This window comes from Anas platyrhynchos, chromosome 14 (assembly GCF_047663525.1).
Source record: "Anas platyrhynchos isolate ZD024472 breed Pekin duck chromosome 14, IASCAAS_PekinDuck_T2T, whole genome shotgun sequence".
Classification (NCBI taxonomy): Eukaryota; Metazoa; Chordata; class Aves; order Anseriformes; family Anatidae; genus Anas; species Anas platyrhynchos.
In genome coordinates, this window is record NC_092600.1 from 18,933,906 (window position 1) to 19,005,994 (window position 72,089).

A 72,089-nucleotide genomic window follows, 5' to 3' on the forward strand; every position below is an offset into this window, starting at 1 on the left:
GTGTGACAGATACAGTATTGTATGGAGATGACACTGGGCAATGCTCAAATGTGCTTCTCATTCTGATATTGATCTGCTCTCTTAACTGTGTGTCTGGTTCTTGCTTCAGACTTCCTTTTGCTTAGTTAGTGCTGTTTTCTTGAAAACTTGTCGTTGAAACAGTCACTATACCAACAGAGCTATGGCATTGCCTGGGGGCTCTGGGCTATATGGAGTGCTAACAAACTAAAGTTCCTTCCAAGGGGGACCAGATGTCTTTCAGATATTGAAAAAAGCATTTCCAAATCTCTTAACTGTGATAACTGATCATTGACCAATATAACTTACAATGAAGGCTCCCAGACCAGTTTGCTTATGTGTTTCTCAGCAGTCTGAATTAAGCAAAAATTAACACTTCTGGGTTCACGCTTGGCCTCTTGAAAAGATGTGATGATGAGGAAGATTAATTTCCTTCACTTTGGATTAGGAATGGGAGCTTTCTGATAAGCAATAATTCTACCTTTAATGAAAATATCCTAGTGGGCGTATTAATTTGAATTTGCTATACAATATTAATCTGTCTAGCTAACTGGCTTCATAATGAAACAGGCTTTCATTTTCTGTTTCATTGTCTGACCTACTGCACAGACTTTCCTTGTTCTTGACACTGCATTTTAGACTTCCCTGTTGGAGATGTCCTTTTTTTTTTTTTTTTTTAACAGTGTATTTTAAACATTAATTCTGATTAGCATTACATAATGTGATGTACATCTAGGTATGCTGCTCAGGCACTCCTGAGTCACCTCTTTTTCATTCCTTGTCTCAATTTTCTCATTTGGGGTGGACAGTATTTCTGCATTTACATTGTAGTGCTGTAGGATACCACCATCAATACTCTTTCTTACTTATATTCCATTTCTGTCTCTCCGGAGCTGTGCTTCGTATTTTTATGTTCCTCCTCCATGACAGCAGTGCAGTGTATTCAAGTCTGCACATTTTCAACAGTAACTCCCAAATCCCTACCCTGGTCAGTATGCAGTAGTATAAGCCTAAATGTCACATCAAAATCTTTTTAGTTTCCATTTATTTTACTTTTCCAATTCTGGCTTGGAGGTTTTCCTTTTATTGCTAAATTAAAGGATACTACTACCTGCAATCATCTGCAATTTCTATCATATAAACCCAGGAAGTAAAATGATACTATAATCCACTTCCAATCATATTACAACAATCCTCATTAATTTAATCACCTCATAAGAGATGAATTTTTGCTTAAAAACTACCACCTTAGTTGAAAATCTTACTTTGCTGAAAGTCTCACTTGTGTGCTGGGATGTATTTTTTCACACATGACTCAGCAACGTACTCACAACCTGTGAACTGTTTCACATTACTCAAATCTCTGCTCAATGCTGAGGTGCAAAAAGCCCACAGCTATAACCCATATAATTTTAAACTCTGAATGCATAAGGGTCTAAAGCTGGATGGTTGAAACTGATTTTCCTAATTAGGGCTGCAGTTTCTCATTAGATCTTTTGGCCAGGTAGGAGGTGATAGTGGCAATTATCTTGATGGAAGTGCAGGTTTTTCTTTTTTCTCCAGATGTCTTTCTTCCAAATGAATCTGAAATGAAATTCAATTGTATGCTGGCTCAATTCCTACAATAACAAAAGTTTTATGATGTAGCTGGAGAGGGGCCTGATTACTTAGATAAAATCACTGCTTAGATCTTGGTTTCTCAACATGAACTGAAAATGAAGACATGCAAATACATTCCAGGACTTTACCATTTAGCTGTACAATAACGTCTTCTGATTTCTTACCAGGGAATGGGATTTTGTTCCCTGTTTCTGATGCAGCCTTTTTGAATATTTCATTTCTTGCACATAGGGCTTTTTCACTTCATAGTTCCCCTCCTTCTCTCCCTGTCCCGTCAGATCTCTAAAATCCAATACTGTGCTGCTTATTTTCCTTGACAGGCCTCACTACTCATCATCTTGCCTTTTGTAAATACTATGTTTTTACACTATTCCAGAATCACAAGGAAGACTTGGCAGGAAAAAATAATTTTACGTAGCAGAATATATCTAAAACTTCCAATAAGTTTTATTAATTTCAGGGAACTGATTTTTCAGCTATTCATTTTCTGTGAACTATTCGATACTGTATTAATAATACTACACTATCAACCTTGCATTTAAGTCATCGTATTCAGACTTTCACATTTCTTTTCATAGCATATCCTTTATTCACTTGGAAATAAAATTCTTACAATTTCTCATCAGTTCTTTTAGAGCAAGAATATATTGCTCAAAGTCAAATACATCTGTATCTTTAAAAGTCTGCAGGAAAAAAAAAAAAAAAAAATGGTCAGTCAGGTAGATTTTGATATACCAGTATTTAACAAGCTATTTCTCATAGAATCATAGAGTGGCTTGGATTGGAAGGGACCTTAAAGATTGTCTAACTCCAACCCCACTCCCATAGGTGGGGATGCCACTCACTAGATCAGGTTTACCAGGGTCCCATCCAGCCTGGTCTTGAACACATCTGAGGATGGGGCATCCACAGCCTCTCTGGGCAACCTGTTCCAGTGTCTCACCACCCTCTGAGTGATGAATTTCTTACTAGCATCTAATCTAAATCTCCCCTCTTTCAGTTTAAAACCATTCCCCCTTCTCATATCTTTACCTACATGAGTAAAGAGTCCCACTCCATCCTTTTTATAAGAACTCTTAAGTATTTAAAGGCTGTAATGAGGTCTCCATGGAGCCTTCTCTTCTCCAGGCTGAACATCCCCAACTCTCTCAGCCTTTCTTAACAGGAGAGGTGCTCCAGCCCTCTCATCATCTTTGTGGCTCTCCTCTGTATGCGTTTTAACAGGTCCACATTTTTCCTGTGCTGGGGGCCCCAGACCTGGACACAGTACACCAAGTGAAGTGGAGATATTAAAAAAATCTGGTGAGAAATGTTATCTTATCCTGTGTTATAATACTAAGAAGCTTGCTGTTTGAAGACCTTATATAGCACCAACTATAAATCAGTCAAAGAGAGGTACGTGATTGCTTTTTTATAGTGGCAGATATGATATATCTCAGATTACACATGAATTAACTCTTTTTGGTGAGGTAATTTTGGTCATGTGTCATAATATCTCTCAGAAGAATAAAAGCTTCTAAAAGCTTATTTTTTGTCAAATACCAAGACACTTAATTAAAGATAAGGTTTTCAGAATGAGGTGGAGGCAGTAGCTACAGATAACAGATAAGAGTTAACTAAGCTTTTTTTATTTTTATTTTTTTATTTTATTTAGGCTATACACAGTTGTTATAAGTCACAGCCATGAGGCTCTGTTGTCCTGGGACTATTGCTTTCTAATCCTGACCCAGGTTGTCTGCAGCTACACAATGTTTCCACAATCTCTTTGTGGTTTTTGTCCAACAGTCCTTATAGCATAGTCCAATCCATCATCTCAGTTTTGTTCCGAGTCCATTCCCTATAGTTAGCCCTCACAACTCAGCAAAAGGAAGAGTGAAACAAAAGCATGTAATTAAAACTTTAGCAAATTAGAGTGTATCAGAAAGAAAATCCAGTTCAAGTAATACTGCACAGAACTGTGTAATTTTTGCCAACATGGTCTGAGACCCAAATTTGTTCAGGCAACCCCATTTTAGTGTTTCTTACAAGATAAGGATGAGATACCTGGTGATCATATACTCAGCCACATTAACTTTCATAGTTCAAATGATTTAACTCTACCTAGGTGAACATAGCTTGAAAAACAGGTTTTTAGAAAAATCAGGAGACCTTCAAATCCAATATGCATCTAAGACCATTATCTTAAGAAGCAAGGAGGAAGATGGCAAAATAGAGTAGCAAAGCAGAATGCAGAGCTCTACCTCTATTGTAAGTTGCACTAAGCCTTTTAAAGCCTTTTAGAATCAGGCTTCCAGGATAGGGATGTAATTGATTCACACATATGAATAACTTGCCAGTTTTCTCCATGGGAAATTGGAACTGAGATCTGGGGTTACTCATGGAGTGCTACTCTGAATGCTAGCTCATTTAGAATTGTGGTCACAGTTCAGACCACGGATTTAGAGAGATTCTCCACAGCTGTGCCTGTGTTCACAGTTTGCTCAGCCAATGCATTCACAGCAAATCAGAGGTGTACTCTAGCTGGGTAGAAGAAATGGGGTTGGAAGGTACATCGGCCTCAAAGGTTGTTGTGCCTGTGTCTCAGTGGCACTCTGCAGTTATGCTCAAACATGCACTTGGTATTGAAGATACTTAAATATACTAAACAACAATACACACCAGATCAGAAAAATTACTTTTAGGGTATCTTACACTGTGTTATCAAAATGTTAATAATTACAATTTGACAAATAAGGAAGGTTTTCAGGTTATGTTGCACCACTGAAGTCTATGAAAACAAATTCATAAACTTACTAAATTAAATTTAATCAAAATCACCATACTAGCAGCTGTCAAGTAGTGGAATGTTGTACCTGACCTGAAGTGGATGCCAAACCCCAAGCTTTCCATTTATTTCATCAGGTTTAGTAGGAAAATGTTACCATTTACACTTCTCAAGAGATTATGTAAAATGGCATAATTTGCATGAAGGCTGTTGTGTTAGTAGGTAACTAGACAATAAAACTTAAGCAAGTACAAATGAACACTGAAGCTAAGGATGAGAGAAGAACCAGCTGAAACTAGGGAGGAAGTTAACACACGTGTGTATTTATATATATCTGTATCTCTATACTTATAAACTATTAACAGTATTCTAATCAATTGATTACAGGGTTAGTGTTGTTTCATTAGGGTTGACAGAGCCCAAATCATCCCCCTAATCTGAGCTCCAAATATACATATTTAATACTAAGATGTTTTGAGGAACAAAAGGATGTTCTGCCCTTGGCTAAGTCCCAGAGATGATGCAAATTTGTCTAAGGGTCAGAATGTTTTACATTTCCTCTAATATTATCTATAGAAATATCATAGTGTATTTTGTACAGATATGCTCTACCACTTTTTCCCTGAGCAAATGAGGAGAAATGGAGGGGGGAAAAGTGTTCTCAAGTCACAAAGAATAAGATCTTATATTTACTGAAAAGCAGCCTCACAGTATCGTTCATGGAAGATTCCCATGCCATAAGGCAACTGGTTGTATTTAGTAATCTTCTGCATCAGTAGCTTTGCCTTTTGGGCTCTGAGATTGATTTTCCTTATCTTGGCACATCTTTACAGCTATGTCCCTTGACCTATTGCACTGCACTTGCCAGTAGTGGCATGAGTAGCAGAAGAAATGCAAGTCAGACTGGTGATTTCTGAGACCTCAGGGCTTGTGGTTTCATGAGTAAACAGAGTTGAGGCATTTATTTTAAAATATATTACAGCTGGGAAGCAGTCACACAAAAAGCTGTTCAAATTTCAGAAACTTTCCTCTTCATGGAGAAATCCTGTGAGTAGGAATGTGTCTACCCTCTACGTGCTCAACTCCTAGTAATTTTGAACATATTTTAGAATTCTGCTAAAGACTTTATAAACTATGTGAGAGTCATCTGTCTCAACCCACCCACTCCCCCCCCCCCCCCCTTTTTTTTTTATTACAGAGACTTGCTGGAATAAAAAAGCCTCCACAAAATGAATTCCCATTTTATTTAAAATTTCTTAAAACTGTCTTAAGCCACGCTATTCTCTTGTATAGTATTCAGTCATGTGGGGCAATAGCTTCTGTGAGGATTGTTGCCCTGTGTTTGGAGCCACAAGGGGGAACAGGACTGTTTCTTGCAGCCTTATCTTTTTTAACGCTGTCCTTGTGATGAGACCACAGAGGCAGCCCCATGCCAGGTTTTAAGATTTTCCACAGAAACCTGTGGCTGGTGTGATCCTGCCCCGTGCTCGGTTACTCCTGTTTGGCTGTGGCTAGGGGACGCTGGGTGATGCAGGAACTGGTGGCTCAGGCCACTCTGGGCTCCTGGCTACTGCTGAAGCCCTGACCAGACCTGGAGTCATGAAGAAGCAGATCTGACAGCTGTGGCATTGCCTCTTCCCCTCATATACAAATGCATTTGTCTGCTGTTTGCCAACCTTGTTTGACCTGTGTTGCACTGCTTCACCTTTCACTTTGCAGCCTCCTTGTCTTCAGTTCCTTCTGGTCCTGTATAGGCCAAGTCGTCCCTCCCCCTCCCCCGAACACTTATGAGAACAATGTGTCCATTGTCCATTCCTATAACTGTGCATAGGGCTAGAACCCTTTGTGTAGTGCTTGAAGTAATGGAGTTGAAATCTCAAACAAGTTTTTCTCTGCTACAGTACAAAAACTAGTAATAACAGAAACAAGGTATATTTTTGGTCTGTGTTTGGGGACAAGGCATATTACAACTCAGTTTCTGCTGTGTTGGTTTTCTGTTCAAGCTGTTGACCTTGAAACAAGTTTTCCTTACTTCACTGATGCACGCTGTCCAGACGCAGTTATGATGTGAACTGGATGATTATTTGCACTGACCATGGTTTCAGATACCATCAGCCTTCATATCTTTTAAACATTACTTTCTAAGCTATTGAATATTAGATATAATAAAACAAAATACTAGCTAATAACCCATCTAGCTTGCCTGCTATACAGAGGTATAATTGCCTGTCTGACATTTTTTAGAGCCAATATTTACCTTTATCACTGGTGTCTCCTGAGACTTATTATTCATGTAATTCCCATTAAGAGGCAGTAGTCTGTTGTCTTACAACTGTTGTTGGCAAGTACATGGCTTACTAATAAATGTGTCAGATTATGCTATATCAGAGAATTATTATTTATCTCTATACATTTATAAATAAATGAATCATGTTTGTTTATAGACTTCTTTTCACTTAGTTCTTGCAGTGGCCAAATGAAATTGCATTTCTTCAGGACAGCTTCAAGAAATATGACCATATACTACTTTCTACCCTTTGAATCTAAGGCTGTAAAAAAAATAGCATTCTTACTTTTTAGAAGTCCTACTTTGCAATGGACTGAGAATGCTCTTTAAGTTGGGGGGGGGGGGGGGGGGGGAAACTGAACTATAAATGTCAGGCTCCACAGAGTTTTGTGGCAACCCTCAATATCAGTCTTCCAGTTCTGCTTTATAATTTAAAAAAAGCTTTGAGAGTGGCATGAACACAACTAGAATTTTTTCTCTTTCAGACACCTGAGACACAGGTTTCTGTGGAATGCCAATGCAGTATTCATGGCACTGGTCCTGTGCCTACCAGAATAAGATTTTTGGCCCATCCATGTACTGGCAAAATACAAACTAAGAAAATCATCAGCTGAACTTGCTGCAATGTCAAAGTCTCTGCTTTCTGTTGCTTTCTCTTAAATATTATTTAGCGGCATGGTATGCTTTAAAAGTCATTCTGTGTATGGATAGAAATATGAAGTTTTCAAAAGCACCCAATACTGGTTTTATTCTGCTCTTACCATTTGAAAAGATTTTTGTTGTGTTATATAATTATTTTGCTAGTACAAGACCAAATCTATCTAGGAGAAATTCTGTCTAGGAAGTGTGTGAAGCTGTCGATAGTCAGGACTAAAGCTGGAACAAACCTCCAAATGTGAATTGCTGGTTTACCAGGTTTCTGTAATATCCACAATCATCTTTCTCTTCTGTTTCAATGTTATAAAAACTAATTTGCTCAAAATTTAAACTTCTAATGACAGGAGTTGCAAGCAAAAATCCTTCCATTCAAGAACCAGAATGGAAGCGGATACTCTCAGCCCTGCTACCTCCCTTGAAAAAGAAGGCCAAGGAAGGTTAGAGGCATTTACAAATAAACATAACCATTGAGATTCAGTAACTCAATGACCAGGGAAAAACTCCTATTCTTTCTTAGAAGTGTGCTATTAAAATCATGGGTGAGAAGCTCTGGAATTATCTTGTGGAACTACAAAAAGACTTTTCTCTGCTGGGAATCTGGCAGAATCTTTTATCTGGCATTTACATATGGATGTAGTAAAATAAGCATATTCAGGTGTGAAAATTCTGGCTTTGCAGCTATCTAAATATACCAATGTATATATATTACTCATAATACACAGTGTATCCTTTTAAACTGTTGAAATAGTTGTGTTCATTTGTTTTCTGTGCCTTGCTGCAGAAGAGACGCTTAGGAGAGAAGATAATTGCAAACAAGCTGGTAAACACCCTGATGACCCAAGGACACATTTTGCTTAGTCTAAATTAGCCAAGCTCTTACAAATCAAGCAAAATAGGGAGGAGATGATGGAAATATGCAGAAATCAGCAGGCTGACTTACAGTAGGTGTTGTTTTCAGAATAGCTGTGCATAGCATATTTTTTTTCATCAAAGCTTACTTTAGCTGTCTGGTATAAATGAAGAAGCAAAATCCTATCAAGCCCTTGCTTTTATATTAATCTGCATATTATTTTGTTGTCTCCATGAGGCTTAGCTGAACATTATGAGTAGTTAAAACAGCTCTAATATGGCAGTATGAAACAATTTTTATGTAAGACTCCCACACTGTTGTGGGATGTACACAATTACCTTTTGGGAACTGTGTCCCTCATATCTCCATGCCTGCTTTAGCCCGCCTGACAGGAAAGAAAGGAAGCTGAATTTCATGGGTGGCTTTTTTGCTTGTATTTAGAGAAACAATATCAAAGGGGGGGGAGGGGGTGGAATCTAAAAGGGCTGCTGAAACTAGTGAAATTGTACCATTTTCATCCAAAAAGTAGGTGGTGTCTTTTGTTGCTTAAAACCTATTCCAAAATGTTACTTAAATATTGCTTAAATTTTTGCCCCTATGGCTGGTACTAACAATTGGCAGAGATATCTCTACTTCTTTCTCTATTTGTTCTTTCCCTTATTGAAATTGTGCATTCATTTAAAATGATCCTTGTCTACTATGATTTTTTTATGTTTTTGTAATATTTTCTTTTTTTTAAGAAAAGGTAAATACATGAAGAAAATAAGGATCTTTCTATTGTAGACTCACTTGTTTTATTTGTGATTTTAGATGACCATGAAATATTTTTTGTTTCATTTTTTTTTGATGGAGTTTTTCATATCCTTGTGGAAAACTTGTTACATTAATAAATGTCTACAAGGGAGAAAAAATCCTAGAGGCTTATTTAGAAGTGGTGTTCTGCTGCTGCAAGCAGTAATCAAATAGGAGCTTTAAGTTTTTGATATCTTCTCTGTTTTTAAACACCTTACATTAATTACCTAGCGGGGGGATGTAAAACAATAATGTAGTAAAGCAATCATGTAGTAAGGATGGTGCTTTCTGGGCAGCAATCAGCAAACTGCTTCTAGCCAAATTCAGTACCATAGTCCTAGTTCAGGTTTTAGGCTTGTACAACTTGAGTTTAATTGTGTCCTTCATATATGAAAGCACTTGGAAAGAAATTTTTCCTATCTGTTTGTACTCAAATGTCCTTGTTTGGAGTCAGAGTCCAGCAAATACATCTTTCCTCCCTTGAGATTACATTTAAAAATCAATGTAATTTGGTCAGTCAGAAGAAGATTTTTAGGGAGGTCACATCTCTAGTTTTTGGGTGAAATTCCTGTACCAGACAGCTGTGCTGCAAGTGTAGAATCTACTCAGAGCATCTTCAAGTGCCCTAGAGCAATTGAATCAAATGAGTTTACCAGTACCTGTGAAGTCATCCTGCCTGTTGGGATGGGCCTGTAGCCTGAGTGAATGAGCCTATAGAAACTTGTCATTCAGAGGCTTTTACCTCTCTCATTGTATTGTACAGTTTGTAATCAGATGTAACCTGACAGCAACAGCTTGACAAGCTGATAATACACTTCACTAGCAAAATTCATGTGCTAAGAATGCGAACACATTTATATTTAAGCTGTCTCCTTTATGCATAGTAAGGTTTTTTTTGTTGTTGTTGTTTTTCTTGTTTTCCCTTTTGTGGAAAAGGAAATTCCTATTACCCTATCCCTATTACATCCCTATTACACAAAGTCTGAGATCTTGAGATTTTTTGTCTTTTAAAATGTAGCCAATATTTTTCCAGCCTCTAAGAAAAAGTTAAACTTTCCCCAGTCAATTAGTCCCCTAATTTATTTGGACAGTCATTTTGATACAAAGCCAAAGCTGAAAGAATTTGTCTTATTATTTGCTCCCCGAAGCCTGCATGCCCCATTTTCTGACTGTTAGTGTTTCATAAGCTTTTATTATTTGCCATATTGGTGGAGAATACGAGGAGTTAAAGAGAAAACAGTTTTTCTCAGGTTACCCATCCGTCAATCCAAGCAAGCTAATATAATTAATGTTTTTTGTTTTTTTGTTTTTTTTTTGTGGTTTTGCTTGACACTCCCAATATTAAACATCCCATCAAAACATCAGAGTTCTTTGCCTTTGTTAAACCTGTCAATAGGTGTGGCTTATGCACATGCATTTCTGTGACTAAGACTGTATAAAGTATGGCTGCCCTTTGACACTGACTGCTGGGGCTGTTGAACCAAATGGCTACCAGGTTGCTGATGGATGCTTCAGCTAAGTGCAGGTATGCACTTTGATAGCAAGTGAAACACTTATTCCCTCAGCCAGACTTGTTCAGCCTGCTGTACTAGTGTGGCATTGAGTGTAGCACACCGAATTACCACTTGAGATTCTGATAATGTGATCAACCCCAGAAGATCAAGACAAGTAGAATGTACATCAAAAGAGGTTTATTTCTGTAACCTAATGATTAGGTTATCCTGGCCTGTGGACATGGTCTCCTTCATCATCTCTCCATTTCCACGAGAGGTGGCTTATGACTGAGAGAAAAAACATTTTATCCTCTGCCAAAAAATAAGGTTACAGAAGGAGACACCAGCAGATTTCAAATTGAGCTAATCTTGTTCTCCCACATTTTTTCAGTAGCTTTCCAGAAAAAATAGAGGATTTTCCCCTATTGATGTAATATCATAGAGCAATGCCACGTCGGGGTGTCATTCTGGACTGTCTGGTGACTGCATTTGTCATCTGGCAGAGCTGTTTTTCCACTCCGTGAGGCTGAATGGTGCTATATGTTTTTCTGAGTCAAGTCCTGTTTCATCTTTGTATTTTTCACTCATTTTACTCAAGTTCTCAGACATTCTCAAGAATGTCTGAGCAGTGATAAAGGAGGTGGGGGAGTCTTCATGTATGCTCTGCATCTGGCATGTGAACACAGGAGGTGGATGTTCGGTGTCACTTGCCACTTCCCTACTCCTCCAGAAAATTCTGTGTGGGTTTCCATAGGGATTCAGCTCTGCGTAGTTAGGAGGAGGCAAGGAACAGGGATTCAGACTGCATAATTCTCTTTTCTCAAAATAGAGGAAAGCAGAATAATTTATATATTTATTTATTTATTTATTTATTTATTGAGTGAGTGAGCCCATACTAATGCTATCTTTCCTTCTACTTTGGTAAGTTGCTTTGTGAGACTTAGTTTCTTAAGAGTGCTGTAAATATTGTTATATACATTTATGAGAGTCTTTCCTGTTTTGGATCCTTTGAAAAATGCCTACCACTGGTTGTTTTTCTTCCTCTACATAAGAGCATGAGGCTTGCTCCCAGGAACTTTCCCAAGAAAATTTGAGGGCTGAGTGCACTTGAATGATTTTTCCTGTATCTGTATTCTTTTATGTGGAAAATAAAGACTTGTAGTATTTTTAAACTATACATGCACATGTCTAAATGCTATCCCCATAACTCATTAAATAAGTGAAATAGTGTTATTTTATACCACCTGAGGTCCTGTCCTAACAGTCTTTCTTAGACCTTAGATCCATATTTATATGACATCTATAATAAAAAGGTCCACATTTTTACTAATGGTCTATCAGCCTGTTTAGGTGGGAGAGATCATATTTTATTCTCTTCCTACCACATATCATATTCATTTTGTGGTACTAAACCTCACCAATTGTTCATCAGATTCAATTCATTGCTTTACTGGAAATACATAATGTAGACTGAACAATATTTTTTGAAAGTCAAATCAGATTTTGGAAATATTCCTGTTGAAAACACTGAACAAAAAATTACAACCATTAAACTGCATTCATTACAAAAAATCCACACAAAGTTTTTTGAATGAATAGCTGTTTATACAGCAATGCATTGCAAAAAGCAGTAACTAAAGAAAACCAAAGTAAAACATTCACTTTCATTATTGAACATTTTTAGCTTTATTATTATAATAGAATTACAGTCTGACATAAAATAAAGAGCTTTTGCTAAACTCTGTAAAGCAATACATGCTTCTGCCATAAACAACCTCTATTAGATTTAGGTTTTATTGCCACATCACTGCACTGAGGTGCAATAAACATTCAATGTCATCTTTTTAAAATTATCCCAGGAGTAAACAGAAACTGTCCTCTATAAGAGTGTATCATTATTTTCAAGGAAGACTTACTATTATTACATGGTTTAGCAAAGCACTGTAAAAAAGCTACATTGAATACCTTATCTTTGATAAATTCTGCAATCAAGTTTGTACAGTATAATACTATTGGCATAGACTAACAAACTAAGAGGTGATATTATGCAGTCATTGCATAGCAAAAAGCAGACTAGTTAATTAATATTCACATCTAATGTGCAAAATGCAGACCAAAAGGTAGCTATGAATTACTAGAAGGATAAAATGCCATAAATGAACACACTAATTTAACGCCAAAAATAACAAGATAAACAAGTACACTGAAGTTAAAGAGCCATAGTTTATTTTTTCTATACATATATCTACACATGATACCAGAAGATGAAAACATCCCCTTTTAATAAGATCCAATCAGATAACTTATCAAGTTTAGACAGGACTAGATGTTAGACAGTGAAGCGTTAAAAAGAATCAAAAAAAAAAAAAAAAACACACTAAATAAAACATTAACTATTTCTTTTCTTTTCTTTTTTTTTTTTAACATAGAGAATGTCAACTTTCTGATTTATTGAGAAAGTTTATAAAACATTGCCTGAAACACGCCTATGAAATTTGATTTTCGTTCGCAGTTTCTCTGGAGGTCCATGTAGTATTGTTTTAAAATTCATTCTGTACCATGTATTATGGTTTTTGAATTGATGCTTGCACCATCATTCTTCCCATCTCTTTGAAAAATCTTTATCTGAAATTTTATTTCTAAGAATCAGCAATAGCGATACTGTCCAGATTTTTTTAAGGGAGCACAGTACCTGTAAAATGGACATCTTGTATTTAAAGCCCTTACATATTGTTCCTACAAATATATTGCTACAGTAAAAATGAAATGTTATAAGTTTACTCAATAAAATCTATTTTCCTGTACATTCTTTTGTGTATGACTTCTGTTTTTGTATTTAATGCTACATATATTACATCACTTATTGTTAACAGTTATGTATCAGCAAATATAGCAGTAATATACAGATGAACTTCTGTCTTAATATTTCACCATTTTTAACCTACCAAATATAATCCCTTCCTTTATTATTTATGCATGACCTGAGCAGACCAGTTGGTAATCTAATAGTAAACATCAGATGACATTGTCAAATCGCAAACTACTGTACACTTAACCACTTTACAAATGGAATTAATTCCAAGCACTTTCTATGTATTTTTTTAGGCTTTCCAGTACCAATACTTTTTTCTTCATCTAAGCTCTAAATATGTTTTATTGAGTGTTAAGTAACATATTAAGAGCTAAGAGGTGAATCCTAAACAATGTTTTAAGATCAAAAGTTTAAAAAAGTAAAAAAAAAAAAAAAAAAAGTACAATCTCATGCTGCATATTTACATATATTATTTAAATACTATATTCTGTCTTTCATCTATCCATAAATTTCAATCTAAAGCTTTTTTAATGTATCATTTTATAAAAGAATACATTCAACATCTAGAGCTTGCGACTTTTTTTTAACTCTCTAAAACATAATGATGAAACCTATCTGTAAAAGCATCCAGGATTTTTTTGGATTACACAGGAGATAGAGGGGACTTGGGATATGCACTTGATTGTGCAACTCTTTTTAAATCTAGTCTAGTGACAACTCAATGCTTAGAACAAGACTTCAGTAAAACAGCAGATTAAAGCATTTGTTACCATTAGATCTTATGTGCTATACAGTGATAAACTGTACCTACAGTGAATAATTTCCCTTTTTCTTTAAAGACCATTTAATATTATAAATCAGGTGGTTTGGAGTATAGAAGGGACAAAGGATTAAGAAAATAACGTTTTATGTTATTTCGGCAAGGATGTGGCAAATGGGAAGCTTTACATCCTTGAAAAGATTATAAACAGCAGTTGAATGGTACAGCATAGTATATGCAACATGGACTTTGTAAAGAATACTATCCTGCTCCTTACAATCCATTGAATAAAAATATCTTTTTCATGTCCATATACAATATCTCTTGGGGACAGTCAGTACTTAAGGTATCTAAAATGCTTTCCTTTTTTATTATTAGATCTTTCCCTTTTTAGGAATCAGTTTGTTAAATTATATAGCATGTATCGTTCTCTCCCTTGGACAAAGGGTTTTTACGTATACGGATATATTTTACTTCTGGTTAAACGAAGAAACCTTTATTTTCTTTAAGACAGAAGCAATGAAGCAAATGGGAATTACTGTATGTGAAAACTGAAAGCAATTCCCAGAGCAAAAGACAAAACAGAGCTAGATGAATAAATGAGGTTATTGGTGGGGAGTTGGGGCTTTCAACTGGGGCTCCCGGTTTAAATAGGTAGCCCAGTAGACTAAATTAAAGATTCCAAAAAGCAATGGGAAGGCTATTCTTGATAGTCGATCAATTTTGCTGACGCTGTTAAAAGTTTTCTTGGGTTCTGCAGGTTTTGTTTCTGTCTTAACTTCTTTGGGCTCTATTGTTGCGCTTTTAGCAATGGTTGCCAGCCCAGGGTCCCTTGCAATATTAGGGGTGTAGCTTGTAGCTGCAGCTGTGTATGTGTTGTTTTTCTTAATGAGAGGATCCTTCACTTTCTTTGGCTGAAGAAAGAAGAAAATATTTTATTCGTACTGTTTTCTCAATAGATAACAAACTGAAAAAGCACCATGAGCTTTTGCAACAAAAGAAGAAGTTTATACCACAAATTGTGATAGGCTCTAAGGAAGAAGCTAGTATTTGGGCACACGACTCATGCAAAATATTTAGATGAAGATATGGACAAAATCATCAGTCTGGATTACTTGTATTAGTTAAACCAACGTATGTGATTGATAAACTATAATAAGGACTTGTACTGATAGCTAGGCTTACTGATACACAAAATTACCTTTAATGGTAATTAGCAGTGATGATCGACTCAGAATTCAACATTGCCTTAATCAAACAAACTTGACCAGGCCAAAAGCTTCAAAAGACACTTAGTTTTTAAATGTAGCTTTTCAATGTTTAAACAAATAATGTTTTTTATAACGCATTCTCACACAGTTCATACATAAAAATATGCAATACAAATATAATGTGATCATGCACTAAAAGAATTAATTATTTAGGAATAGGTAAATCTACTGGTCTTTTTACACTAAGGATACATGCCAGAAGCATATGAATTAAGGAAAACAAAATTGAAGTTCATGTTTGAGTGTTACAACTGGTTCCTAATGGGTGAAATGTCATTCTGAATATAGGGCCCGAAATAGCTGTTCAATTTTTTAGTCTGGTATAGACCCAGTAAACCTACCTGTATTGCTAAAGCAATAACATATTGGAAAGCTTTCAGTGGTGAACTATTGGAAAGAGTATCTAGATTTTCAAATTGGTCCTTGTGTTTTCTAGTATTTTAGTTAGGAGAGAAAAAAAAAGTCTTGTGTGGGGATCAGCTGGAATTCAACTGTCCAGGTTGCAGACAGTCTGAACCCTTCTTCCAGCACTGCACAAGGATAAATATAAAGAGATATACTAGATGGATAAGGAGGTGTATAAAAAAGCACCATTTACGAGGAAACAGATTTAAAAAAAAAAAAAAAAGACTAGAGGGAGCTTAGAAAATCATTAGGCAGTGTTTGCTCCAAAAACCTAAAGCAAATGTTGATCATTTAGTCCTCTAGAAGGTAAATAATAATGCTATGGATAAAGAGAAATAGCCACATGTGATTTTTTTTTTATTACATTATTTCACTAAACAGCAAACATAATTCTGATTTCAACTTGCACCTATCCCAGGGAGGGAGTGTTGGTTTTTTTTTGTTTTACTAGTTATAACAGATCAACTATAGATATATAGCTGTATAAACAAGCCAGTAGTTGGCTTTAGTATAAAAAAAAAAAAAATCTTGTTCAAGTGGTGAACATTTAAGGAAGCAGAAGCGTTTCTTCAGGACACTTGAGAGTATGCAGAAAAGCTGCAAATGCATCCAGACAAGTGGAGAGAGGCTTGTAGAAGCATGACATAGAGTCCTGCACAGGAAGGAAATATGTGAATATTTCCTGAATATTGCGTATTTAGTGTTGTTTTTTGTTTGTGTGTTTGTTTATTTGTTTGTTTTGCTTTGTTTTCCCAAAAATAATATTTTTATTTGAAACAAATGAAGTGGCTGGTAATGGTAACTTATGCTACCAGGTAGGCTATGTTCAAAAGGCAATATTTAATATTCAATTATTATGTTTTATTAATACCACCTATTTTATTAAAAAATAGATATCATGAAGATAGGGGCAAAAAAAGAAGCAAATAAATTAATTTCAGTAAAGTAAAAAAGTTCATCAGTAACTGAAAACTCAATATTAACAAATTGTCATGAAGCTCAATACCATACTTTTAAGTTATTTCACTTTGTTCCGCAATACTTTTACATTTGTTCTCATCTTGTAAATGTCTTAATTTTATTTCTGTTCTCGCATGGAGAGTCTTATGCGACTAAAATAGGGGACAAAAAAGATAAAGAATATTTATATATAGGCATACATTCCTGAATTAAACACATATATTCGCATACCAATGAGTAACATCTGCTCCTTCAAATATTTATTCTGCTGAATCTCTAATCTGTGAATGTTCATAATAAGTAATTAGGAAAGTTAAAAGTCTCTTTCAAGATCTCTTAAAAAAAAAAAAAATCAAAATGAGCTTCCTCACAGAAGGAGGTCATGTGATATTTCATAGAAAATCAGAAACTTTCTCTTTCATCCCGTGTGCAACCCTCAACAGTTTGATGCATATGTGATTTACAGACAGTCTAATCCCATACCAAAGGAGTCAATGTGATGTCCTTCATTTCCTTGAGGAATGTGTGGAACAGGATTACAGAATGACAGTCAGTGCTTTCCCCAGAACAATTCAATTTCTCCTATATGCTAAGAATTAGGAATAACATTTTTCTGTTAATAGGGAAAAAAATAGGAGGCAAAGGAAAGAAAAGGCTCTTTAGTGATCATGGTTATACAGTAACTCTCTTGAAGTTTAAGTTGGGGAGCCATACAATATGAAAACTCTCAAGTACTGCAGTCACAAGATTTTCTTTTACGTATATATTGAGGCATGAACATTTTCTCTTGATGAAATATTAGAGAACGAATTGCCTTCCCTTTAAAGAAAAAAAAAAGTGTCTCCTTCCTGCTTATCTGCACAAGTTAAAATCCCAGAGCCTGTTCGCAAAAAATGTTTTTTTCTCTATGAAAAATCAGAGACTATGCATATTTTTTATGTTAATAATAGCACTAAATATCATCCAGAGAAGAAGACTGCATATTGAGGTACTCAGTGTCTAAGCAATTATTCTGTGTGTGTGTGTGTGTGTGTAGAAATGCTGTGTGGGTTAACATGAGGAAACTTTTAGAATAACTATTTAAATTGCACAGGAGCTCTAATAGGCTAAAATATACAGAGATCATGCATGACATAATATGACCTGTTGGAATAAATATTAAGTGGTGTTACCTTTTCAGGAACGACACTTTTGCCATCCCATGCATAACCTCTCTTTGTGAAGTAATTCACTGTTGCAAATTCGATGAGTGCAGAAAACACGAAGGCATAACAAACCGCTATAAACCAATCCATAGCAGTGGCATAGGCCACCTTAGGTAGTGAATTCCTTGCACTAATGCTCAACGTAGTCATTGTTAGGACAGTTGTTACTCCTGAAAAACAAACAGTTTTTAGGTCTTTATATGAGTGGCTATATTTTGAGTTTCAATTCTCAACTACTACAATAGAAGTGAAACCCTTATTTCTACCCCTAATTTTTGTAGACCTCTCCACTTAAATTCACTTAAAATCAAATTTCAATTTCTGTGGAAGTTGCAGGTTCTTTGTAACATCTCTTCTATACCTTTTGTTCTTTGACATTGTTTTAGTACAATGGTATTTTTTTTTAAACGGGGATAGAAATAATATTTTGCGTTTTGGACTGGATTCTACTTTATGCTTCATGGAACTTGAGGAATTATTGTTGCTGTTCCTTATCCAAGCCCTGTGAATTGCACTGCAGATTTAAATATTTCATATTTTTAGTTCTTTCTTGCAACAGTTCTAAGATAATAAAATATAAACCTTAAAAACGTATTGTTTTCATGTTACTCGGCCTCATTAATGGTAGTTTATGTAGCATATGTTCCTTCAAACCTATACTCAAACATACTAAGCTTTATGTGATATATTCCATATATTTAAGTTGATGGCTTTAGAGATCTGTCCTTTTATTTACTGATTCACTGAAAATAGCAAAGAACTTATATAAGAACAGTAACAATGCTTTTGTATTTCTGATATCCGCTTGTCCCATTGCTGCTGACGCTTTTTTCCTTAGCTGGCAATGGAGCTTTCAGTAAGTGGCAGGGCTGTGTTGAACTCATTCTGCCTACAGCAGCTTGAAAAAAATCTACAAGAGTAGGCTAGATGTTTACATCAAATCGTATGTCCACAAGTTACCTTGACAACTGCAGTGTCACATATTGAATGTGCTTTGCTTGTACATCTTCACTGCACTGAGTATTATTGAAACATGCAGTGGTCTAAAACAGGGCAAATAATGAACAATGTATTTATGTACTGGTGTAAAGAACTTGAATTTTTAGTGCCTAGTGAGGAAGCAGTTTCTTTCCCCAAGAGACAACCTCATCTCATCTTTGACTCATTATTAGCGAGCTTATATTTCTCTTATGTAGTAGCCAAGCAGGTTTTATAATTTATATGGTCTGTGTTAGTAAGAGTGGGCTAAAATATCTAAGCTGTGCTTCTGTATGTATACACGCATGCAAAATATTGTGACATTTTTTCAGTCATTAGGAAATGAAAAAACCTATCTTGTTATGTTACAATAAAGCAAATACAACAATATTTACTAAATAGTGCCTTCTAAGAGGAAAATTTTGAGATATCTCAAGATAACAGCTGCAACATCATACAGTATTATTTATTATTCATTATGAGACTGGAAAATTTTGTTCTCCATCTAGGGACAATGAAGTATGGCATTGCAAAGTGCTGATCTGACATTTATTTTTAAATGGCATACGCAAAGAGAGATAAAATAGTTACAACTTCAATAGCTTTGAGTACAGAGGCTCATAAAAGTCCCAGATTGATTCTCAGTGATAAAACTTCTGAACTAATTTTAGACATTAAATCATATTATGTAAATCAAATTTAATTTTCTTGTGCTTTAAACCATTCTTTTGTAAATGCAAATCCATACATCTACAGAAAGTCTTTACTTGGTTCATGAGGTTTAAGGTTATGCAAGTTATGAATTATTTCCAGAGGCTTTGGGAAACTAAAGCAAAACTATGAAGAGAGCAAGAGAAAGGTCAATACATATAAAAGCAGCTCTTGTTCAACAATAGCTGAACAGTGTCTGCATGTTTCTCAACATCAGGCCTTGTTATTCTCTCCAGTTTTGCTGTGTACACTGTAAATACATAAACTCTTTTCAGCAAAGGAGAAGGGCTCATGGCATCTTGCCCCAGCACTGTCCCAACGCAGGGAAATGGGTCTAAAACTCCACTTGGCTGTGTGTTTTTCCACCTCCTCTGCCAAAGATATTCAGGCCTCCCACAAAAAGACTAGGTCACATTTCAGAAATCTTAGGTTCTATTTTCCTTAACCAGATTTGTTATATATACATATAGATGTATATATACATGTGTATATATATATATATATATATATATATATATATATTTTAACCATGTGCTTGACTTGGATTAATAGCTTCAAAAAACATGCTAGTTGTTTTTTTTGTTTGTTTGTTTTGCTTTTTCCTAATTTTAAAATAAGTGTTTACAGGCAGCAGTTAAAACACTAGGGACCAACTGTATAAACTTAGAATCCCTCAGACTTCCTTCTTACTGCATTCATTAAGTGCATCTTTTCACTGCTATAAACCAAATAGATGATCTCTGATTTCAACAGGAGACAGCAGCCTACAAAAGGTATTTTCAAGATAAGAATTTTCAAAGGACCAACACCCATTGATTAAAACTTTTTGACAATCCCCGCCATGAAAGCCATTGCCATTTATCAGAAATGTTTTATTCATATATTTATTGTTTTGGAAAAGTAGAATGGGAATAGATTGTTTGAGACATTTTCAGGTCTCTTTTTACAGTCAGTTTAAAAGCTTTGGAACTTGTATCAGCTTCTGATGCATCTTCACAATGGAACACGTTAACTGTGTACAGACTCCTCCTGTTCTCCAATATCACATTACACATAACCAGTTTTATCACAAAATTTCTTAAAATTATCTGGCATGTGATTGCCAAGGAGTTTATAGGTCTTTCTTACCAAATACAGTTCTTGCTGGAACAGATTCTCTGTTAAGCCAGAAGGACACCTGTGACAGTATCACTGTCATGATGCATGGCAGGTAAGTCTGAATGACAAAGTAACCAATCTTTCTCTTCAAATGAAAATGTGTAGTCATAACAACATATTCTCCTAAAAAACAAACAAACAAAAAAACAAACAACAAAAACAGAAAAAAACATTAAAGCTTTTATAAATAAACAAATTACAAGACCTTATAGGAACTCATTATATATATCTAATTTTATATAGTTATATAGTTATATAGTTATAACTATATAGTTATATAACTTTCATTGTAATCACTACTATTATAAAAATAAGAAGACCCCAGATCAAATTGGGTCAGCTCTGAAGAAAATATTTAATAACAAAAGTTCCACCATTTAATAATAAAGTTCCACTAATAATACAAAACTAGATAGTTCTGGGAAATGCTAATTAAATTAGCATCCTTTTCATCTTCTTCACTGAGTACTAAATAAAAGTCTGCATTAACTGGTGGCTGTTTAGGCCTCTTCTGAAAGGTTTTATTCCATTAGGAGATGGAAACACACTGTAACATACACATGTAATCATCAAACAATGACTGAATGGAGACAGGAAGTCAGAAATGTTTCAGTAGGGCCAAGCTGTAGTTGTAATTGTTGATGTGATTATGTTTGTATTATCACTGTTTGTGCTTTATCTGCTGTGAAGATTAAGCATCCCTATACCACTAATTCAGTACCTTACTAAATTAATATTCTCTCCCATAGTAAATGGCCAACACAAGAATAATGTATAATATTTTCATTACCGGTAACTTTTAAGGTGCTCTAAGAATATATGATCTGGGTATTCCAATTACATACAAAAGGCATCTTAAGTATTTATATAACTCTATAAACCATTTCTTCCAGAGGACAGCAAATATTTACAGATATTATTGACAACATCATTGAAAACAGATTTTGAGAAACAGTATATAGACTGCAAAACCTATACTTGTGACATATTGTTCACCGAAGATTGATTCTTTATTCAACAGACATTAGCTTAGGAAAGAAACAGGTGGAAATGTGACTGGATGAAAACCTCTGCCTAGATTAGAGACGATGTGAAATTGCCATTTCACATTACCTGGAAAAAGACTGTTGCACTTGTACAGGAGAAGAGACTGGAAAGAGACTGTTGTACTTGTACAGGAAAAGCTTAAATTGGATTGAAAAACTATGTCTAGACATTGACTGCTTATGTACTAAGCATGTCAAATGCCCTTTTCTTTAATTCAGAGTGTAAAAGAACATTCAGTTGAACAATATTTCTCAATATATAACCCTGAGGAAATCTTATTTATAAGACGTGACAATACTCCCTGTATGTTTTAATATAAAATAGAAGTCAGTAGCAAAGGACAGAAAAGAGAACCAATTAAAAATTGAGAGCTAGAGCAAAGGACATACAAGGAAAATCTTTCAGAAAATAGGACTTCAGGAACAGCATGGGGGGCATTGACTTGATTATTACCCATTATTCTGTAACTTTCACCAGAACAACCAGCAACAGAGATTATAGTTTTCTGAAGGGTGCCAGTCTTAGCTAGAAAAAACAATAATTAAATTTCATCTACTATGATATGTCATGGGAAACTATTTTAATGCAATCAGATATAAAATGTTCACAATGATGTGTCAGAATTAATTCAGTGATTATAGCTGGCAAGCTAAGAATATAGAGTGAACACACCACTCTGCTCTGAAGCTTTACTCAGCTGCTTAAATTATGAAATTATTTTTAACCCCTGGAAATTGAGAACAAGATTTGAAGCATGGAGGCAATTTAAAATACAGGGACTACTCTCATCTGTTAAGAAAATAGTTCTGAGCTAGAAGTCAGTTAAAGGTAATGCCATGAGCATCTCAGGCAAAACATAGACCTAGAATAATTCTTACAGTTCAGTTATAAGTCAAAAACATTTTTGTAGGTCTCCAAAATACCAGTGGACTGGAGTCATTTATTAGAATATAATACATCTGTAATGGGACTTACTTAAATAACTATAAGAGACTAAAACACTCCAGTTATTTATGGAATCTTCAGTTTCTCATATTTTGTCTTTAATTAAAATATATGCTCACGTGACCACTACTGACCACTGTCCAACTTCCAACCAATTCCTCTTCCACTCCGAGAGATGGGGTTGCTCAGCCTGGAGAAGAGAAGCCTCTGGGGAGACCTCATTGAAGCCTTTCCATACTTGAAAGGGGGCTTATAAAAAGGATGGAGGATCCTCTTTACTCAGATAGATAATGAAAGGACAAGGGGGAATGGTCTTAAAGAGGTCTTAAACTAAGAGATTAGACATTAGGAGAAAATTTTTCATTGTAGAAGCAGTGAGGCATGGGAACAGGTTGCCCAGAGAAGTTGTGGATGCCCTGTCCCTGGAGGTGTTCAAGGCAAGGCTGGATGGGAGCCTTGGGCAACCTGAGGGGGATTGGAGCTAGATGATCTTTAAGGTCCCTTCCAACCTGAAGCATTCTATGATGCGTGAATAACTAGATTGTAAAAGCATTTTAGTCTTTGAAAGATTATCTTGAAGACAACAACAATTGCAGATCTCTTTTCATGAAAAAAAATCAGATTGTATTTATCTTGTTCTAGACCCCGAACAAGAAAAAAAGACCCTTTTGTCAGATGAGTCAATCTCCATCCCTCTAAAAACAGGGAGGGATTTCACAGTTTTCATTACGTATGTCATGCCTTAAAACAGAGATGATCAGAGGATAAAGATGTGCTGGAGGATTGTGTTGAGATAGCTGCCCAGCTATTTGAATGTGGAGAAAGGCCATTACTCACTTCTGACCCTGCCACTATTTTGGTGAGGGCAAATGTCAAGAAGCACTTTTCCTTGAGATATTGAATTTGCAAACAATCAATGTTTCTTCCACTGTATATGCTTATCAGGTCTTAATTTAAGAGAATTGCAAGTTTTGTACTAAAATATAACAGGCTTGGTTTTAGTTTTGATAATCATTGTATTTAATTTTTTGTAATGTTTTACTGCATCTAAACAATAGCATATTTGTTTTAGTAAATAATAACACTTCATTTAACTTTATGGATTGGCATGGTAAAAATTTCAGGCAGAAAAAAGGAGGCAGAATTCAAAACTATGAAATATCATGGGCAAAGGAAATGTAATTTAGTTACTTCATGGAAATATATAAAGAATTCTTACACTACTTAGGTTTGCCTTAATTCTATTTAAACACCTATTTTCTGACTATCTTACGAATTTAAAGGGTGCTTCTCACAGTACCATCTAACTACCATGAATTATATCTGCTATTATCTGTTCAGTTTAAATATGTTCCCAAGTTGGAGTCTTTTCTGACTGTCCTGCTGCCCTTAAAATGCATCGGGTAAGCAGGGAATTGGCAATGAGCGCAAAAGGGCAGCCATGCAGGTTGCTGTGGTCTCTCTGAGCGAACAGCCTCCGAAGAGAAAGAGCACAGAGCTCAGGACCCTTGCAGTCCCTCACAAATCACACTGACTTGCCAGGAAAGGGCAGGTGAGGTGAATTACTGGCTCCAAAGAAATCAACAGGAATATTTCTGTCTGTGGCCAGGCCAAAAGTTCTCACTGCTTTTCTTTCTCTTTGACCAATGCAGACCTCAGTGCTCAATAATGAAAGTGGTGAATCTGTGGAAGCAGTTGTGTTGATAGTTCTTATGTGAAGTCCTTATTTCTGCCATCCCACTTACTTTTACGATTACATCAACAGAAGCTTCCAAACAGTAACCTCAATAGTGGTCCACTGGAAATTTTAGTCTATGAGAAAATTTGTTAGCTTAATAGGCCACATGAACATATACTGAGAAGCTAAATGCTAAATAAAAAAATCAGACACAAGTTAGGGTTCACCTTAAAGTGACTCACTTTCCTTTAAATATTTGTTCACTTTATGAATGACAGATTAGAAAGTTTGGCATAGGCAGGTACTTCTTCAGTTCCATTACAACTGCAGGGACAGTCAGAGCAATACAGCTATGTCTAATGGAGTGCATCCCTCTGATTTATGGAACATTAATTCCAGTCAATACTTCAAGATCTTGTTCATGCTCGAAGTTCAGTTTATTACTGTATTCAGATTTTTGTGCCTTTCCAAAGTAATAAAAAACTATCAAGCAAACAAAACAACAACAACAAAACACACCCAAAGATTAAATTTTGAAACAGCAAATGCAAAGTGCAAAATTTTTTAGCCAGCTTCAACATCACACTTAACTAATACTTTAAACAAGGACTATATGGCTGTATTTGTGTATCTCAGTTTTAATTGTTTTGGAGTAAAAGCTAATGGCAGCATTAAGGTACCGAAATACTATGTTTGGATGTTCCAAATGTTTTGTTTTGTTTTTTAATTTGGTGACATTTTTTTTTTCACTTTCTAAATACCTCCTTACGAGACTATATGCTTTTTTTTTTTTTTTTTTTTTTTTTAGCATCTTATTTCACTGCCTCCAAGAATATTATCTTTGAGATCTCATTTTGCTATAAACTGGTAACCCTTTTTCACAAACCTGTACTGGACTGAACAATTCCAGAGTCCACAGTTTGTCCAAGCAGGTCATACTGGTTCAGTCGAGAGCCATCTTCAGCCACAACCACTGATCTTGCAGGTTCCCGTGTCCATTCATACACAACCTCTGCTCTGGTATAAGCATCTAATTTAAAACGAATACATTGCATTTCAGCTTTTGTCCATCTACCGCCATATGTCTTTAACAGAACAAGGTTTTGAGCAGTACTCTGAATACTTAATACTCTGTAATCACTTGTAGAAAAACCATGATTAGCATACTGGAACTTTCTGATTATGGGGAATATAAGTGATTTTACAGGTCTATCCATACTATGATCAGCTAAATAGCTGCTGTAGGGCTGGATTAAGGTTCGCCTTCAATGACATTGAAAGTCTTGCTCTCCCTTACATCATTCCCACCTATATAAAATCTGAATAACCAGAAGGGAGAGTTAGACATGGAATTTCATGGTCATGCAAGGACTCCAGCTCTTATTCTAATTTTTAACTACTATAAAGATAGACGAGCCCCACTATTTTTAATTTGTGGTGGTTTGGTGGTGTCTGGGCCACTGTCAGAAAATAAGTCCTTTTCAGAGTAGCTCCAGTGACTTCTCCTTCAGCCTGGCTAGAACTCTCCATTTTGTCATCACCCTCTCACCGTGCCTTTGCTGTATAACAAGTATAGCAGATAGTTCTGAGGCTGCCTAGGCTCACATGAGTTTAAATCACAGTGAATCTATTTTCCTGTCTGGTTATTTCTGCGGAATGCTCACACTTATTCAAGTTTACATTTACTGAAGTCCTAAAAAGAGCAAACAAAAAACACTGTATTTTCCAGGCCCAATTAGTCTAGCATGTTATATAGATAATTCAGTAGTATCCTACATATATCATCCAAGTGTTTTGTGCTGTTATTATTGTGTTATTTCTGTTACTTAATGAATTAAACTATACATAACATTTTTTACCTTAGTATTGTAATATTCTTCTGCCATTTTGTGTGGTCTGCAGTCTGACAGCTCTTGCTTTGAGCATTCAGGGTGGGAGTTAGTTGTCTACATACAGACATTGAGTGTCATTCTTGGCACCTAGGAGTATCCAAGACATGTATGGGACTGAATGTGTGATTAGAACCTACATAAAGCTTGCACCCACCAGAGGCAGCTGGAAGCCAGATGGGACATCTTAGGACACATAAAATCGTACTATAAATGTGTGTATAGGTGACTAACTGACTCCTACCTGCAGGATGAGATTTTCTCTGTGTGCTTTCAAAACAGGCAAACAGGAAAGGGAAAGTAACAATTTGATTCCCTTGACCTCATTTGTGAGTTAATAATTTTATCGTATCAGTGTAAGAGATAACAGTAATTAAAAAGGTAGTTTTGAATGGAGTGTGCTGGTAAATTAATTGCATGGTATTTGATCCCACATTATTTAAGTGGAAGGTTACTTTTGCCGTTAGACTTCTTATTCCCTAAACACTATAACATATACTTAGGTCTTTTGGAAGCAGTGGTAAATGCAGATCTACTTCTTAATAACTCTGACCTTAAAAATAATAGCCACAGTAAGTACAAGAATTGGCCTGCTAGTCTAGCCAAATAAAATTTAAAAAAAAAAAAAAGAAAAAAAAAAGATAATATTAATATTAAACTTTCAAGCATTTTACTTGTTTTGGATCACAAGAGTAGTTTGGAAGAGAGGGGACTGATTTCCTGAGCTACTGGGAAACAGTGGATTAGGAGTCAGAGGGAAGGCAGCATGCTCACCAGTGCTGGAAATGAGCTCACCCCACCAGGTTCACTTCTCCATTTCCATCATGGATGGTCTGTTCTCCCTCCTACCTTCAGCATCCAGTTGACACATTGCATAAGTTCAACATACCCTTTTGCTCCTTTCAGTGCTGCTTTCCAGAGTGGCCTTAGTTTTAAACTGACAATCAGATTTTTGTGGGAAGAGCTGAGGACAGCAGCTGCCTTTCTGATTTTGTTATGCCAACATATGGCTTTTTGTTGTTCCAGAAGCCTCTTTAGCATTTGTCACATTGTATTTACATTGGAATAACCTCTAGCTCAAACTGCTATTTTGGCAAATCATTTTAGCCTTGGAGCTGGGTCAAGCATTTGTTGGCCTCTACAGTATGGACAGAGTCCATATATGCCACTCCTTCAAATGTGAGGCTTTTCTGAATCCAGCTTCAACAAGAGATGAGTAATAGTGGAGGATATGGAAAAACTCTTATCCAATTTAATTCAAAACAAACACTGCTGGGCAAACACTACCTTGGGGAGCTACTAAGTCTGGTATTGTAATCTGCACAAAAAGAGTGTCTTTCATTACAACTGAAGGTCTTTTACAGTAAATTCTTCAGTCCATTAAGATGAATTTTATGAATTGCTTTAGTTGTTTGATAAAAACGTCAAAATGTATTGAAAGGAGATTCCTACTGAAAATCAGCAATTAAATTTAAGAACTGTTCTCTTTTTATATGTACAACCGTGAGACCTGTTTTCACTTGCCTGAGTCTAGCCATTTGTCCAGTGGGAGATAGTTCTATTTGTATCAATACCTAAGTATTCAGATAGAAATATTTTATAATCTGATAACTATGTTGTATAATCTAATGGGAAGGATGGGAGAGACCCATATTTAAGGTCCTCTTTTGGACGGTGAAGTCCCCAAGCAGCGATTGCAGTAAAAGCAGGTTGCGGAAGGCACTCCCCTAGATTAGAAACTCCTTTTAAATTAGTAGCAGAAAGCAAAGGTTCCCTGAAAAGACCTTGATCTTGTCTCATGGCCCTTCCCAGCATTTGGACTTACTTGTTTTGTTAGCTCCTGCTAAGAACAGCTGTCTTGAAGGCCATTTGTGTTCAAAACACAAAAATACTCTAAATAGCCTGTAAAATATAATGGCCCATACCTGCATTCTGAAATTAGAATCTTAATATTCACCTCTGAGTCTGGTGTAGAAAATGATATTTCATTTAGAAATAACTCTGTGGGTTTTTTTTGTTGGTTTTGTTTGTTTGTTTGTTTGTTTTTTAAGAAAATAAATGTATATAACAGTAAAAAATACAGAATAAATTTAGATAGAAGTGTAAAATTCAGTCTGCTAGTTCACCTTTATACAAAACCTCTTGATGGTTTAACTTTATGTTAGCAGGTTTTATGCACAAGTACCCATCTTCCTATCTTCCAGATCCAACATGCAGTCAGCATAAACTCCTTAATGTGCATTTCAAGAGAAATTCATCTCTGTGACCACTTCTGATGTAACTGGGATCCTGGGTGATTCCAGATGCACAGATCTGCTGTTATTGGTCCAGGACCCACTGCCCTATACTAATTAACATTTTCCCCTCATCTGTTTCACAGGAGATTTGGAAAGATTTATTGGAAGTGCTGTAAGAAAACTTAACATTCAAACAGTAAACTATTCCTGTCAGTTATACTCCAACTTTGTATGAGCTTTTTGTTCTGTATATCTAATCTAGGAGGCTAGCAGGTCTTTAAAGACAAAAGGTCCGTCCTTTCTCATTGTAACCATAGAGCTATTCAGCCCAAAGTAAGTTATCACCCTGTCTGGTACCACTTGAAGAATGAATTGTGTTTTCTGTCTGTTGACTTCTAAAATGTATCAAGCCACTAAGTACCTGTTATCAGTGAAATGATCCATTTCTACAAGAAAAAATAGCCACTGAGGAAACAATTTGTACACTATTACATTTTCCACATATTTTTTCTTCTATGTTTGTGTTGAATCAACCAGAGTAAAACAACTCTTCAATTTATTTATTTAATCTTAAAGAGTTGTAGCAGGGATTATATTTTTATTTATGGAAATAATGTTTAAATTTCAAAGTATCAGTTACAGGTTGGCTACAATTCAAATCAAAATTTGGGGGAGAAATTCTCGATTTATTTTAAGTGGTGTCAGTTATTACTCTGATTTCAATTACATTATATTTGGTCAGTGTGTTCCCTAATTTAAGGTTAAAAATGTTGCAAGTGTCACAAATCTCCTAAGAGAGTCCTACATTTTCCGCTTCCAGATGTGTCACATGATTGAAATATGAATGGTATTGCAGTCTAAGACAAAATTTTGTTCTAAACATAGTAAGACTATGGTAGCAAAACTATTTTTACCTAAACCAATTGAGTTATCCACAGTCCATATTACTTCTCTCTAAAATTGATTTGGGGACTTAAAAAAAAATAAAGCAACTGTAAGATTAATGTTTTCTAAGCTATTTTTCTAGAAGTTGAGTGTTAACATTTTTCTCTTTGTGAATGTCCAGGTATGACACTGGAGGATCTTTAAGACACATATTTAAGACAGAATAATACACAATTAAAACCTTGAAGTTTGCCCAGTTGCAAAATATTTTTTTAAAGTGGCCTTAAAATGGAGAAACCTCAATTTAAAAATAAACTTACAGCTTCCAAATTTCAAAGGGCAAGCATGTACATCCATAGGAAAGTCTTCTAAATGCATTGGACACTCTGCTCTCACAGTCAATCTATAATGTGAGCAAAAACACAGATTTATTCTAGTTACATAGAAATAGCAAATAGACTTCTGTAAAGACACATAGCAGAAATTATACTATTTTTATGTAATTAATAAACAGCTAGAACAGGCCCCCTCTAGGGGCGCTGACAGGCATGCTGACAGGCTACGTGTGTAAACACAGGAGTGGGACTGAGTCTGCCCCCTACCTTGGCTTACTATACAGCAGAAACACACTCAGACTTGTACCTTGGTGTGAGGATTAAGTTCTCTTAGAAACTAAAATCATTTCCCTGCTGCTGTCACTTAGCTGGCCCTTTCTGGTTGTTTGGACATTTGCTGAAATCATTATGATGCTATTGGCTTGGATGCAAGCATGTTGCTTAATATGAGAGGTTAAGTAAGCTAGAAACATTTGCTGAAACAATTGCATATCAAACATCAGCAAGGAATGGACAGTAGCATTGACTATCAGGCAGAAGACTTCATTAAGGCACTTGCAAAGATGAAGAAATAGAAATGGTTATGGTCAAAAATGGAGACATGAACCACGTGCTGCCGTTGTAGTGTTCTTGTGGATTAAATCCCTAGCAGCCCAAGAATTTAGGTAGACCCGGACTTGTCTAAGCACAAGCCAACCATATTCTACTGTATCCTAGGGAGCCTTGAATGATGTTTCAGATACATTGAACACACTTAACAAACTTCCAAAAATCCTGGAAATGTTGTTTTCTCAAAATACTTGTATTGCTTTTAAAAGAATTTTTAGAATTGTAAAATGAAAGTTCAATATTCACCTACATACTAAACTATCCATCTTGACTTTGAGTCAAAAGATTCACGAACATGTAGCTCTGTAGAGAGCTACAATATACCATTTTTTTCATTGTTTAATTCAAGGTCTTTTTAATCCAGAATGTTTCCACCACTGTGTACCATCATTATTTTCAAAGGATATATTTACCCTATTGCTGACAACTGGTTAGTTCAATTTGTTATTGTCATGGAGAGTACCCCATTTCCAGTAAGAATGACGCCAGTATGGGAATCTTTCATACCCCTAACATTTTAAACACATAGTGTATTGTTGCTACAAATGGAATAAGAAATGTCCATTTTTAGATTCTCATGTTCTGTATTGCCAACTAGCACAAGAAATGAGATTGTGCAATGAATTCTCTGGTCATCTGCTATTTCTTAGAATCTGCTTTCTATAGGAAGCAAAGATTAGAGACCCTTATATATGATCTAGAGGCCAAATTATGTTCAACTTTCAGTCTCTATTCTATTTCTACTGGAAATGGTCAAAGCCGGGCTGGATGGGGCTTTGGGCAGCCTTATCTTGTGGGAGGTGTGCCTAACCATGTCAGGGACATTGGAACAGGATGGTCCTTAAGGTCTCTTTCAACCCAAACCTTTCTGTAATTCTGTTTTGTTGATGGAATACTTGAAAGCAGCTCCAAATTAAGGTTCTTTGCAAACTGATGGATTCCTAATACTCTAGGTACCTTTTTAAAATTAAGTATTGAGATGCATCCAGGGCATGTAAAGGTGGCACAGCAAGAGGAAAAAAATGAACACTGCAAATGTCTACTTATCCATCATTCTATGACCTATTGTGAAAATAATTACTAAGCAGGAATCAAATTACGCTGAAAGAGGAACCCATTTCCTGTTTGGAAAATATCTTGCTTTACAAAGTTATATTGTCAAACTAAATGAAGGATATAATATTTTAGGGCTCACCTCATTGTATACAGCAATGTCCCATCCTCTGTAATTCGTAGTAATTTATTTGGCATTGTCATGTTATGAGCCACTGACTTCTTTCCATTGTGGAAAAAGGTATCAGGTGTCCAAATTTTGCTGGCCATTAAATTGTTTAACCGGAGAACAGTCATAGGTCCTTTGAATTTTAATCTTTCATCTTTCCAGCTTTGGCGGAAAAATACATCTATAGTGTATTCCTACACCAATTCAAAAAAAAAAAAAAAAAAAAAAGGTAATATTGTCATATGTGGAAATACAGGAATTTGAAAATTATATTCTTACTGTTCCCTAAAATCAAGACAATTAATGAAATTAGTAATTACCAGAACGTTCGTTCTTTATATTACTTACAATGTATCTGAAGCTGGTTCTTTAACAGTTACAACAACATTGCTGTGTTCAATAGAACAAATGTTGGGAAGAATAGCCTATCAAAAGTTAAACAAGAATTTAAGTTATAATATAATGGAAGCAACATATTTTGCCCCTTTCTCCCTTTCCTTTCACCTTCCATAAAACTGTGACTTGAAGCTGTGGATATTCAGCCATTTTGCATAGCCTGCAAAGAATATGTATCTTAGAATAAAATAAGCCTGGTGAGACAGGGTCTTACTAGAGCCTTTTGTTTTAGGTGTCTCATTAGCATAAAGAGGTAGTCAACCTGTGAAAAGTTCACACTACTAGAATTACGTGGTCTTATTTAAAAGACGTGAAATGGCTCATTGGTCCATATCACTGGACTCAAGAGAGCGCAAGCTGAGGATTGCTTTGGACCAACAGTAATAGTTCGGTTATGCAAGGACTGAGGCAATGGAGAGGAGATGCACTGGCTGAGTCAGTGTATATAGGGAGAATAAAACAAAAAACTTGCTATGAAATGAAAGAATTATTTTTTACAAAGCAATAGAAGTTAAGCGGGAGACAGTGAAGTTAAGAAACATATGTTGGTGTATTATAGATAAAACACAGAGTACTTTCCCACTCTGATGTGGTAAAAATGTGGAAAACTCTTATGGATAATTTAATATTTACTTAGAGAAAAATCCCATTCTAACATGGAAGTGCTGTATGAGATTATGCTATCACTCATGGTCAAGATTTTTGTGATAAATATCAAAAGCAGCTATCCAAACACTGTTCAAAATTACTCTGAAATATAATCATTTGGCTGAGAAGCTGAACCTTTGCTGAGATCCTGTGCCAATGTCTGATGGCAAATCCTGAAGGAAAATGGCTCTGGCACACACTGCTACAAGTAAAAGAGCTTCCCCAAGGAATATGCTAGTAAAGAGAAACATTCTGGAATGAACATTTAAAAATCTATCCATAGCAGACTCCTTCAGACTCATGAATTTTATTTTAACAAATTGTAGCACTCTGTATGACATAAGCAAGTGTGAGCTGCTTATTAATTGTGCAACTATCAGCAAGCAACAATACTGAGTCTAGCAGTGGCTTTTTGGTTTTCAAGGCATGAAGTGACTAAATAAATTTATTGTGGACAATAGTAGTTCTGTGGAATGGTCTTCGCTGTCATGTTTGTTTTTTGTTGTTGTTTTTTGTTTTTTTTTCTTTATATCTGAGACCCGTGAATCATGTTGATGCATATTTAATTGCAAACATAATAGTGTTTCCACTTTCTTAATCACATGCTTAGTGTGCTTCTGGAATTGGTATTTGTTCAGAGGAAGAGGCGTTAAAATATTGTATTTTCTCAGTGTTTTACTAGCTCCAGAGATTTCTTCATACACACGTGAGAAAGGTAAAAGACAAGCCCAGAAGGTGGTATCACTTCAGTGTGCATTCCCTTTTTATTTCTAGCAATTGCAAAGTAGGAGGTGAGTGGAAAGTGATACAGGTTGAAAGAAGGGAGTTTGGTTCTTCCCTTTACATGAACACAAATTTTTTAGGCTGGAAAAGATCAAAGAGTCTGAGACATTTGGTAAGGAATATGACAGCAGAAGACAAAACTCAATTAAAAATTAGCTGATAGGTCATAGTGCACACAGACTGCATCATTTTTGGCTGAGCTTTCTCACCTCCTTAGCTTTCACTACCCATTTTAACATGTACAGTAATTTCTCTCGAATGAATCCTGACACATGGATGATCTTTTACTCAGATTAGAGCTTTCTTCTACAGGAGAGTGCCATGCAGAACAAACCATGTACTATAGCACTGGTCTATGTGCAAGCAGATCAGAGAGATAGAATTCAGAATAAATTCTCCACAGAGGAGATTCTTCATCTCTTAGTGTGCAATTAAAGAAAGAAGATTGCTATTTGCAATAAATTGTATAGCATTGAATATTTATAACATTTTGTCTTACATGTGAGATCCAGGCAGGAAATAATTTAGTATTTTATATATTCTCTAATTCACTCATCTGTTCTCTCTGCCCAGAGACTGTTCATATACAGGGTAGAACACACCATGGTCTGTATTCTATTAGGTGCTGTACAGGAAGGTACGAAGACAGAAATTCTTTCCTGAAGAGCTTACAGTAGAGAAACAGTGAATGAAAACTTACTAGAAAAACATCATTTCGTCCTTATGAAAAAAAAAGTGTGTGTTTTTTATATGGTTCTTATTTCAGATAATATATATCAAAATTTTCACAAAACGATAGTGACGTGAGAATAGACAGTTATCTGATCATTAGTTCAATCCACCATCTGAGAGATCATACCTGAAAACTTGCAAAGTTCTTCCAAAATTATATGTTTTTATTTTAAAAAATGCTTTTCTCCTGTTTAACTTGATTCCCAGGTTTAAGACAGAGCCAAGGCATTCTCTTTATAGAATAGCAGGTTATGTCTGTACTGTTCTTAAAAGAGTGTCTTGAGAGTGGGTAGGAACACCATGTACTGCCTGATATATCAACCTACTATCTATATAACTGCCTCATTGGATTCTTGCAAACAGATGGTCTAGGTATGCTGGTGTCTCACTGTGGCTGTAGTTTCATAACATATGGCGTCAGCTGGAATAGCTCATTCCCAGCTCCTATCCATCAGTCCTGGTCCCAGACAGCAGCACATCCTTCCCTGGTGTGCCAATACAGCTGCTAGTGAGGCTTCCCTGTGACTGTATCCCATAATCCCAGCAACATCAATTGTCAGTCTGCTTGCTGGAGCAAATTTGGGGTAGCCCTCAAATGGATTCTGCACCTGGGGGCAACAAGCCCAGGCAGAGCTACAGGCTCAGAGATGAGTGGTTAGAAAGCTGCCTGGCAGAGAAGAACCTGGGAGTATTGGTTGATAGTCGGCTGAATATGAGCCAGCAGTGTGCTCAGGTGACCAAGAAAGCCAACAGCATCCTGGTTTGCAGTGTGGCCAGCAGGTCTAGGGAAGTGATTGTCCCCCTGTACTCTGTTGAGGCTGCACCTCGAGTACTGTGTTTTGGGCCCCTTGCTACAAGAAGGACATGGAGGTGCTCGAGCGAGTCCAGGGAAGGGCAACAAAGCTGATGAGGGAAACTTGTTCTGGAGAACAAGTCTTCTTTACTGAAAGGGTTGTTAGGCATTGGAATCAGCTGCCCAGTGAAGTGTTTGAGTCACCATCATTGGAGGTCTTTAAAAGACGTTTAGATTTAGTGATATGGTTTAGTGGAGGACTTGTTAGTGTTAGGTCAGAGGTTGGACTAGATGATCTTGGAGATCTCTTCCAACCTAAATGATTCCGTGATTCTGAGTATCTACAACCAAACTGTAGTATGTGTGGAAGATTTTGCACTAACATCTGTTTGTACACAGATAATAATCTAAATTTCTATTCTGATAAGGACTTCATTTGATCTTTCTCTCTCTGTTTTCCTTGTATTTCACACATTTCCTTAAGCAGAAGAGTTAGTGTGAGTAGGCTGTACACACATTACTTTTTCTGGGAGGTGAGTAGGAGTTTTACACGAAATACTTTTCTGTAATCTCTTACTTTTCAAAATGTATGAACACCTGCCTATGTGTTTTTTGGTCACACTTTATTAAGATGTAGATAAATTCTTTCTCCTATATTAACTAAATGAAAATTGGGAGCCATTGTGTTATGTGTTTTTAAGTATTTTTGAGAGCCTTTTTTCATGGGTTATTAATATTTATGCTGTATTAATGCAGCTAAACTGAGGTCTTTTTTTTTTTTTTTTTTTTTTTCAGATATACCTATTACTAATTTTGAAAGTAGTTGATTTTGAGCCTCAATATTTTATCCCTAAAAACCAAATCCTATACACATATCAGTTTTTCCCAGGAACATCAAATTAGGTTTACCTTCTACTTAAGAATTAAATCATCTGAAACTGTCAGGGATAAGTACACATTGAAGCCTATATGTGAGATAATACCAAGTAATTCAGCACGCCTATTGGATGCTCTCAGTTTACGTCTTTATGTAGGAAAACATACATGCCTGTTTATTTAGCCTGCTGTTCTGTACTGGAGTTTTCTAGTAAATCTGACTCAACCAATCAAGCAACAGTTTAGCCAGGCAACTCACAGAATCACAGAATTTCTAGGTTGGAAGAGACCTCAAGATCATCAAGTCCAACCTCTGACCTAACGCTAACAGTCCCCACTAAACCATATCCATAAGCTAACAGAAAACAACACTAACAAGTATTACTTTGTATTTTCACCAGCATATATCTATTACTTTTTTTTTTCCCAATTCTCACAAACATCTGTGTGCTGCCCTATACTTTAAATTCGTTTAATTTTCAGGAACCTTTCAGTGTCTACTTTCCCAAAAGACAGATCTCTAAGAAAACAGAGAAACCTCAGATCACTCACAAACTGCAGCTGCTACCGTTTTAATTTAATGCTTATTAACTAAATATATATATACGTACTAGTTGCAAGACTGTGTTTGAAGTTTTCATTCAGTCTGATGGTGGTCAGTTACCTATTTCTAGACAGAACTGGGAAAGCAAGATGAAATATTTTGCTCAGCTAATCACCAGAACACAAATGAGGGATGTCAGTGGCAATCTTTATCCAAGAAATTTCCCATCTTTCAATGTATAATTTAGAGTAATAAATAGGCATTTTAATTTCAGAGGATTATCCAATAATAAAAAATAAAAAGAAAAAAGCAGAAGTTATTGAATGATTGTTTTTTTGGAATTTCTCTTCTTAAGAGTATAGTGGTATAGTATCTAGGCATAGCATTCTGTGTATGAGCTGAGATGTCTTTGGTGTGGCTCTTTCTCTGGGTTGCTTTTCAATTGTAAGACTTCTCAGCAGAATACTAGTCAAAAAGTCTGTGCTGGCCAAGCTATTCTCTCTCAACTAAATATGATGCCATTGGTTGGAAATATAAATCTGACTGCAGTTTTATAACTGTTGTTATCCATGCAGTCAGGAAAATGGTGGCTTTGTGTAAAGTTCATTCAGGAAAATAAACTATCTTGTAAAAGTTACTTTACTAAAAGTGTTTAAGACCTGTCTACATTTCTAGTTTCAACTAAACAACTGATTATTTTGTAGTGGTAAATGGAACTTGCTTTCTTTCTTGTGATAATTTTTCCACTTATTTTTCTTTCTTTCTTTTGTGAATGTCTTTAGTTTAACGTGGTCAGTTAAAATACCGAAGTGTTTTCATTTTTGTTTTAAGTTAATGAGGATGTTTTCAGCATTCGTCCTAACACAGTATCCAGTAGATATTAGTAATCAAACCAGGCCTTCCCTGTCAGTAGCAACCCACTTGTAATGGCGTCATTTATATGCAAAATTTAAAGCACTTTATCCATATTTTTACACATTTTTTATTATCTCTTAAGACCAGAGATCACAACATCTTCATTCAGTCTTCTGAACCTCTGAATCCCCTGCAGTTATGTAGCAATTTGATTTTCAAATTCATGCCATAAATAAGTGACACTAATTCGCTCATTAATCTTCTCCTCTCATTCAGCAGCCAAGTTCTAGGAAACTCACTTCCCACTGATCAGTAGTTTTTAATATAAAAATGCAGGTTGGACTGTATGGATGTCACACTGTAAGTGTTAATTGCATTTTAAGATGATGATCTTTCTCAGCAAATTGGATCAGTGAGGTGCCAGCAAGGACCTGAACAATCATTCTCAGAAGAGTACTGATCCAAACCATAATGTATTTCATAATATGTTACATAGTAAATATAAGGTCTATTAAAACACATCATTAAAGTCACTGAAGATGGTAATTTCAGGGCACTTAAACACGGTCACAGTTAACAGGAATCATTGCACATAAAAGTTGACGACATTTTGGAATCAAGAGTTTTAAAAAACAACAACAACAAAAAAGCTTTAACAGCTTTAAAAGGAGTAAATAAATTATTGCATATATCTTCCATCCTTCAAATTGAAAAGACAAGAGAAAATAAATGCCATAGAAATAGGCCATCACTTACCATATCATGGTCTGAAACAGGCCCAAAACTGGTGACGAAGATGTCAGTCTTCACTTCAGTTACACGCTCTGATGAAGCAGGAAATTAGGACAGTGAGTGTCTATCAACCATCTTCATTAGGTCTAACCACTACAAATTCTCACAATAAATAGAAAAATTATTTGCCTTGATTAGCCATTCTAAAATTGGTCTACAATATAGCCCTGATAATTTATTGCTTTGAGATGTAATTTCACAGTCAATATTGTCAGCAAAACTTCTTTATTACATTGTTTCCACAGAACTTTTTGAGACATGACTTATGATGCTGAAGTACAGCAGCCATAGTTCTGCTGTTGTATAAATCCTGTCACTCTGACTAATAAAGCTTCTTGTCTGACATTATAAACAGTGCTGAATATTTTACACAGTACTCAAAAAGTCTCATTGGGTACTCAGTGTTTCTGGGCAACTTGATTGCAGATCTCTAGTAATTAACCCTAGGCTTATGAATTATGTATTTAATATTGAGACATGGGAACATAGAGGAAAGAGAGAGGTAATACATCATGAAGTATACAAACATAAAAAATATTTTATTGCCATGAAAAGCTCCATTATTCTTAACTAAAATAAAGAAAAAACAAGTTAAAAATTTACCAGGTAAATATAATTTAAACCTCTCTACATCTCTTTGACATTTGTATAAACATTCTATTTTGTAAGTCTTAGGTGAGTTCTTTTCGGTGTAAGTTTAGGTGTTTTAAATTACATTGGAACTAATGTTAGATTTCCCTTAAACTACCAAATTTATTTTATAGGCCTCAGTGACAGATTAGCATGAATAATAATTCAGTAATCTATACTGTGTACATAACATAGATCATTTGTATATGCTATTTCACCAAGCTAGGCTTCTCTGTGATTTGTAGGATGCAGATTTGCTTAGTGGCACAATGACCTCAGCCACTTCAGAAGAACCTAACAATTACAGGTACCACAAATGTTGAACATGAGACACCTTCCTTCCTCTACACACAGACTGCCAGTCACTTTTGAATGTATTGGCATTTTGAATGTATTGGCCACACATCAGAAAATATTTACCCAAGGTGGCACAGGGAGTAACAGCACCTGGAGGAATAAATGCAAACAGTGTTGAGTGGAGCTAACCCCACCAGCTCTCAGAAATTTCAGTGATATAAGTCTGAATATTTACTGTAGTACCATACAAGCCAGTGTGTTTATTGTTGTTATTGGTTTGTTTTTGGTAGAAATATCAGATGTGGAAAGAGTTACGCAGTTCTCAAATAACTTTCAAATAAAAATAAATAATTTGAGAAATGTGTGATAATAAAAGTAATATTAAAGAAAAGATGTTAACAGAAAAGGACATGTACGGAAAACAAGTCATGCAGCAGGCAAAAACACTCATAAGAGTAAGAAACATGTGGCTATAACATCTATATAATATTATTTAAATATTGTAAACTAAATTAAAAAAAAATTAATACAACCCTCTGATTTGAAAATAATTTGGTCTTCTGATTTTTTTTTTTTTTTGCATCAGTCAGTAAAGAAAATTAATAGAGTTCTGACACAAGAGAAGTGAAATAAAGAGTCATGTTTAGGAAGCTAGTGACAATATACATTTTTCTATATGACCCAAAAGTTCTAATGAGAATCAGTACTCTACAATGCACATAGGTTTTTCAATTACATTTAAAAAAGTCTGCAACTTCTGTTTAATCAGGTTTATATGAATTATTAATATGTGTACAATAAAATATGTCCTTTATAGCAGTAATCCAGATGTAAAATTAGTTCTGATTCTACCTTCATTCTTGTAATAAACTGAATGACACTTTTTTTTAGCAAGTTGGTTCAAAAAATAGGTAGTAGCAAAAGAAATCTGTAGCACTCATTAGGAAAACTGAAGGATGAAATTATTACTGTATTCTGTAACCATAGAAAGTAAGATACTACAGTGTGGTTGAGTTGACTAATTGTATTCTTTTGGTTCTTTGAATCCATGACTAAGTGTTAAAATTACAGTGAATATTGACAAAAATGTCTCATAGGTGAAATTTCCTGCTCTGCTGTCCAGTGAAATGAAGCCGTGACCCTATCATTGCTAACAACCTTTTCAACTGACTAAGAGAAGTTTAAATATTTTCCTGACAGCTGCCTCTGGAATTAAGGAAGTTCACAGTGAGAATTTAATCTTCTATTACAGGAAGAAGCATGTGGTTATCCAGAAGCTACTTGGCTTGGAAGAGTGTTCTTTCCTTCAGGCCATCACTTTTACAAAGTTCAAGAGTTGAAGACTGTGATCTTGTATGAAACAGCTAGCTAGCAGAAAAGGAAGATGGAGATTTCATGATGTCCAGTAAGACACTGCTGAATAGATTTTTTAAGTTCCAGGTATTCTATCACCTCTTAAGTCTGAGAAACTAATATTATCATGAAATCTATTAGACTTCTGAATATTGAAAAATGAAACTCAAATGACTCTTTAAAAGATCTTTCATTCCAACTTCCAGTCTCGCTATCTCCTTTCCACTGAGGCACTCCTGTGTTGTTAGGATATAACAGATCATGAAAGATCTTCAGTCCCATTGCATTCATTCTTAATGGTACAACCATTGTACATGGTTGTACCAATGGTACAACCAATGGTACAACCAAGTCACAGCTCAAGCAAAATGGTGAGCCTCTACTTAATGTAATGCAACTATCTTATTTACCTCACACAAACACAGAATACACTGAATCAGCAGTGAATCATGTAGTGGTATCCTGAATCTTAGTTTTAAGAGACATATGGTCATAGTATAGAGGTTAAAGCTTAAGGAAATCATTTGTTAAGGAAATGTTAATTATTCATTAAGGAAAAAAAAATGGAAACTGTAGAATTCCACAGTAAGATGGAAAATGTCTGAGGAAATTGAAAAATTAGTGGTGCCTTTCAGTTCTATATAGCATTGAAGATAATTGACATATAAGTCATAAAAAAATGACAATAGAAAATGTAGACTCTGAAATCACAATAGACTGTTATTTTCGTATCAGTTAGATTTTTGCAGACCATCTAATAGTCCATCCTCAAGTCCAAATAAAACCACTGAGAAGATGACTAGATAATTTACTTTTTCTTTGGTATGTACCTCATTTTCAAAAGCTGTGAAAAAATGTGTATGAGCAAGCACACAGAAAAGGATTAGCCCTTCCAAACATATGTAGAAGTTTCAAAATTTGTGTTTACTGTTTTACTAATTAGATGATTCAACTGTGCTTTGTTAAAAGCTACAAAAGTTGAGTCACTCTTGCACAGAACATACGTTTAGTCATACAGTTGGGATATATTTAGAATCAAGGTTAACCATGTTCAGTTTGCAGCTTGATTACCATGGCAAAGTTGAAACTCTGCTTCAAATGCTCAGAATGCATTGAGATTTTTTTCAGGCCCTTCAAATCCTGAGCTATATTCAATACCATCACAATGTCCCCGAGAACTGGGGAAAATTCTAAGCCATTGAACAAAACAAGCTTAGGCCAGGAGCAGATCTTACTGCTGAGGATAAATCCATCGGTTGTGAAGACACATTAAGCATGTCTCTTGACTGTACCGTCTATCTCATGAACGAGAAATAGAATATAGGGATAGAAAGTGTAAGGATTTCAGTTAAAAAAAAAAAAAAAAAAGTAAATTAATAACTTACTAGCTTTACAGTATGTTTTATGATGTACACTATAAGGCAACCATAGGGTCCAAGTGGTTACTAATCAGTACAATAACAATTGAGTTCAAGACCTAGACACTGGAACACAACCTCAGGCAATAAACTAGTTTATACCAGTGGAAAATGATTTTGATCCACATATGGCTATGAAAGCATCAGTCAGTGTGAACTGTTGAAGTGTCACTGTTTGCAAGTACTGTGTTTTTCTAAGGATGCTAGACTAATGTAAACTCTCAAAACTATTAAGTAAAAACAATAAGTGTTTTGATTTAAACTCCCAGGGAGCTTATTATTTCTAGAATTGTGATTGGATTACGAATTGAGAACAAAATGAGAAGATTTATTTTAACAGCATGAAATAAGCCCATTAATCATAGGAAACTATACATTAACTATTTCCCTTTCTCACCTGCTGGAATTTGAGCACAACATTTATTAAAATTACTCACTTTGATAGTTTAAATTAATTCCATTTTTTCTATTAATGCACCTGCTCCCTCTGCACATCTTGTTTAAGCATGTGTTGTAATTGTTAAAATGGTGAAGAGTCTTCCTGTGGTTTTGAATGAAAGGGGTTTAGATGCCTGTTTAGCAGATGCCATTCCTATTAAGAAAAAAACACACTAGTTGTGCTGCTGTTTTGGTTGAACCACAGCAAAAACACTAAGAAGAATTTTATGATCCTGCTTTTGCAGAAGCAGAGACCAAAAAGGGAGAAGAGTGAGCTGCCATAGTCCATGCCACTATGAAGTGATGACTGAGAACTGTGCAGTGTCATGCTAGTTATCCCCACAGCAATTAACAGCTCAAAGCTGCTCCTATCTTCCCCACCTCCTTACTGTTGTATCAAAGTAATTTTCCTTGGGTCTTCTTATGGATTTTTACTGTTCTCTTTACATCAGTGCAGTGCCTATGGTGTGGAAAAAAGACCAAAATAAGCCCCTTAAACTTTTACAGAATTACGTGTAATATCTAGTGCTTCTTCACCAGATTATGAGTAAGGGCCCAGTAAAAGTCTCTTTTTATTTAGAGTAGAAATGTTTGGGTATAACTAAATTTTTATTGCACATGCAAACCAAAACCATATTTTCACTAAACTCTAAGTTAGTTCAGATGTGAGTTCAAATTCAACAATTTCTGTTGAGACCGCAATCATCAAAAGGTAAGTTTATTATACATTAATATATAATGTTCTGATAAAACTGAATTTTAAAACCTAATTGACATAATAGTGTCAGGTTTATTCCCCATCATTTTAAATATGAGCACTCTATGGAAGTAATTAATTGCCTAAGATAGACCAACTTTCCACCTAGGGACAGTCACACCCAGTTTTGATATACATCACAGTGGAGAGATCAACAAATTGCTCTTACTGATAACACAAAAAAAATATAATTCCATTCAATACTAAAGTAATATTTATAATCTATTTGGTGTGACCTAATGGCAATTCAACCAAACTATAAAAGCAAATTTCAGTTAGAAAGCTTTACTCTGATCTGCCTAATCAAACCCACTCTAGTTCTTCTTAGTTCTGTATTAAACAGTTTTTTCCACTGCAAAATTGTTCTCATAGGCATAAACTGCATATATAGTTATTCTAAGATGTCACACATATCCATTAATTTTATAGATGGGATGTGTACACTACAAATGGGATAGCATAAAAAAAAATATAAATCTGTAGCTAAACTTGATTTCATGTTACTGAATCTCAAGCACTGTGTGCAAAGAATCTCCTTTGTGCAAGCCCTCTCTGCCTTGTGGCATTCCAAACCTGACTCACTGGCATCCCAGAGCTCGTATGTATTCCCCACATGAAGACAATCCAGAACAAAAGTCAATGGAATATTCATTTATCCACAAAACTTACTTTTTTTCCAGCATTTCTTGTTGCTTTCTATTTCTTTTAAACTCCCACTGTAGATATAGTGGTTTACCAAGAGAGGTCACCAAACATCAACTTCACTTTTCCTCTTTATTTGACTCCTTTCCACTACTATCTGATCCTTTATTTTCTTCAGGACTGTGTGTTTGAAAAGAGGACAGCATCTTTTCACTCCTAGTTCTACGACCTAAATAGTTCACTGAAAATTATATTACCAAAGTGACCTCACAGTTTATTTATACTTTAATGTCTAACATGATTTCCTCTTTTTCATTTTCAATGTTACTCTATAAAATTCATCCTCCTTGCTTTTTGTAAATGATTATCCTCTCGTAGAGTAAATAGGTGTCCTCTAGTGTGATTCAGAATGTTTTTAGATTAATTTTAAAAGTTCTGTTTTCCAAGCACAAATAACTGTAAATGTAGTTATTTGTCCATGTTTATGGATGGATGCAACAGATGCTATTTCCTAGCGATGCCTGACTAAGTGACTGTGCCCACGTACGGAGGTGGTTAGCATCTAAATAACATAATTTATATCAATAATTATTGATAACAGCTGTAAATGTGTCAATGCATAACAAAGTACTGTGTGTGTTTCCTTTAAAGTAAAATCAGATTAAATTTAGCCACAATGTCATTTTTTCAAATTAGCATATTCAATTATATTCAATAATTTTTCCCCATGGGTTACGTACTTCATTTTTTTAACTATTCTTTATAATGAGAAGTAACTCTTTCTTTGTTTAATGGCAAAATGCTCAGACCTGTTCACTTTATTTCAGGTATTGACTTACTAGATAATCTGGCAAATACTAACATTGATTACCTTACTCTTTATGGAGCATAGGTGTTTTTTCATTTTCCTTTTTGAAGTGATACCTCAAAAGATGTTAAAAAAGAAAAAGGATGATTTAAAAATAATACAGCACTGACTCTACACTTGGTGAAAGAGTGGTTCAAAATTCAACTCTTCTAGATTTTTCATTATCGTAACACCTCACCTTTTAACCTGTCTTTCCAATGAATATCCAGTATAGCTCTGATAATGTATCTTTATAATGAGATCGCACCAGGAGCTTGTTACAGATTTCATGCTGACACTATGATCTGCTCCACCACGGTATTTCCACGTAACAATGAAACTATTCACCCCACTCAGTAACAGGAGGTTTGTGAACTTGGGATAGAGAAATATTATTTCAAATAATATTTGAAATAATTCAAATTATTGGGTTTTATTTCAAAAAGGAGGAAATTACTCTTGCAAGCAAGTAGAGCAAAATCAATATCAAAGCCCTTTCACAATTCATTACGAATTTTTTTGGTAAACAAACCTTTTTTTGTCACTGAATTCTTCATGTATACAAATAAGAAAAGGGAAACAAACAGACTGAAGAAACTCTATCATATACCTTTTCCTCTGTAGATGAAAAAAAGAGAAACTGGTTCTCTTTTCTGCTTCTGTTCAAGCACATAATTTGATTTTCTACGGGTGTATATATTTGCAGTATTATAGTACGTAAGGAGAGGTCTTACAGGGATAAGCACAAAGCTTATTGCAATCTGGCCCTTTCTGTAGGAGAAAGTAGCTATACCTTGCATTGTTTTGCTTCATCTACTGATTCTCCGAATGCACAGGGAATAGAGAATAGATAATTTTGGATAATTAGAAGACTGCTATAGTGTAATCAAGAGTAAAAAGATTTACACTGTGCCTAACTGTAAAACTCATTAACATAATATGTATATATGAGGGTCTCTGGCTTCTTAATTTCTCTCAGAGCTGCATAATAGCTGATATGGAATGAATGAGTCTTAGGCCTAATTCTGTAAATCTAAAAATGTTCTTGTATTAGTAAATAATAAAAATCCTGGTCTGGATTAAATATTTAATAAGAAGCCATCGGTGACACTGCTGAGAGCAAAAAGGAAACCACTATTATATATTCACATATATATAATTCACATATATTTAAAACTTGCAGCAAGCTATAACAGAAGGTTGTTGAACTTCTACCTCTAAAAAACCTGCCAAACGGATACATTAATTTAGACTTCTTGCTGGATATTTCTATGTATGGAACATTTCAGCATATATTCCCCCATCACATAAAGTCTCTAAATCAAATATATCAAAATTGCATAATCTTGAGGTTCTTAGCTCATAGAAACCATTCCAATTATGCCTTTCCTCCACTCTATCCCCTGTGCTCTGCTCGTTTTTCTTTTAACTTCTAATGATGCAAAAGGCTATTAAAGTTTGTGAAGAAATTCATTTCCTCCTATAGAAGCAATTACATAATATAGTCTCTAAGTAAGGAGTGAATTTTAACGGGACTGAGTGATCCTTTCATGAGGTATTCAGACCTTTTCTTCTAATACACCCTTGAAGTTTGACTTCATAAAACATATTTGTAAACACCCATACCTAAGTGTCTACACTGAAGTGCTGAATTCTGTAAATTGCAATCCAGAGAATGAGAGAAGAATGAGAGAAATTCCTTTCCCTGCATCTCCTTTTGTTTGCTTTTCTAGTAGCTATAACACAAATCATCATAACAGCTACAAAACTCATAGAAGCAATCATTGTGTTCTCAGATTTTTCTTGTAGACATGTACCAGACTTTAAACAGTTTACAGAGTTTTATTTATTTATTGCCTTCTGTGCTATGCTTATTTACTGTGATATAGTAGCTTACTGAATTCTACTGTTGCATTAATCAAAGATTAAGGAGCATTGATTTTTACACTAATCTGAAGGATTTCAAGCAAACAGGCAAAAGTACTGGTAGATAAGAAGTTATACGTATTTTATGTATTATCTGAAATTGCACACAAAAAGAATACAGACCAACCCATTTTTAAGTGTGTTTCCTACTGGACACGTTATAAACAGATTTTTATCTCTAGCCATTCCTTGAAGTCAATGAAATCAAACTATAGAAGAAGTTGTCTCACAATTCAAGAAATATTGCATGATGGTAGTCATGAGTCACAGAATAAGCTTATTTGTAATTATCTTTCTTTTCATCTGCAGGAGATGATATCAAAATTCTTAATGCAATGACCTGTTATTTTTATAATGCAATTCTCCTGAAAACTAGTATATGAAATCAGTTGAACTATACTTTGTGGATTGGGTGGGTTGCTTTGTTTTGTTTTACTTGGACAATCCAAAAGAAAAAAAAAAAGTGATGTGTGAAAAAAAGAAATAAAGCTGTCCTTTCCATGCACTGGAAAGAACAGATTTTTAAAATAACAAACAATTAGAACATCCAACTTTATGAATAACGTCTTTTTAAGACCCCGTTTTGGACTGATATCACTGAAGAACATATCAGAGTCAATTGGAATGTAGAGATGCTGATAAAGAGTAGACTTTGTAACAACATTTTTATAGAGATGTAATTGCTATGTGGTTTTATACCTTTTTATGGATTCAGCTCCAAGAGCAGAAGAAAGACATTTTACCAACCTGTGAAGACAAAATGTTAAAGAAACAAATTCTGACATACCCCCCAAAAACTTACAAACTTCTCTGAGACATTTATGTGACTAAGGTTGATTGATGTTTTCTCTTTGAAAACCAAATCCTCTTATGAAAACAGTCGGTAGGATTTTTGCGTATTTAGAGGTGCTGTTTTGGCCAAATTCATAAACTTTTCTCATTTGTCAGATCACATCTTTTATTCTTCGTACATTTAAAAGTTTAGTAAGTATTCAGAGGTCTTCTTGAATTGTGAACCATTTTCTTCTTTTTGAGTTTATAAATGGGTGAAAACAGTATGTAGAAGACAGAATGGCACTTGTGAAAAAAATGGATTTAAATATCAGCATTATTTTATGTATATATAAGTTGAATGAAAGTAAGTATATCTTAGAAAAATAACATTATTTTAACTGATTTTTCTTAAGCATGTAATCTTGAAAATTTTAACACACCTCCCAGTCCTGGTCTCAGGCGGTTATCATAACCATCCAGCAGACGATCCAATATTCTGGTAAACACTGTGGTGTTGTCTTTAAGTTCATCTTGTGATGAGGTTTGCCCATAGCTGAAATACATAACAGTTAAAATTGAAAAACAGTAATCAACCAATAAACTTATAAAACAATAATTCCAAAATGTGTTTAATCTTACTACTACTGACTTATGGTCACAAAATCTCCTCCATAAAACTACAATATAGAGATTTATAGGGTCTTTTCACTTAAACATTTTCTTTTTAATTGTATATTTTTAGTAAAATCTTACAAAACTAGTACCTTTCCATAAACGGTGAGCAAATATAACTTAAATTGCTTAATGTTTATTTCATTATTAATTAATGTTTTTAATATTCCAACACGTTCAGTAAAAGGCTCATTTACAGCAAAAGTCATAAAGGGTTTGCATAAGAAAGATACAGTAATTTAGAACACTGATATTTAAGTACTGAAAATAAATGCTAAAACAAAAATAAAACCCCACAAAGATATCCTTACAAGTAAATCATTTGAGTGTATACTTTCATAGAACAATATATAATTTTGCCTTATTTCCCATTTTTCTCTAGTGATTTCATTCAGAAGAATGTCTCCAACTTTTCCTTACAAATGTGTAATGGAATCATCTGTTGATATGGAAATTTGTCATGTCCATAAAGCTTCACTTACAGATCCCTAATGTACATCTCTAACTCAGATAAAGGTCCTGAAATTTTCATTGAATGAGGATAGAATTAAGCTCTTTGAAATCTACTACCAAAATCTTACTTCCATCAGTAGAAATCAGAATGAAGTCCTTGGGCTTGCTGGTTTCTGTCTGCTGCAAATGGCATAAGAATCAAACTTTTTTTGTAAATCTGAAACCTTCACCAAACACCCTTTCATGGATAATTCCCTTAATCATTGCTTACAGTTTTCTTAAAGCCAAACCCAGTACTCTTTTTTCATTCAATGCTGGCAAGACTTCCATTATCAACACATGTAGTCATCACAACTGAAATACAAAGTGCTGCCTTCCAAAACAGCACTTTCTCACACTTGCTGCTGAACTGGATCAACATTTCAATACCAAAAGCTTCTGTTAGGATCAGTTCTAGCCACACAAGTGATTCTTTAGGCAGCCTGTTATCCATACAGCTCTGGTGCTACATGGGTCTCAGTGCTCTGCCAGTTACTCCTGCTCTCACCAGTGAAGACCACCTTGCAAAGGATATTACTGATATTCAAAATAATATGTTTCTGTTAAAATATCTGCAACATTATTTTATGTAAACCACAATCAGTCAGGTATCCTTGTGTATCTTGTGTGTATCAAAATCATCTCACTTGTATCAAATCCAGAAAGAAGGAGGAAAGGTACACTGATACTGTGAATATAGATATTCTGGAAATGCCTCCAAGCTATTTTGGAGTTCAGATTTCAATAAATAATGCTACAGATTTGGACAAATTTTAAAACTGACACTCAGAGTATGTGACTGTTGAGAACAATTTTCAGGGTATTTTAATGCATACACATCACTGTTCCTAACGAAGAAGACAAAATCTCTAACAGTTTAAAAAAATAAAAATACTATGAATTCCTTCTAGCCATATATCATATAATTTCACTTGATAAAAATTAGGTTGGTCTATACTTATTTTTTATACCCATAGTTCCATTTTAAGTCACAGATGTTATTTTTTAAATTTTCCTATATGTTACCAAATAACAAGTTCTCCTGCTGTCTCCATTGAGCAGTATCTTTCAAAGGATCTTTTCTCATACATCTTATGTAGAATTGCAACAGAGGACTTTTCACAGGATTAAATTCTATATTACCACTCACCACCAGTAAACAAGCTGCTGCACATACATATCTCAAGGATAGCAGAAGGTCATCAGGATAAAGGTGGAAAAAGGATATAATAACACTTCAGAAATTCTAGGGGTAAATAAATGTGTATATTTGCAGGAGTGGCATCAGAAAGATGGTTTAGTGGCAGTGCAACGTGAAAGGATGCAATACAATACACCGCTTCCATTCTGGCTGACACATTTGTCAGTACCCTTACCTGTTCCTTTCACCATTTTTTCAGAGGCAAAAAGCACCATCAGGTCTGCTTTTAACTGACATATGGTCACAACAGGAAGAATCTGAACGTTTGTATACCTATAAAGTATACCGTAACTCCACAGAGATTGTAATTTTTCAGTCATAATAGTCATGTTAAAATATTCCTAATGCCATTTTGGTTTTTTTTTTGTGTGCTTGTTTTGTGTTTTGTTGTTGTTTTTTTTTTTTTTTAATTTATTTTTCATGAAAAGAATGAATGATATGGAAAGACTGTTCTGCATCACAGACACTATATCTAATTTGATGATTTTTTTCTTAAAGAATTAACAGTGATCCAGAAGAAAAGGCAAGCAAAGTTACTATGACAAAATGACTTTAAAACAGATAAATTTAATGTAAATTATGTACATCTTGAGGAAAATGTGACTGTATATGATTGTGTTCATATTAAACCACAGTATAATAAAACACTGTGCACTAACTCCACCTACAGGTCATTATAATAGTGACACACCATATAATTTTTAAATACTAGTCAAATGCATTTAAATTCTCACGTTAAGAATAGACTTGCATACATTACAAATAAATACATATATGCCTACACATATATAGGTACAGATACAGCTAAACACAGTTTCACAGTATTCTCTAGGTAGGCCAAATGAAATACTTTGTGAATACTTCAAATCTCACCTTTCTTAATATATTACCAGGATAAATGTATTTCTTATAAATATTATCTTTATTCCAGATGACAATTGTTGCATTAATCACCTGCTTTTATTCTTTTTTTTTTTCCTCTCCCCAAGAGAAAACACTTGTGCTGATGAACCTTTGCCCCTTTGCCCACACCTTTATATTTAAATACTTCAGGGTAGCCGGAAGATAAGTTTATCTAGAGCCACTAGTGTATAAGAAGACACTATGGACATCAAGACCAAATACATCCTTTAGGTATCACTACTGACAATACAAAACTGCTAATACTTTTTGGTCATTATGTATCATTATTGGTGGGACTTTAATATTTTTAAAACCCAGAAATATATTTGTGAGTCTTCTCGAATCCCTTTACTGAATTCTGAATTGAATAGAGTACTTCAAGTATACTCCAAACTGCTTTGTAGTCTTTAGTTAATCTATTAGTTGTTAGGTAAGCTGTCATACAATTACAAATGATAGTCACTTTTAGATTGTGTCTTCAACATATATTTCATAGAGATTCAGTACAGCATTGTCTTTCAAATGCATCAACTGTTTGGGTGTTTGAGCTTGCAAATGTTTCCTTATTCAAACAGTCCCCTTCCCCAGGAAGGTCTGCTTTGGCTTTGCAAGAACAGGTACTGAGTCAGGTCACAATCCTGACCCAACCGAAAAATAAAAGTTTTTCCTTGCTTGTAGGGATAATAAAGTTAATAAGTAGCACTTTTTTATTATTATTATTTATTTATTTTAAAAATTAAACAGCTACATTACATTTTTTTCTTCTAAAGAAACTTTTACTTCTGAGCAGTCATTCTGTAAGAGTATAAAGAATTGCCTAGGTGTTTTAAAGGTAGTTTAATTTGTTTCAGATAGCTTTTGGTTTTTTTTCATTCACAATATTGAAAAAAAAAAAAAGGAAAAAAATAAAAAAATAAAGATGTTATGCAAACAAATTGCAGTTTTCTTTCAATCTTCTCTTAGATTTAGCTGGGATTTGAACAGGGATTAACTTTCCCCAATACACTGAGTAGTAGTACAGCCCTTGAAATATTTGCTTTATGCTTCTATACTAAATGCAAGGTTCCTAAAATATGTAGGTGCGTTAAAAAGTATCTCCTCACCTTCTTTCAGTCAGTGCATTTAGGAGGAGGCTCCAGGCCCAGAGGCAGTCACAAAGCACCAGGATTCTCTTCATGGCGGACTCTGAAACTGCAAGAAAAATAATCATCAATGACTCCTGCATTAAAACAGGTACTGTGGAAAAAGAACATCCAGTTTACGCAACTTTTACAGAATAATTTGATGTCAGACAATGACCTCACAATATTCTATTTCATGTCATTCAGTATAAAGGAGAATGGCCATGGCTGTTTTGTTTACCTTCTGCTTTTGGACATGGAAGCCTTGGGTGGGATTTATTGTGTGGTAAGGAGGCATTCTTGTCAGCATTATTCTTGAACTTAAACAAAAACAATTACGAATTAAAGCTGCTGTCCCCAAAGTCTGTGAGAGTTCTTACTCAGTTTCTTCCTGTATTGCAAAAGCGACAAGGCAGCTCCCTAATGTTTCCAGAGAACGAGTGTTAATTGTTTCTTGTTTGATTTGAAGCAGCCTGAGTCCTTCCACAGCTCTTGGAAGGTATCAGCATGTGGCTGTGTGACTGAGGAGAGCGGTGCTTCCATCTCAGCCCCCGCTTCACTTTGGTGTGATGGAAGCGACTTTCTTTCTACCACTCCCCCTTCCCTAAAATATTTGTGTCAGAGAAGGAGTTACAAACACCAGATTCTGACTGTAATCTACTGCTAGGTATGCACACTAACATTTTTGTCAGGCTAAAGGACTCAGTTCATAAAGAAACCATGTGCTTACACACCATCTCCTAAGTCTCTACCAGCCTCTGATGGCTGCAAGGAAGTGCTTTTGCATTAGCAGCCTTTTCCTCCTCTCCAAACATTTCCTGTCCTCTCCCCAGAGTGAGTTACTCTCAGCTTACCTTTGAGTAGAAAGTAATAAAACCCAGAACGTTTCTTTTGCTTTCCAACAAATCATAAAATACAAAGTTAGCTGGTATTTGTAGGTTTGGTGTTCCAGATTCAACTGATTCCCCAGGAGATGCTGCAGGTCTCTTTACATATCTCTTTATATATCTATACTGTGTGCAGGAATCCAGTCGATTTTTAACATTCATTACATTAAATAAACAAAATCTGAAGCCTGTAATTTCCTCACAATAGTGGAGTTTTCCAAGTGCCTGAGAATATGAAGCACTTATCATGGAAATGTTTTGTATTTTTAAATAAAGCTACCCCAATTCACTGCACGCTCTCAGAGACAATTTAAATCAATAAAATATCATTACAAAGCTGCCTGTAAGCAGTGAGATATAATTAATACGTTTAAAGACAAATGATCATCAGATAAGCATCGAGTGGGGATAAGCTAACCTAACTGGGTGGGAAGGAGCTGAATGTGGCATGAAAGCAGGAATAATGATTTTCAGGGATGAGACTGCATCCGAACTTGTGCTGCGATCAGCCCCTTACAGAGAGGCAACATCTGTGGCTTCAAAATTTGCTTTCTCCGAGTCCTGCCAACTTCTGCCTTTGCAAAAGCCTTCTTGGGATAAGGAATGGAAAGTGAATTATTTTGAACTATCTTGATCTGTTGAGCTCCGCATGCGCTCCCCTCCAAGCCCCCCAACACCAGCCCCTGCTTCAATGAACCCATAAAGGCACTGAAAACCCAGGACAAGGAAAAGTTTCTTGCAGCTGGAAAAAAACAAACGTTAAAGACTTGCACAGAGTGTCAGACAGCAGCAGCCCCTGCCCCCGGCCTCCCCCAGCCCGCACCGCCTGTGCAACCAGCGCTGGTTTTCCCCTTGAAAATGGGAGAAAGCCACGCGTCTGGGAGAATTCCAGCAGCGCTCACTGGAAGGGAGAAAAGAAAAAAAAAAAAGAAAAAAGGAAAAATGAAAAAGAAAATGAAAGGAAAAAAAAAAAGAAAGAAAAAAAAAAAAAAAAACAATAGGCATTTTGATGCATTGTGACCCCCAGTGAGAGATTTGCACAGTTCTGAGGTGCAAATCGCGGCTTGTTTTCTTCCCGGCATTTCAACTTTGTATTTCCCCCTCACCCTGAGCAGCCACCCCTCCCACCGCCTCCCTCGAGAGAGAGAGAGGAGGAAAAAAAAAAAAAGGGCAAAAAAAAAAAAGCCCCCAACCCCATAAACCTTTTCCAAGGGGAGCGGCGCAAATCCGTCCACGCTCAAAGGTAAAGAACCCCAAATAAATTTAACCACCCATCGATCGCTGCGGCTTTTCCAGCCGGAGGGAGGGAGGAAGGGGGGGGGGGGGGGGGGAGAGAGGCAATAAAGCAAACGCCAGCGGCCGCCTGTACCTGCGGAGAGCGGGCGGAGGAGCCGCGCCTGGCCGCGGAGCCCGCAGCAGCAGCAGCCGGGCGCGCTCGGGGGTGCGCTCGAGTGCAGCTGCCCTTGCCAGGAGCCCCGCGGGTCTGCTGCCCGGCTGTGCCGGGGGTCCCCGCCCGCCCGCGGAGGCTGCGCGGCTCCGGCCCCGCCGCTCACTCCGCCTCGGCCATTGCCGGCGTCGCCGCTGCTCCGCTCCTCCGGGCTTTTAGCAGCCAAATCTCCCTTGCCGGTATTCCGGCCGCCGCTCTCTACAACAAAAGCTTTCTCTTTAGCAAGACAGTAGTAATACGTCCCAGGGTAAACCGGATGTGAAATAGGCTGTGACTTCATGCCAGAGAGATTTTATTTTAGAAAGGAAGGTGGTACCAAACTCTCATCTAGAGACCAATCCGCCCATTTTTTATATGCAGCACAATTTAACTTTCAGTGCTCTCGCCCTAATCCCTTTCTCTCTGGCTGCAGCCTCAAATCCTTCTCCAATCTGCAGCATTATTGTTATTGGGGAGGGTAGCCGCACGGCTGCGCGGGGGGGGGGGGGGGACACGACTGGACTGGGAACCTTTTGACACCTACAGTTTACAAAACACTCTATTTTAAGGGCCGTGCATTACAAAAATACAAGCGGCTCGCGTTAGCATTCAACCTTTGATCAAGCATTGAATCGCGGCACAAAGATGAATGAAGGCTAGCTGGAAACGTAGAAGATGCAGCACTACGCGTGTGCGCCTATAGACCGCATATACCTACCGAGCCGGGCCGGTAGCCTATGCATGTAGCCAGATGGGGCCAGGGATGCTTTGCAATCCTAATTAACCATAGGTAACCTGCGTTTGGGGCCAGACCCCGAGGAAACCGGTATAGGGACCTGCTTCCCCACCCCCCCGGCGCTGTCCCACGCCCTTTGCCGGTGGACGCCGCGTTTACGGGGAGTGGCCCCAAAGCCGTGCCCTGCGTGTCCGTCCCGACCTCCCCCCCCGACCCCCGGTGTCCCCCGGGGACGCCCCCCGCAGCCCCTCGGGGCGCTGCAGCCGGGACAGCTCCCCCAGCTCTCGCTTCTGCCCGGGCCACGTGTGGGCTTGCAGGAACAGGGCCGGGCTGGGACCCCCCCCCCCCCCGGACCCTCCCGGCCTCCTGGAGCAAAGTAGGAGCGCTGGGAGGGCGCCGCTACTCGTGCAGAGAAGCGACGAGAAAGTTGGGTGCAGCCGCCCCGCGAGCGCGCCGCGCAGCTGCTCACCTGCGGGCACCGGTGCTCGGGCTCTAGGCACCTCTCATCGCTCCCAGCCTTCTGCTGAAGTGGCAGGCGCTGCGAAGTGCCGGGAGCGCGGCATGGTCAGCTGCCTCAGCTCTGCTCGGAGTAAAGATAATGCCAGCTCCTCGCTATCTGTTACTTATAAGGCGCTGCCAGCATCCATGGGGGGAGAAAAATCCTCGTATTATATGCACCTACTGGATCTCAAATACTGCTTACTTTCTCTCTTCCCCTCCTATTGCCATCACCGATCCAGTTTCTGCTCCTTCCTATGATGTTGCCCCAAGGGATGCAAAATCCACACATTTTGCCAGAGATAACTTGAGTTAGTATCCTATGTCACACTTAACCTATCTATTGCAAGCTTTACCCAGGTTTTTAAATCAAATATTGCACAGTCTACACATACTCACAGAACACATGATTTGTTTGTTTTTGTAACATCATGAGAAGGATTTGATTTAATCCTACAAACCATAGCTAAGGCTGGCAATAACTTCCAAGGTGGCAGTCATTTTGGATGAATGCCTGACTTATAACAGGCTAAACACTGCAATGATTTCCCTAAGCACTAGGAAAGCATTTTTTTATTATTATTTTTTTTTAATCAAAGTCCCTTAGTTTACCAAGTTCTGACAGTTCTTATCATCAGCATTAAGTAGCCACAGGTTATTTTAAAGAGATCTGCAATGGACTTTTTACTTTGTTTCCTGGCATCTGCAATATAGTTCATGTTAGTTTGCTTCAAGGTTGCTAGCAGTGCACAGAAAAGTAGGGAACAGGAAAACCTAGTGACTTCCCAAGGGAATTTTAAATGAGTTTTCAAATCATGAACATGCAGACTGTCTCTTAGTGGCTAAAGGTATTTTCCAAATATGCAATGTTTTCACGTTCTTTGCTAATATATTTACTATGCTTTTATTCTCAACGTGAAATGTCAGAGTTTTGCTTAAGCAACAAGTAGGCTGAGACCCTTTCCTGAGTTTACAAAAACAGTGCAAGGTTTTTTTGTTAAAGTACATGGAAGTTGTGTATTGTAAAACAGCTCAGATTCCTTGCCCTATCACTAGAGAGGTAATTACGTTATCTACAATGACCTTGTGTGTGTATACACACAGAATCTCTTTTAGTCTCGACAAGTAGTGTGTTTGCAAAAATAAATACATTTTCAACATAGCTCCAGTATTTCACTTTCCCCTTATTTCGTATGAACAAATAAATTTTATGTATATTTGCTGCATTTATGTATCTGTAAACAGAGAGACAGACAGACAGAGTAAAAAATGAATGATTCAATGGCAGAAGTTCATGCACCTCTGTGCCATAAAGAGCAAATGGGTAGCTGGAATAGCTTCAGAGCCAAAGAGACATAACCTCGCATACCACATTTTCCCCTCTTGAATTATTTTAATTGGTATATAAACAATGGCAACTGTTTTTATTTTAGAAAAGTGTCAAGGGTTACACAGGATGGTCTTTGCCTCCACAGACATGAGTGCTGCATGCCAAAGGATGACATGTTTTTCGGAGTTCTCCCTGGGTGAAAATATTGACCTAAAATTGGAAGTGGTTCATTCTGTCTCTAATTCTCATCTGCTCAGAAAGTAGGACAAAACTATTTTTCCTCCATGGCTGAGATTTCTGTCCATCAGTGCTCACATGTAACCCAGATTTTCTCTTTTCTTTTCAAGGGTTGTTATCACAGTTATCATGTCATTCCATAGTAAATGCTAAAAATATTTGGATGTAATCAAACAAATAGGCTGTTTTGTGATGGACCGTGGTAACAAAATAACTGGCTTTTAAGGGAAAAATCACAGAAGAAAATGTCGAGTCTTTTAAAGACAAATATAATTTGTTAGCAACAGGAATGCTCTTTCAAAGAACAAGTGCTAAGGGAAAGACACATCTCACAATGCTTATTTTCTTTCCCTGTCCTACCCGAACACAACTAAGGGTAATGCATTTATCAAGTCCAAGACTGTTAGGGATCCACTACAGATCTGTTGGTAACTCAATATAAGCTGATGTGCATCTCAGTGGAAAGTGTTATAGTCATATTTGGAAAGAAGATTATTTTTTTCCAAGCCAGCTTTATGTCCAGAAAGTTTTCAAAAAGATGGTATGATGTTACAAGGTAGTAAAGAGCTAAATCCTTTAAAAACAATATTATTAAATCTAAACAGTCAGCCCAAACTAACTTGGCACGACTTCTATGTGCAGTGCTCTGAGCTCTAAAGTTAGTGTAGGTGATTACTAGCAATCAAGTTAAACCAATTGAATCGTATTTGGGCAAAATAAATTAAATTAAATTAAAATTGGCATAGAGAAAGATTTTTATAGTAGTGTAAAAGTTTAAAGTATTTAACTCCTAATTTACCACTATTTTTTGCTTTTGAATTTCTAGTAAACTCTTTTTAAAATCTGGCCTATTGCATGAGTGTCTGCATCTTCTCTCTTTAGAGGTGTACATAACACCTATACAGAGGATTTATACAGGTCACCAGTGCAGGATTATTTTTTTTTTTTCAACATTTTGGTTTTCATATTCTTTGTGTGTGCTAAATATACATATGTTTTGTTTTAGTTTAGGAGTCTATATAAAGCAGCTGACATTCTACAACAGACACAATGTGTCCTGAATAGCCAAGGGATTTGAATAAAGCAAATGAAACTCAGAGATTTACCGGCACACAGCAAATCAGATGAAGAATTAAAACAGAAAGCCCATCTGCTCCAGAGCTTTGAACTCTGTTATTTACAAGTCTTGCTTGTGTGATTACACAGAAATATTTTGTTAAATATATTATTTGAATTTGATTTGTAATTTAATGTGTTTCAGAAATATATCAAATAATAGCTATTGCCCTTTCAGTAGACATAATACAAGTGTTCCTTAACTTTATTTTTTCCTTTATTTTGCAGCCACTGTAAAGAAAGCGGGAAATATCATTGTCACCTCATGTTTTTACAAAAGGCACATGATGAGCTCAAATAGAAGTTCACTCTCATTACGCCTCTTTTAGTTCACAGTAGGGTTCTATCCAGTGCCTCTTTCCTCTTCAAAAGATGAGTAGAAAGAGAAGAACTTCCAGGGAGATACAAATGAAAATCTTCACAAAACGAAGTTGCACTATTTCAAAGAGTCAATCTGAGATACAATGCCCATTAAAGAAATACGAGCTTTCTAGATCCGTGTTGAAAATTAAAAATGGCATGTCTTTGAATCCATTATCTATTAAAAATGGAATAAAGATGTAAAATATCTGATGCCCAGAAACTTGGAGATGATGATTTTTAAAATCTCCAAATGTGATGTTTCAAATGGAAAACCTTACTTTCTCAGAATTTCTAATCCACAGAAACAGCAGTTTCTTTTGCCTTCCCTTGCTGTTGCCAAACATCAACCTGGAAAGCCTAGTTAATAGGAATTCTTGCCTGATGTCAGAAATGAAGAATGGGATAATCTTCTGTTTTCTAAAAACAAAGAAACAAAGCAAAGAAAATCCACTGCAGAATTAACAAAAACCATGAGAAACAACAAAGGCCAAAACTGGGAGCCTGTAGGGATTACAGGAGTTTGGTAAATCCAGTGGTGATCACTGACCAGATCTTTTTCAGGAAGCTTTTCTTGCAACAGCTGGATTTATCTGTATTGGAATACAAACACCATATGTTTTTATTCCCTGTTCTCTAACTCACTGCTTCTGATGAGGTGAAGTATTTACTGTATATCTACAACTTTCTGGTGCTTTCATAGAACCGTTAGTGTAAATTTAGCAAGCCTACTACATCCAGAAAGCTTTCCACAGAAGATGGTGTGTTCTCTTGTCAATTTACTGTTCAAACATACTTCAGCAGTGAGTGATTTTGTGGCTCATTGGCCTTCCAGCTCAACATCTGGAAGGAAATGTTTGTTTGAGACTCAAATCTTTGAATTATGACTGACAATTTGGTGTACTAAACAACAGTTCATATTCCTATGGACCAATGAGCTACCCTGTAATTTTTTAGTTACTTGAGAAACAAAATCGATCCATAATGATGATTTCTCCTAAAATCAGATCAGGTAAAATCTATGTAAACAGAAGAACTAGACAGTTCTAGAACCTTCAAAGTTTCTTAAAGTTGAAACTTTTTCTTTTTTCCTTTTAAAAATTTATATAACAACAGAACATTCATTCCATTAATAGGCCCTTGTTACTTATTACTTGCAGGGAAAGAAAATCAGTGAACATGAAAAGAAAATAAATATTTCCATAGATTAGAAATGGTAAAATACATTTTTTAAATGAAGAAAAAACTACAGCAGAGAAAAACACAGTTCAGCATTTTCCTAGTATATACATGTATATATTTGCCTTTGATTGAACTAAAAGATGCAGTGTCAGAATATCTCAGCCTGAATTCAGACAGATGCTTAAAATGTGTTTAAATCCATCCCTATTCAGCCAAACACTTAAAAATCCAGGTAATGCCAGTAGGCCATAAGTATTCTTAAACTTAAATGAGTTTAAGATACGGAGATGAATTTTGCTGCTTTGGAAGCCAAATACCCTTCTGACTTCTTTGGTGACCTTGGATACATTTAATTTCTTGGTGCTTTTATCTAAAATGAGAACACTGCAACCTGTGAAGTTCAATTAGCCAAAATTCCTGTAAATTTCAGTGGGATTTTTTCCAGTGAGTGTAGTGCTATGCTGAAGCTTTCCTGCAAATACTCTTTAGGAACCGTGGAAAAGTTTATGAAGCAAATGTAATGCACACATTAGCTAGTCAGGTGCTGGCTCCCACTGCTGTAGAAGCACACCATGTTTGATTCACCTGTCCTCTATTACACACCTTTCCGCACTTAAAGACAGTAGCCAGGAGGCTCTTCTGATGAGTTTGCCCTCCAGCTGGATATACCATATGTTTCCTGCCTGCTGGTGTTGTTGCACAGAGATACACTTGTCCAGTTGCAGTACACAGGCAAAGGACTCTTGCATACATTGTCTTGATCTCGAGTTGGAAGCCTGCTGTAGAAAAAAAATGGGAATATACTGGGACAATAATTAACAAAGTAGTAGTGTAATGGTATGATTTTATGTACAGTTTTTGTGCTTGTCTCTTCTAAGGTCCTTATCCAAACGATCGTAACACAGCTCTTCTGTATTTTCCTTACATTTTAAAATTACTCATTTTTGGTTTTTTATCTGTTGAGAATTACACAGACAATATCCAAAAAACTGCTGTGCTGAGATGATCGAAGGCCCAGGTAGTGGCAGCCATTTACAGGCAGTATAAGAGTAGAGTGAGTTGCATGCAAGCTCTTTTCTGGCCTCAGGCTCCTGGTTTCTTTGCAATAGGCTTTTAAGGTGGGATTTTTCTGATTTATTCTTGGTTTCTTAGTGCTTGTTCATTTGCTTTTATTGTTGTAGATTGGAACCTGGTTTATATGTTTTGATTTTCTTTGCAGAGCTGGAGTTTTGATGTGAGTGGTGCTGCTTGATGAACTTAAATTTTTTCCTTAATTGTTGTAACATTTCCTGTTTTACGTAATTCATTCATTTAAATATCCCTCCCAATTGCTATATATATATGCCAATCTTTGCTATATGAAATCTGCATTTACAGTAGGCTTTGTAGTTATATTAGGAAACTTTTTTTCATTCAAAAAGAGCTGAAATAATTTCTGGGCTATAGAGGCAAAAAAAATAAATATTGAAACTGTGTGTTATAATCAAAATCTGTGCTTTACCTCACTAAGGGAAAGCTGTAGCAATATCATTTCTGAAGGCCTTTGATATTCCATAATGATCCAAATGCTATTTTAGAATGAAACCAGTAACTTTATAGTTGAATATTATAAACAACTTTGTAGATTTGCAGTTTAAGCAAGACTCCTTTCTAATTTGTTGCGTCTTGATTGTAAAAGTGGTTTTGTTATTTTAAAAACTGAGACTACTTGGATGACTTCTTAAACTAGCTAAGTTGAATGGTCAAAACTGGTGGCTCATCCTCTTTAGCAAGTCAAGAAATTAACATACATGTAGCCCATCCTGTGCCTTACTCCCACTTGCTATCTGGAACAGACCTTTCAGTTTACCTTGTCAGAGTAGGACAAAAGGTCCTTCTGTAGAATCAGTATTTTCTAGTTTTGTTGTCAGTGTGTACTGACAATGTATCAGACCTCAGAAGAAAGAATGAGCTTCAAATGTAATTAAAACAAAACAGTCCATTAGCAGGAATAAAATACAAAGCCCCTCTTGAAAAGTGAAGAATTGTTCTGCTCTTTCTCTATGAATATTTGCATAATTTATCTATAAAACCATTTATGCCATTAATCAATGATTGAAATGCATGAGTTAGAATGCAATCCTGTGATTTAGGGTACCTCCTGTAAACTGATGTTTCATTTTCTGATGATGCATGGAGTGCTTTCCTTTTATTTTCCTTTAGTCTCACTAGAAATGAGGAAAATACTTTGAACAAAACAAAAGCCCCAAGAACTCCAACACCTGACAAGAAACATCTCTTATGTACTGGTCTACAAATGCTTTGCGATTATCTATCTTAAGCATGTTAGCAGTGCTGCTGAATTAATCAGGAATGCCTGATGTATGTTCATGTGCCTCTTTAGTTGAGTTTAGGACTTCAAAATGTTTTCTCAAAATGTTCTTTTGGCTATTGTTGTAAACGTCTCCTTCTGTTTTTATTTTCTGGAAATTTGTTGACAGAACTTGACACCAACGGTGAAATGGTGGCTGTTTACACATAGGGAAGGACTAAAAAACAACTCTTAGAAGGAAAAAACTTCCTTCAATTGCATGATATATATGTATTGAAATGTATAAATTAAAATGTAGCATGCACATGGGGGGGGGATTGTAGAACACAGCTTACACTTCAAGAAATTACCTGTTTCCATGTACAATCTTATTCTAATAGACCTGTTATTGAAATTTGTCTGATAGTACTGTTTAAAAGAGGTAGAACAATTTAAAATGTTTCTTGACCTCAACCAGGTTTTATAGGGCTAGATGCTACATCACAAGGTGAGTCTCTTATGTTGGATTTCAGTCCGTGTGTATATTTCAAATTCTTAGTCAAAGCAAGTATTAAAAAATACTTAGTATTGAAAAAAAGCCTTGGACTCATACAGAAGATGAGTTGACCCTTCCATCTGCAGTACGACAAATTATTTTGAATATAAAATTTCTTCAACTATACCTTCTGGAATATTTAGTGTATACTTATATATTAATGTTACTAGCACAAAGTCAGAGGGAAATAGATGTGTCAAAAGTTTAGTTTTAGTGTCTTTAGTGAAGAAACAGCAAATGCAGTTTTACAACTGTTAGCCTATTCTATTTCTTTTGCAAGATATGAGTTATTAAAGATGTTACACAAAAATGAACAAAATATGCCAAATGATTAATGTTATATAGTGAACAATCTTGCTTCCAACATCCACCAGAAAAATACTGATTGGAAAAAATCATGTTTAAAATGAAATTGTAACTTAGAGTATTATTCAACCAAATAATTTTGCAGATGTATAAAAAGAAGCAGTTTCTGTAGTTAGGTGAGTGAATGCCTTCATTTCAGTATGCCAAGTTAAAAAACCTTTAGAGCAACATTCATGAAAGAAAAGCTATTTAAAGGACCACTGCAATGGAGAATGACTGACAGTTTGGAGCAGTACAGAAGGACCTCATTATTTTTTTTACAGGAGGGAGAAACTGGAAACCTGAAGCTTTCAGAGGCTGAGAATCACCCAGTGTAACCAGGAAGCCCTTAAAAGAGCTGTCTTTTCACCTATAACGTAGCAACCATTGCAGCTGAAATCTGAGTGAAGCCTTAAGATACTGTGGAGAACTGTGAAATGTGTTCATAAAACATCTCATCCTCATGGAATTCCTGATGCTAAATTTAACATGAAAATACAAATATGCACATGGTTGTCCTGATATAGGGTAATAAGCAAATAATCTAAGACCCACTTATTTGATAGTGGTGATTATATAATCATGGTAAGAATTAAATATCAACATCAGAGGAATTTATATCACTAATACAGTAGGAGTAGCTTGGAAGGATTTTTACATACAGTAATACGGAAACTGTGCTTTACAGTATGTAGTAAAGCCATTAAGCAAGAATTGAGACCTGAAAAGGTATTTCAGATGACTGTTTTTCTTCTACATTAAAAGTTAGGAAAAATAAATCAGAGGAATTACATTTACTTTCCATCTCTGACTTTGATGGATTCTCTCATTGTTATAATAGTGTAAGACAGCTTCCTCAGTCAAGTGACAGGGGACCGGCAATTAATAGGAATGCACAATAGGCAAAATCCCTTCATCTTGGCCACACAGGCTCACTGTCATGAAGGAAGAAATTTTAAGTCAATGAAAGCTGTAACTATTCATTTGTTACCCTTTTCATCTCTGACCATCAATTGTAGCACCTGCATGTATCTTACTCCTTAATAATTCTATAGGATTTTCTAGTGTTGTGTACAACTGTCCCTACTTTCAGTAGTCCCCCAGAGGCACAGCTAATTCCTGCAGGTGCTGGAGACCTTTATCCATAGTGGTCCACTTGCCTACTTGATATACAATATCTTCCTTGTGGGGATACCTTTCTTTCACAGCTGCTAGGAGTCTCCTCCAGAGGCTGAGAACCTGTGCCTCTCTCCCAATTAATCTACCAATGAGCCTTTCTCTAGAGAGGGATCCCAGCTGCTTGGCTTCACTGCGTTCTAGTTGTTGGCTATTGACCCCAGTGTCCCAGCACTGAAGCAGCCAGGCGAGGATGTGCTTACCTGGATGACGACTGAAATCCTTTCATATTTCTCACAACTCACTCAGGGATAGAGATAGAGTGGTTTCTCATTCATTTATGATTTTGGCCTCTTCTCACTAATGTTGCCGTGATGACGCTGCTTCAGAGCTGCTTGCCTTTTCCTCTTCTCCATCCTCCTTAGGAGGAGCTTCTTCCCTAAATGAGCTGACTTCTGTTTCCATTGTTTTGTCTTTACTATAGGGGTGACTGATAACACAGATGGTCAGTCCTCTGGGGTGGTCACAGTGTGTGCTGTCTCATCATCAAAGTCAGGAACTTCCCTATCCCCTTGAGGGTGCTGGGCAGTGTTAATTGACATTTGATAGGCATAAGCCAAACCCCAGTAGAGTGCAGCAAGCTGGTAGAGTTCTCTGCTATTGCCAGGGTCAGGGCACATGTCTTTCAAACATTCTACCAGTTTTCTTGGATTTTGCACTTGTTCAGGGGTGAAGTTAAGAACCATCGGAGGAGAAAACCATGACAGGTACCTGCCCATATCCCCCCCACACATCTTGCCACCCACAACTACTTTGTCTCGGGATGGGTCCTTGGATGATATTCTTAATAAATTGTTTGACCTTAGGGAGGAAGACAAACACTAGAACTAGTAATAGGAGGATAACATCTGACCAAGGGTATCCAAAATACTCAAAAGCTGCTGCAATTAGCCCACAGGGAGAGAAGAAGGCACCAGCCCTGATACTATTCACAGACTGACTGCTAGGGGAGAAGAAGAAGGTGGCATAATTCTTAATATTTCCAAAAAGATAATCTCCAAGAGACCAGAATGATAACAATGCAGGGCCTGAGTACCAGATGAAACTGAAGGCCAGCATGTTACAGTACAGCATGATAAAGAAACCAAACACAGATTTCAACACATTATCCAATCAGATGTAGAGGAAAAAAGAGAACAGAATGGACTACATACAATGTGGTCACACAGAAGAATATTAACAAAAAAAAAAAACGAACATTGTGACTAGCATTATGTTAGTTGTAAATACTTTAATCAATCCTACTGTTATCTCAACCCTCAAGCCCTGCATTGGGTGCCAAAAAGGACTGTGGTGGTTTTACTTGGGTGGTCAGCTGAGCTCCACCACAACCGCTCTCTCACTCCCCCTCTCCTCAGAGAGGAAGGGGGAGAAAATACAACACAAAGAGCTTGAGGTTTGAGATGAGAAAGGTTTAATTAAAGGGAAAGGGAATGGGGAGAAAAAGAAGAAAAAGAAACAATAAGGCTGTGTGGAAGCACAGAGAGAAGAAAAAAAAATAAATCTTTACTTCCCATCAACAAGCAATGTTCAGCCACATCCTGGGAAGCAGGGCCTGAAAACGTGTAGCGGTTGTTCAGGAGGACAGCCCCCTCCCCCACGAGAGCCCCCCTTTTTATTGCTGAGTGTGACATCAGGTGTTATGGAATATCCCTTTGGTTGGTTTAGGTCAGCTGCCCTGGTGATGTCCCCTCCTCATCATTTGCCCACCCCCCGCCTGCTGGCTCCTGGGGGCTTGGAAGGAGTCCTGATGCTGTGCCAGCACTACGCAGCAATAGACACAACAATAGAGTGATATCAGTGCTGTTCCAGCTACGAGTGCAGAGCACAGCACTGTGTGGGCTGCTGCAGGGAAAGGTGACTCCATCCCAGACAGACCCAACACAGGGAATGAAAGGAAGTCTTTATTTGACAAGATGCTTTTTTCTTGTTTCACCACAGGCAAAAACCTACAGCTTGGTCTGTCCAGGTAGGTTTGTTTCAGCAAAGGTGGACAGTGTAGATTTGAATTTATAACAATTGTGGAAAGAACTTTTTGACAGTGAGTGTGCATGTTTTACTTTTAAAGCACACAACCATGGGATGAGAGTTTGCCAAGTTAAAGAAATTTTATAGTTAAAAGTGTACCAAGAAAGAGACAACGCATACACAGAGAAAGCGGAGGTGTATTACAACAGCTGGGGAACCAAGGTGAAACAGTCCTTATATAGCTGTTGATCCTTTGACAATACAGGTAGTTGTGCACTAAATAACATGTACCACAAGACCCCCTGACCTTCACATCCTATTGCATGAGGTCCAGCCACTAAAGTTCCAGTAAATCAGTAGTTGGGGTTAAAGCATAGGAACAAATGGAAAACATTTTCTATTCCAGTCCCTTGCCAATTTACATCTAGAGAACAGTGATAAAAATTATGTTTGACCTTTGTTTTTCTTGCCTTGACTTTTCGTGTGATTGCTGTATGTTTATCAAGTTCAAGGAAAAAACTTGCTATGTAATTGAAAGTATTGATTGCCAGTAGCTGATTTGCATGTCAGGATATAAAACTTTCATGAATTGGCAAGCTTCTTTGACAGCTTCTTTGGATAGATTTCATGAATGAAGACTATATTCTAAGATAATATGGATGAGATTTCAATAGGAAGGGGGAAATGTCATCTCTCTGCCTTTAATAAAATATAAGGACCTGAAATCTGTTTATTTTTCCTTGATGAGATTGGCTCTTTGCCTATAAAAAGGCTGGGATGGAAACAAACTCTGAACTGAAACCTTGAGGTATCAGGGCCTGGAATTACACATCTAGCCGTTCATTGCTTGAAGTCTGAAGTGCAAGCATATACTTAGTATTAACACATGGAGATGCGTAAGTTTTAACAGTGGAGAAGTGCTGCATAGTTACATGACAGTCAGACCCCTCCCTGTCCTGGAGCTTTTTCTTTTAACCTGAAGGGTGTGTAACTGGAGCCCATCATGTACTCTCCCAGTTGGCTTGCCAGTTTATCCTTCAGGACCATATTTAGTTTGAAATTTGGCAGTGGTGAGCAGAACCTGAGAACAGAACCTTTTGATAAAATTTAATGCATGGTTTGAGATTTAACTTTCTTGTATGTGGCCAGTAGTCTTCTGTGAAAAGAAGAACCCCTCTGTGTTTTTTTTTGTTTTTGTTTTTGTTTTTGTTTTCTTTTTTTAGCTGACATGCTTAGACATGCTCACAGGGAAGCACGGTTTTCTGGGTATATGGCAAGACTCATCTCTAGGCATCATATTTCTTATGCATATAAGGTCCAAAGCTCATTTCTCACAATAGATGCTTCTAGCATTATGCTGGATGTTCAATGGTCTCTCAGATGAGACTGGTGAAGCTTTAATAGTCTTGTGACTCTCTAGGTCTTGAAGTCTTCCAACCAATCACGTCTCCAATACAGCTGAAACCAAGACAAAAAAGTTAATTGATATCAAAGACAGATTTGGATGATTTATTTTCACCCTTCTTAAAATATCAAGTCAACCAAGGTCATGTGTGATGGCACCGTAATATACTCCATTTTGGATTGGAAGTATTCATCAAGTTCCTGAGGGGAAAAATTCCTGTTACAAGAGACATCTAATTACCAGTAAATTTATATTTTTAAGTTGTGTTAGATGTTATAATAAAGAGTACTTTTATACTCCTGCTAAATATACTGCAGAAATTGTAGTGCTTTGACTGTGATTGTTTAAACCGGATATTAAAAATTGCTTATAGTTATATGATTTTGATAGTCTGTTTATTTAAGCTGTATGTCATGTTATAAATGGCAAGCAATAAAATTGTGCATTGAAAATCTATGCTAATAAAATTTTAAATGTCTTGGAGGTTATATGATGTAGTTAAATTAACATTAAGAAAAAAAAAGGGGGGGGGGGGACAGGGGTCTTGCATGTATTTCTTGTCCTTCTAGAGTAAAGCCTTGGTCTCTTTTTCAAACTTAAAATTGAATGATATTTTACATAAGGATTTCTTTACAGCACAAGAGCGTGACAATAACAAGTGGAAAAATACACTGTAAGATAGTCAAACCCACGCATTGCTAATATATTCTGTCTGTAGGAGAAATTGCTCAGGTCGAGGTTTGCTTTGAAGTGGTAAAGGTCTTAAGCTTGGTGTTTTGTTTAAAACAATTCTGTTGTTTGTATTACTTTAAACAACTCTTTCTAGGTATTAACAAAATGTCCCAATTATCTGTTAATTACCTCACCCTTTATGTAATATTGTCCATGTCAGAAAACCATGTGCGTGGATTCTGACACCAAAATGATCTTTAGCTGCATCCATTTCTTCCATGCGCATGTAGGTTTGTTAGCAGGTTGTTTACTCTAGGGATGGGAGCAGAATAGATTTCCTGGAGCCCCAGGTAGAGTTCTTGATTTGTAGTAGAAATAACATGCTTCAAAGAATAGATCTTCACAAGAATGAAGAGTCAAGGGAGATGGTGGGGTTTATTTTTTCTAAAATTTGAATACTGAAGAACATTCTTAAAATACAGTAAAATGTAAGTTAATATTTTCTGACGGAATCTGTTTTGGCACGGGAGTAATATTATTCAAAAATAAGAGACATTCTTGCAGATAGTAGTGTCATTGGTCTAATCACACAATTAAAGATGATGAAATGCATATGTATTTTTCAGGATGAGATGCAAATGATATAATAAATGAATAGATTGAAATTGAGCTGCCTATAATTAAAACAAAACAGAAGTATTTAAGTGCTTTCCACTTTTAGTCAATGGCCAGGTAGAAGTGTTCAATTTGGATATGAAATACTTATTACTTGATTCTGTGATTATAGAGTATGATAATTAAAGGCTGATGAATGATTTATTAGTTCTCTTAAAATATATACCCACTTTCAGTTCTGCTTCTACTCTTGTTCTCTTGCTAAGCTAACTATAGATTTGGAGGGGGAGGGGGGAAGAATGAGGGGGGCCCTGCCAGAGATTGCAGTGTCTATATTTATTACACTTAAAAAAATATATCAGTGGGTATTTTAAAATGTAGTGTTCATTAAGCTTCTATTCTTTTTTTGCTGCTAGTCTTGCTCCTAATCTGTGCTTAGTGTTATCAAGTATAAGTACCTATGAGTATGAAAGCAGACATACATGTATATGGTGTCTTCATGTTTTCATCTGCTCCACCTGTCTGTCACTCTTGCTGTGCTGACTGGGACAGGGAAGCGGGCCCTGCGGCAGGGGGGACCAACGCCCTGTTCTGTGCCTGTTTCTTGGTGACTTTATCTCTTCCGTGCAGTTAGCTTGGAGACACCTATCCTCTGGGGATTATGAAGCCTGCTCACCCCCCTACTTGAGTTGGGGCCAAGAGTGGTTATGAAAGTAACGTATTCTGTGACCTTGGGCCTGGAGCATGACCTTTATTTAAAGAATGCAGGTGGTTCCAGTGAATTGAGAGGAGCTGACTCTGAAGTATTTTGTTGAACTGAGGCATTAGTAACCGTCAGCCTGGATGGTCTCTCAGTGCTTGGGCTAACTGTACCCTGGGGTGCAACAGGCACAGCACTGTTAGTTGGTCAAAAGAAGGGATTGTCCTGCTCCGTTCTATGCTGGTGCAGCCTCATCTCAAGTCCTATGGGCAGTTTTGGGTGCCAAAATATCAGGACAACAAAATTGTTAGTGATTCTCCAAAGGAGGTCAATAAAGATTGGTGAAAGGTCTGGAGGGCAAGACACACGAGGAGCGGCTGAGGTCTCTTGGTTTGTTCAGCCCCAAGCAGAGCAGGCCGAGTGGAGGCCTCACGGCAGCCTGCAGCTCCCTCATGAGGGGAGCAGAGGGGCACACGCTGAGCTCTGCTCTCTGGGGACAGAGACAGGACCCGATGGAACTGCATGGAGCTGGGATAGGGAGGGTCAGGCTGGGGGTTAGGGAAAGGTTCTGCACTGAGAGGTTCTGGGCACTGGGACAGGCTCCCCAGGGGCAGTGATCAAGGCCCTGAGCCTGCGGGAGTTGAAGCATTGGGACAACCGTCTCAGATGCATGGTCTGTTTTTTGGGTGGTCCTGTGCAGGGCCAGGAGTTGGACTCAGTGATCCTTGTGGGTCTCTTCCAGCCCAGATATTCTACAGTTGTGTGAATCTGCTGTTTATGTAATGTGTGTGTGTGCATATATTTTTGTGTGTGTATATATATAATTGTTTAGATCTTCCATACAATGTGAAAGAAAAATGACAAATATAAAATTAATAGGAATTGTGTAAAGGTTTTTAAATATTTCAAATAGTATTTAAGATCTATCGAAGTATGTAATCCATACTGTATGACAAAGTGAGAAATGGTTATTTCTACTAGGATGAAATTTAAGTACCTCAAATGCCATTGTATAGTCAAATGAAATTTGATTCTGTTGTACCACTGCACATAAAGAAAATGATACTCAGAATAGGTCACTGTTCTGTGAAGCAAATATGGGCTAGCATCAGGTAAGGATGTGTGTGTGTATATATTGCAATGCATATATGTATGTTGGTGTCCTGTTTTTTATATTTGATTAATTCAAAGGAAAATAATATAAATATCTGACCTGTAGCCATGAATACTAAATAAAACTTAGATCATCAGAAACTTGTATTATTCTATATTTATACATATAAGTCTTTTTTTCTTCCTTTAAACACAAGGCACGTCTTGGCTGCTGAGCCTTTGGGCCTACTTGTAAAAGTCATTTCTCAGGGCTGTAAAAGGGAACCACTACAATAATCTTTGACATGTTAGTAGAATCAGCTGTGTTCTTGTGAACTTCCTCAAATTGTAGTTTGTAAAGAGAAATCTGGAAATATCTGGCTGTTTGGTATTTTTACATTCCTAATTTGCAAGCAAAACCTGAGCAGGGCCAGTAGACTTCCTCCCACTACTTCTTCCCAGTAAAATGTAGCTTCCACAGGAGTACCGAAGCCTAATTTCCCATATCATGTGTAACCTTCAGATCACTGATATCTTCTGTAGTGATTCTGAGATAATGTAATATACATGTATCTGCTCCCAGGCATTACTTTGCCTATAGTGTACAGAGCCCATTTGAAGTGGAGGGTGATAGTTCTCCAGCAATGTGCTGCTAGTGCTTCTGTTAAGTGCAGTCACAGGGCAGTCAGCCTTTAACAAGATCTTTACTATAAAAGGTTGGAGGGGCTGTATGCAAACTCACAGGAATTAAGGGAGAGGGTCTAAAATTGTCATGTCTCTGGACACTGTTTACAGGGCAGGAATGACAGGGAATCTGTTTTGCTGAGAACTGTTTTATTTTAATCTTAGGAGAAGGCAAAGCCACTTTGCAGACAAACTTGCACAGAGTGCCCTTGCTGAAAATGTTTATGCTTTTTCATAAAGGGATGCTGTGCATGCTAATATACCAGCACAGTGCTCAGATGGCGGAGCTGGGAAAGCAAAATAGTAAAGACCTTGTACAGAGGTTATCCTCCTTTGGGAACATCTCTTTCAAAAATACCTGCCACTTTGGGCAGCCTGATACACTCTGAAAGCAAAAGTATTTCCCTTTAGAAATCTTTCCATAAGCCCCAGGGAAAAGTTATTTCTATTAGGGATGATTAAGCAGTATTCAGAAAGGGGCGAACTCCATCAGAGATGGGGAAATCAATCCTATCTTCAATTCGGTGGTGGTATTTTAACAAAGGGCTTCTGATAGCCCCAGACAGAGCCCTCTGGCAGAGACAGTGTTCATGTGCAGCATCTGAAAGAGCTGGACAGGAGGATACTTAGGTAGCTAATGCCTGCTTAGGCCAGTACAGGGAATTTCAGTTCTTCCCCACTGTTAGTGAGGTATTTAAATTCACTTGGCAGTCTGAGCACGAGTTCTTTTTCAAAGAGGTTTACTGCTGAAGGTTATGCTACACTTTGCAGTCACTCATGGTGTAAGTGTTAGAGTTCTGGATGGTGAAACTACAAGTAATTTCTACTGACCATGATCCACTAGAAAATGTGAACTGGATTCATCTTCTTAGAGGGATAGGAAAAACAACTAAAGGTTATAGCAAATCTGTTAATTGATTCTGCAGAAAAAAAATACTGCAGCTCCTTCTGCTATATACTCTATGCCAATTATTTCCTACCTTTACTACATTTCTTTAATTTTGGAATGGGAGAAAAGCCTCTGGTCTCCAATTTCAAAATATTTCTGCATGGAAGGTGAGAGAATAGAGGAAATTAGCAATGAGATTTGACACATTTTATTATGGGTTTTGTTTTAAGATGGAAGCTATTTTGACAAGAAAGAATATATCATGCTTGTACAGTGTTTCAGATAATGGATAGTTAATTGATTCATCCATTTCTGATCAGTATTCATTCTGATCCACTTAATCTTGAATTAAATGAAACAAGGGAAACAACAGAAGTTCCACATTACCCACTGGAAAGCAAGTATTGCTGTTAAAGTTTATTTGAGAGTTATGAATTTTTGGAAAAG

At 36.5% G+C, this 72,089-nt stretch overlaps 1 protein-coding gene across 6 annotated transcripts; it reads right to left on the bottom strand.

The window, feature by feature from the left end:
- Nucleotides 1-12,143: 12,143 nt before the first annotated feature.
- GABRA1 (gamma-aminobutyric acid type A receptor subunit alpha1) lies at nt 12,144-55,166 on the bottom strand. 6 transcript variants are annotated; one of them, XM_013098850.5, is made up of 10 exons: nt 54,997-55,166; nt 51,461-51,548; nt 47,530-47,642; nt 37,972-38,039; nt 31,562-31,782; nt 29,743-29,825; nt 25,298-25,441; nt 20,712-20,864; nt 17,862-18,064; nt 12,144-14,967 (listed from the first exon to the last, which is right to left on the bottom strand). In XM_013098850.5, the coding sequence occupies exons 2-10, from the start codon at nt 51,532-51,534 to the stop codon at nt 14,659-14,661; spliced, it is 1,368 nt and encodes a 455-aa protein (XP_012954304.1). In that variant the 5' UTR covers nt 51,535-51,548; nt 54,997-55,166; the 3' UTR covers nt 12,144-14,658. The 6 variants fall into 6 exon arrangements, with proteins under 6 accessions (XP_012954304.1, XP_071879371.1, XP_027320177.1 ...); XM_072023270.1 differs by lacking the exon at nt 54,997-55,166 and adding an exon at nt 54,510-54,530; XM_027464376.3 differs by lacking the exon at nt 54,997-55,166 and adding an exon at nt 53,735-54,107.
- Between the last annotated feature and the right edge of the window lie 16,923 nt (nt 55,167-72,089).

Excerpts from the sequence above, each read along its gene's own strand:
- GABRA1 (XM_027464376.3), bottom strand. The coding sequence starts at position 54,092 with ATGAAGTCACAGCCTATTTCACATCCGGTTTACCCTGGGACGTATTAC. Across the intron at positions 47,643-51,460 it reads AATGCACTGACTGAAAGAAG|CTATGGGCAAACCTCATCAC; the intron begins GTGAGGAGATAC and ends TATGTATTTCAG. Across the intron at positions 25,442-29,742 it reads CCCTTTGAAATTTGGAAGCT|ATGCTTATACCAGAGCAGAG; the intron begins GTAAGTTTATTT and ends GTTTTAAATTAG.